The sequence below is a fragment of the Amblyomma maculatum genome, chromosome 1 (genome assembly GCF_055883805.1).
Source record: "Amblyomma maculatum isolate TAMU_Amacu chromosome 1, ASM5588380v1, whole genome shotgun sequence".
Taxonomy (NCBI): Eukaryota; Metazoa; Arthropoda; class Arachnida; order Ixodida; family Ixodidae; genus Amblyomma; species Amblyomma maculatum.
The window spans coordinates 92,408,412-92,480,500 of NC_139344.1; positions in this window are offsets into that span (position 1 = coordinate 92,408,412).

Below are 72,089 nucleotides of genomic sequence, written 5' to 3' on the forward strand. Positions count from 1 at the left end.
ACAACAGCTATAAGGTAAAACACATGTCGTTTACGGACCATAGCTTAGTAATGTTCAGCTATGGGGTAAAAGATAAGAATTGAGGTTCTCATGGGACCTTTGGAAGTTTAATTTCCAATTACTTGAGGATGAGCATTTTGTTATTAAAGCAAAATAATATATTGAAGCATTACTCTCGACAGAGCCTGGGAAATCGGTAATTATGTGGGATGATTTCAAACAGAAGGTGAGAATAATTGCGAGTGAAAGAGCAAGAATTCTATGCCGTGACAAACGGATGAAGAGCTTGTATGCCTGGGAAGGTCTCAGCCTGTAATGTACAAGAAAGAAGTAAAAGAAACGAAAAGTAAACTTGAGATTATCGATAAAGACAAATACAGAGCTGCCGTGATACGGGCGCGTGCCGAGCGTTTCTGGTGCGACGAAGCGCCCGCTAAGCGTTCTCTCGGGGATGAAAAGAAGTACGCTACTAAGAATGGAATCAAACAAATAAAGTACAAACATAAGTGGACGAATGACACTGACATAATTCAGTTAGCTTTTGTTGAGCAGTGCTAAGGATTGTTTGGGCGATAACAGATCGAAGAAAAGTTTAGAAATATTTTCTTCTCCCGCATGCCGAAGTTAATTAAGACGAAACTAAAAGAGGACTGGAGGCATCAATAACCACGAGAGAAGTTTAAAGAGCTATTGTAGAGTTCAGCGCTGGAAATTCTCCTGGTCCTGAAGGCTTAGGGGCCAACTTCTAAAGCGTTTCAAAGGAGAAATCTCTCAGGTTCTTCATTGCATCTTTACCTAAATTTATGACACAAAGAAAATGCCACGGTCATAATAGAACAGCCCATGTGGTTTAAAAAAATTAAAGAGCAATGCAGAATTTACATTGGAGTAATGCGAAAGCACGGATGCTGCTGTTGGTTGCTTGTGGTTGCTTCTAGTAGCTTAATTTCCTTCTTGTTGGCTCATTTTAGCCTTTGGTACTTTCAAATTGCACACCAATCCCTTCCTATGCCCTCTAACGGTTCTACTTCCACCTGGCGCTTGGCCACCTCCTATAGTATCCAACGTTGCACCCCCGGCGGTAGCTGCGGCTGCAGCCCCGTAATTCTTCTTAGCTTTAGGAGCATGTGGCACCAATGCAGCTCCGACCGGCCGTAGATCAAAGTTGAGCTTAACTTTTGGTGTGTAAGGGCGTACACGAACCGACGCCCCAAACGTCGTTCTAAACGGTCTCACAAGTCTCAGGGATAATGTCAATCCGGCTGCAGAACTCCCTCACGGAGGGAGCGGGAGTTAGGCCGAGGCTGGTAGCTACCGCCTCGCGAGCCGACGGAGCGAGTTGGGTCATAACACCTGTGGCGCTCCTGTCGGAAAGAGCGGGAGTTAGGCCGCCGTTCATGCTCACCGCCGTCTCTCACGGACGGCGCGAGTTGGTCGCCCAGCTTTGAGGCGTGACGTCACACAGAGGTCATTCGAAAGGTCATTTCATGTGCACCGCCGTCGCACCGCAAAGGCTTGAAAGTGAAAGTAGTATTGCTTTCGCAAAAATATTTAAAAGTAAGGATAAGGCTAAATTGGCGTATATTAAGCCTCATAAACGTTGATTATAAAGTGTTTATGAAGATGCTTTGCCAGAAGAGTGCAAAATGTTATAAGACATTGTAGGGCCACATCAAACGTGCGGTATTAAAGGCCTTCGGAACCAATGTGCGAATCGCAAGAACTGTTCTTGAATGCTATGACGCATTCGTAGAATGCGTTACAATGGTGCAGCTTGAGGCTTTCAATAAAGTGTCACACGAAATTTTTTTCGCAGTACTATAACATGTAAATGTTGGCTTTGTGATACCAAAAGGTGTGTAGATGGCGTATTAAAACTGTGTTGCACGTATCATCGTGAATAAGCAGTTATTAGGATGTGTGCCTGTCTGTTCTTCACTCCAGCAAGGGTTTCCGCTCTCATCTCTGCATTTTGCTATTTATCCTGACACGTTACTATTATCATTGATGCATAATGAACGTGTCTGCGGTTTCACTCTTTAGTCTAGGCAGGTACAAGTACCAGCTCACGCGGACATTATCGGATTTTTTTACGCGTATCGGGAAAGCATTAAAGAAGTCGTTCGAGATGCGGGCGACTACTGCAAAAAGACACGGTGGGAAATCAGTTGGGAGAAGGGCATTGGTTGTTGGCACGGTGAATGGGATAATAGACCGGCAATATTTACTAATATGTAGTGGACTACGGTTCCGGCGAAGTACTACACCCTTAGAGTATTATAAGAGCAGCAGAGAATTGTGTACCGACACAACTCAGATACTAAGCAAAAAGCGGATGGATGGAAAGGGCTCGACCGCTCTGTGTTCGCACGTGATTTGTTTTTGCCTACACAAATTTGGTATTTGAAGAAATTTTTATGAATCGCTCGAACGAGAAGAAACTGTAAAGAGTATTTGCAGTTTTTATTTGAAGCTCAATTTTGTAGCGAACTAGCGGCACTTTTTTGTTCCTCCCCCTGAAAAGGGGTGGCATTGGCTTTTCGAACTAATTGTTTCTGAGAAAAGTTGTGGCACGATTTCTTTTTTGTTTTTGCACGATCAAACAGACCCTTTGTTGTGCACAATGCTGCAGATGTGATTGGGTAAAGTGATACCTGGCTTTGTTGTGTCTTACCCGGCCAGAAACCGCGCTGATACTGGATGTTTACGAGAAGTTGTTTTTGTGTTACAAATTCTGAGTGCACATTTATCTTAATATCTTAGGGTTGTACCCAGGATAAAATTGTATAAAGACTTGCCCAGCCTCTTTGCATCCGTACCCCTACACCGTTCCATATATTGTGCAGCCCCAGTACATGATGTCCTAAAAAGAGTTAGGAAGATGCCGGAAAAGCAGACCGTCATACCGTATTTCTTTAAGCTTCACTCTGATACCTTCACCGGAAAAGGTAGCTTAATGGTAAAGGTATATTTGTACCTTGAATACTCAACTGCACAATCTGTAAAAAAACAGAAACCGTTGATCCCGTTTTTATAGACTGCTGGGATGCTGTTTTTCCTGCTGTATATTACAAAGAAAATTAGAGAAAGAACTATATCCATTAATCCTTGCGACCTCCGGTTTCTACCCGTACAAAGTGACGAGGTTCCGTACGTTATGATTATGATGCTGGGCCGTCACAGCATTTGGAAAACAAGGATGGCACTTAGGCGCGCAGAAGAAAATGTATGCTCTGTCAGTGACTTCATTTAAAGTGTAACAACGAATAGCTCAACCTGCAAAAGATTTACTGTATAGTTTTAGCCAAAGGTAGGCTATCCATTTTTATGTGTGTATATACGTTGTTGTCCGGCAATATACAAACAAAACAACTCTGTTACGCTTTCTTTGCCTTTTTGATACATATATATGTGTGTGTGTGTGTGTGTGTGTGTGTGTGTGTGTGTGTGTGTGTGTGTGTGTGTGTGTGTGTGTGTGCGTGCGTGCGTGCGTGCGTGCGTGCGTGCGTGCGTGCGTGCGTGTGTGTGTGTGTGTGTGTGTGTGTGTGTGTGTGTGTGTGTGTGTGTGTGTGTGTGTGTGTGTGTGTGTGTGTGTGTGTGTGTGTGTGTGTGTGTGTGTGTGTGTGTGTGTGTGTGTGTGTGTGTGTGTGTGTGTGTGTGTGTGTGTGTGTGTGTGTGTGTGTGTGTGTGTGTGTGTGTGTGTGTGTGTGTGTGTGTGTGTGTGTGTGTGTGTGTGTGTGTGTGTGTGTGTGTGTGTGTGTGTGTGTGTGTGTGTGTGTGTGTGTGTGTGTGTGTGTGTGTGTGTGTGTGTGTGTGTGTGTGTGTGTGTGTGTGTGTGTGTGTGTGTGTGTGTTGTAGAAGTCCAGAAGGAACTGAAAAGAGGAGCGAAGAAAATGATAAAGACGTTCGGTAAACCTCTCATGCCGGACGCGCAGCCATTGGCCAGCTCAGCTCTCTCCCTTCATCATCTTTTCAGCGAGCGCTTCAGCAATTAACCCTGCACGCAAAAAATTTTAATGGTGGGAGGTGCGAAGTACGCCTACCCTCACGACACGTACTCAACCACTCAAGCCTCACCGGAGTCGTCGCCTCGCTGGTCTCCCTCCCGTTCCCGGGAGAACGCCGCAGACTACCCGAACTTAAACGCAGGACCCCCTGTCTAGCGATGTGCCGCCCACCACTTCGAACGCGACGCAACCGTTTTGAGAGCCTTGTTTCTTTGCTGGTCAAACAGGGAAAGACGTTGCTTAGTGGCGCAATTATTATGAAAGTGTGAGCCGCTATAACCACTGGGATTCAGTGCCTAAGCTCACAAATATCGGCTCTTCTTGATGCGCAGATATGAGAACAACGAAGACTCACTGGTCACTACGGAGAGTTTTGTTAGCGATCTACCTGCCAAGAAGAAAGAGGCCGAATATGAACTTGCCCAGAGGGCCCAGTAAGGAGGTGATACTTGCAGCACCTACACCGAGGCAATACTCAAGTTATCATCATCAGCCTGACTATACCCACTGCAGGGCGAAGGCCTCTCCCATGTTTCTCCAATTAACTCGGTTTTGTGCTAGCTGCATCCACTTGACCCCTGCAAATTTCTTAAGCTCATCCGCCCACCTATCTTTATGCCGCCTCCTGCTGCGCTTTCCTTCTCTTGGAATCCAGTTTGTTACTCTAAGCGACCATCGGTTATCCTCTTTTCGCATTGCATGTCCTGCCCAAGCCCATTTCTTCTTTTTTATTTAAACTAGAATGTCAGTAACTTGAGTTATATCTCTGACCCACTCTGCACGCTTCCTATCGCTTAATGTTACTCCTAACATTTTACGTTCCATAGCCCTCTGGGTTGTCCTCAACTTAAGTAGAGTGGACAGAAGAAGAAGAAGTGGAGGTTTCCGAACGTCTGAAGCTAGCGCTCTTCCACTTTTCTGGATTTTATATCGCTGTGAGCTATTTGTGATCTCGACATCCTTCGGGATGGCGGGCGCACGACCCCTGCGCCCACCCGCCACCATCGAACAGGCTACAGCGTACTCGACGGGTCACCTTGACGTCGCGGACGTGGAGCTTCCAGACTCGGCAGATGACTCCACCGTGACAGAGATGGATTCCGACAACAGCTACACGCCTGTCCAGTCGCGCCGCCTGAAAAGAAAGCTGCGCCGAACATCAGTAATGAGTGAGACACCAAAGAAGAACGCTGAAAAGCAAGGGATCTTCTCCGTGGCCTTCGTACCAACAACGGCAACGGCGAATCTGAATGTGATAAACAGACAGCACCTGACGCAGTTTTTCGACCAGCTGGTTCCCGGTGAAGTTGACGAAGTCAGAATTAATCCCTGGAAGAATGTCCTAACCGTGGATGTCAAATCCCAGGCAACAGTGGACAAGCTGAAAGGAATTGGTGCGCTAGGCAACATGCCGGTCCGTTCCTTCCTTGCACATGGGAAAAAGACTACTGCAGGTGTAATCAGCGACGTTGACCCCGAGATAAGTGAAAGCGATCTCTGCACGCTGATCAAATCTACGGCGCGCATTGTGGATGTTCATCGATTCGGCCGCTCAAAGTGCGTTAAATTAGTCTTTGAAACTGAATCCCTCCCATCCCACGTTAAAGTGGGCTATGTGAGGCACCCAGTTCGGATGTATGTTCCAAGACCTGTTCAGTGCCACAAATGCCACAAGATCGGACATGTGAGCGCCGTTTGTCGAAACGAGGTATCCTGCCGTCGATGCGGCGGTACGCATCCTCATGACGCATGCGAGACGAAGACTGTCAGGTGTTCTAACTGCTCGGGTGCCCATGAATCGACGGCTAAGGACTGTCCTAAAATTCGGGATGAAAAACGTATACTAAAAAAGATGGTGAGAGATAACTCGACTCATCAAGAAGCGGCCGCGTCTATTCGTCGTCGCAAGCACCGTTCCCGACGCCGGCACAAGGAATCGGAAGGCAAGCCTAGCCTGGATAAGTCAACTTCAGAGTTAACGTCAGCTCAGGTGCCACAACAGATTGAGTCTAATCCCGCTAAGAGTACTCTTGCTGTAATGTCGCAGACAGTGTCACATGCCAAGGATCAGACAGAGGCTGTTGTATTACCTACCGCCTCTGATGCTGAGTGGCCAGCTCTACCATCAAAGGCCAACGCCAGGCCTAATCCCAGTTTGGTTGCCACACGTACTGAAAATTCCGACAACCCCGACAGCCAGCAGGTAAAAGAAATGCTGAAACAGCTGGTTCGTTCAATGCGGGTGCTGCTCTCCAGCATCAACACGCAAACAGCAAAGTTTGCTGTTCAGTTTTTGGACGCATTTGAGCCGCTCTTGGCGGCATTGCAATAATTCACAATGGCGCAACAAACTAACCCCACCTCTGTGACGATGCACTTGCGCCGCAGTGTTGTGATGCAATGGAATGCCCGAGGCCTGCGTGGTCGGCTGAGTGACTTCCGACAGCGGGTACAGAAGTACCGCTTTCCTGTGATTGTGATCTGTGAGCCCAACATGCCGGCTGCTTTCCGCCTTTCTGGATATGTTCTGCTATGGTCTAGAGAAGCAAACGAAACAAGCAAAGTGCTGGTATGTGTACGCCAAGACATTGCGCACGTCCGCCATGCTCTGCAGCCCCACAACACGAACCACTACATTTGTTTGACGTTAACCCTGAAAGGACGAGTATGTTCTGTAATTGGCGCTTATATTCCACCGAGGGATGGCTTGGACAAATCATATCTATTTTCAACAATCCAGTGTTGTGCAGCTCCTCGTATTATTGTGGGGGACTTTAATGCTCACCACCCTCAGTGGGGTAGTGCAATAATGAGCAATAGAGGAAGAGACCTGGCAGACTTTATGCATACGCAAGATCTCGTCAATATAAACGACGGCTCACCGACGTTTCTACGCGGAACAACCTACAGCAGCTGCTTGGATATGGCGTTTGTTTCCAGAAACCTCCATCCCTCCGTTTCTTGGTGTAGTGATGTGGAAACACATGGGAGTGATCATATACCAACGTACATATGCATCAAGTGGTTTGCACCTGCCACTTCACCTCGTGTGCAATACACAGACTGGCCCGCCTTTAGGGCAGCGGTGGAGACTTCCAGCGTGGACCTCCAGTCACCATCTCAAATAGAGGGACTCATTACTTCCTCTCTCAGTGAGAACACTCGCTATGTTAGTGTGCCGGTGTCAGTGTCCAGCATCGACGTGGAATTCGAGCGGCTTCGCGCGATCCGTCGGCGGGCTGAAAGGAAGTACAGAAGAACGAAATCCGCGCAAGATCTCGCACTTTCTCGCCGAGCTAAACGTCAAGTTTTGCGTTACCTGGAGAGGTTAGGACGACAACGTTGGAGACAGTTCTGCTCATCACTGGATCCCCGTAAGCCCCTGTCGCGTATCTGGCATGTTGCGAGAAGCTTGCGCACACCTCAGCGAGAAAGGCACCCTTTTCGTGCCCTGGCCCTTTACCAACGCCGCAATGAAGTTGACGTAGCTGAAGATTTTTGTAAAATGGTTGTGGGCACAAACCAGGCACAGTTACCAATTTCAGAGGTTTTTGCACCACCTTCGCCGAATGATCAATACGACGTGCCCTTTACAATAGCTGAATTAGACGCCGCTCTTGCTTCTTGTCGGCATTCATCTGCACCTGGTCCTGACGGGATTACTTATTCAACCTTATCGAACCTAGGCAAGGATGGTAGAACTGCACTACTTAATTATTTCAATGATATATGGGCTTCTAGTACTGTTCCTGAACACTGGAAAATTAGCCGCCTGGTTGCTCTTTTGAAGCCTGGAAAGCCTCCTCTCGAACTTACCTCATACCGGCCAGTTGCCCTAGCAAGCTGTGTTGGAAAAGTTATGGAGCGCATGGTGCTGGCAAGACTTGAGTGGTATCTAGAGAGTAATGATCTTTATCCTAATATGATGACTGGATTTCGCCGCGGACGCTCTTCCATTGACAGCGTCATCGACCTTGTGGCGACAGTAGAACACGAAAAGCGTCACCGTCGACTAGTAGCTGCTGCATTTTTAGATATAAAGGGAGCTTACGACAACGTCCTCCATGAAGCTATTCTTGATGGACTTGACGACGTGGGAGTTGGTGGCCGGCTGTACTTGTGGATTGTAAGCTATCTCAGCGGCCGTTCTGTTTACATGACTACGCCTGAAGGAGATACTACCCACTTTCAGGTCGGTCGTGGAGTTCCACAGGGAGGAGTTCTCAGCCCAACTTTATTTAACGTTGCGCTAATTGGCCTGGTGAGTGAACTGCCAACTAACATCCACATAAGTGCATATGCTGACGACATCTGCATCTGGGCCTCTGGTTCGACGCGCCCACAACTACGTGCGAGACTGCAACGAGCTGTGTCATTAACATCGATGTACTTACGGCGTCAAGGTTTATTTTTAGCGGCAGAAAAGTGTGCACTGATCGCGTTTACGGGAAAATGTGTCAGCCGCTACCCGATTACCCTTCATGGAGTCGTAATACCATACGTCTCCAGGCACAGATTCTTGGGAGTAATTATTGACCACCGACTATCCTGGTCGAAACATCTTGCTATGGTGAAGAAGAGGCTAATTAATTTTTGCCATGTACTTCGTTACATAGCTGGCATCAAATGGGGTCCAACTGAGCGCTCCTTAATACGCCTTTACGAGGCTCTGTTTGTTGGCTACATCCGGTACAGTCTCCCAGTACTCTCTAGTATGAGCATTTCCTGCTTGCGGACTTTAGAGAGCGTGCAAGCGCAGGCACTGAAAATATGCCTTGGACTGCCCAGATGCACCTCTAACAAAGGCACAATTGAAGAGGCACACGCTCGCCCAATGTCCATATACTTGTCACACGAACCACTTCGTGTATATTTACGAGCACTTACAAGACACCGTTTTCACCCACTCAGCAAGATTCTGGATGAGAGGCCGGACTGCAGTTTTACAACTGCACTCCGCTGCCATCAGTCGCAAGTACCGACAGGATATGCCCTCCCATATCATCCCACCCAACCACCATGGACGATGGATAAACCTTTTGTGCACCTTCGTGTTCCCGGAATACTAAAGAAATCAATGGTACCAATTAGTGGACTCAAACAACTTACTCTGGCACACATCTGGTCAGAATATCCCAGTTATATTCACATATACACTGATGGATCTGTGTCAGCACAGGCATCCGCTGCATCTGTGGTCATACCAGCTCGGAAAACGACTCTGCATTTCCTTTTGGGACATACCTCTACATCAACCGCTGCCGAACTTGTAGCCATTCGAGAATCTATTCGCTATATATGTGGGGAACCACCTCAAAAATGGTGTATATTCACGGACTCGAAGACTGCATTACAAATTTTGGAAAACTTCTTACGCCACACTGCCTATCAGTCCCTGGCACTAAACATTATGGATCTCATCACATCTGCCCAGCTGCAAGGCCACACGATAATGTTTCAATGGATTCCTGCCCACTGCGGCCTCCATGGGAATGAGCAGGCCGATGTTGAAGCGAAAAGCGCACTCATCAATGGCTTCCAAACAGCTGTGCCTTTTTCAAGAGCGGATACGACGTGTCTTCTAAAGAGTTATATGAATATTGCTACAGCAGCTTACTGGGCTCAACCAGACGCCCGACACATCCGTCTAAGAAGGCTTGATCGAACATTTAAATTTTATGTTCCGCGTGATATTCCGCGTCATCAGACATGCTTGATACATCGACTTCGTTTAAACGTGGCTTTCACGCGCAAATACTTACATTTAATTGGACAGCTGGACTCACCGGAATGTTTAACTTGTGGCATCCCAGAGACTGTGGACCATGTATTATTGGTGTGCCCAGAGTATGCGAACGAAAGAAATGTGCTAGCTGCTTCCTTGAAGCGTTTAGACAAGAGGCCTCTGTCGGAGGAACTGCTGCTGGGCGCTTGGCAGGACAAGGGGAAGGGCGTCCAGGCAGTGCGCGCTCTTTGCCGTTATTTGAGCGCCAGCGGACTTGATTCACGTTTGTAAAGCAAGCTGCTGTGTCTGTATATATATTTCATATGCCTTGTCCCACATCGTCACCCATCATGACCTTCTTTCTTCTCTCCTTCCCCTTCCCCAGTGCAGAGTAGCAGGCCAGATTTGAATTATTCGGGCCAACCTCTCTGCCTTTTCCTTTCAATAAATCCATCTATCTATCTATCAACTTAAGTAGAACTCTCTTGGTTAGCCTCCACGTTTGAGCCCCATAGGTGAGTACAGGTAAGATGCAACTGTTGCAGATTTTCCTCTTGAGCGATACTGGTAAGCTGCTAGTCATAATCTGAGAATGCTTGCCAAATGCGTTCCATCCCAATCTTATTCTTCTTGTTATTTCCTTTTCATGCTCCGGATCTGCGGTTACTACCTGTCCTGAGTAGACATATTCGAATACTACTTCCAGTGCTTCGCAACCTAACGTAAACTGCCGTTCCTTTCCGAGGCTGTTGAACATTACCTTAGTCTTCTGCATATTGAATTTTAAGCCTACCTTTCTACTTTTCCTGTCTACGTCATTAATCATTCTTTGCAGTTCATCTCCTGAGTTACTTAGCAGGGCAATGTCATCAACAAATCGCAGATTACTGAGGTATTCTCCATCTACCCTTATCCCTAACTGCTCCCATTCCAAGTCTCTGAATACTTCCTGTAAGCAAGTTGTGAATAGTACTGGGGAGATTGTGTCTCATTGCTTAACACCTTTCTTTATAGGAATTTTGTTACTTTCTTTATGCAGAACTATGGTTGCTGTGCAGCCACTATACGGTATATATTTTCCAGCACTTTCACGTACGGCTCGTCTACCCCCTGATTTCGCAATGCCTCCATCACCGCCGAGGTTTCTACTGAGTCGAATGTTTTTTTCGTAATCAATGAACGCTATGTATAAAGGCTGGTTATATTCGGAGCATTTTTCTGTCACCTGGTTGATGGTATGGATGTGATCGATAGTAGAGTACTGCTTCCGAAAACCTGCTTGATCCTTTGCTTGATTGCAGTCTAAGGTTGTCTTGATTCTATTAGTGATTACCTTAGTAAATACCTTATACGTAAAAGAAAGTAAGCTGATTGGTCTGTAATTTTTAAGGTCCTTAGAATCCCTTTTCTTATGAATGAGGATAATGTTGCATTCTTCCATGGTTCCGGTACCGTCGATGGCACCAGGCACTGCGTATACAGGGTGGCCAGTTTTTCTAGCACGATATCCCATCCGTCCTTTAAACAATCTGTACTTATCTGATCCTCTCCAGCTGATTTCCCTATTTTCATAGTTTCAAATGCTTTCTTCACCTCGTCCTTCATCACTGGTGGAATGTCCGACTTTAGCTTTGATATCTAGGCCAATTCTATCTGGTCTGTTGGATTGGAAGCTTTCATACTCGAGCGTTTGCTAATCAAATATTTCGTCTCCTTAGACAGCTTACCGGTATCCTCTCTGACTATCCTACCGCCTACTTCTACAGCGCACTCAGTAATAATATCTCTGAAATTATTGTTCATTGCTTCTAGAGTAATGTCGCCATCCTCGGTTAGAGCTGAATATCTATTCTGTAGCGAGATCCTGAACTCTTCTGCCCTTCCCCTCACCACTAATTTGTTGATGGGTTTCTTTCTTACTAATCTGTTGCGTTCTTTCTTCAGATTTAGGATAATTCGGGACCTCACCATCCTGTTGTCACTGCATAGCACTTTCCCAATTACCTCTATATCTTGAATAATAGCGGCGGTTGAAAAGTGAAGTCAATTTTAGTCTCCCCGTTAGGACATTTCCATGTCCATTTCAGGTTCTTTCGTTTGCTGAAGAAGGCATTCATGATTCTTAACTTATTACGCTTTGCAAACTCAACTAGTCACTCCCCCCTGCTATTCCTAGAACAAATACTATAGTCACCTAGTGCCTGGTCTCCAGCCTGCTTTTTCCCTGCCTTGGCATTGACGTCGCCCATTAGTACAGAATACTGCGTCTTTACTTTTCGCATTGCCGATTCTACATCTTCGTAGAAGCTTTCCACTACCTGGTAATCATAACTACATGTAGGTGCATAGGCCTGTACAACCTTCATTTTATACCGCTTATTAAGCCTAATTACGATGCCTGCCACGCTCTCATTAATACTACATAATTCATCTATATTGCCCGCTATATACTTATTGACATGGAAACCCACTCGCCTCTCGCCTCTCCGGTAAACCTCGATAACACTGTACATGCCCATCCTTCAGTACAGTATATGCCTCATTCGGCCTCCAGCCTCACTAAGCCCTCTGCCATTCCATTTCATACCCTCTACTTCCTCTAACAGGACTGCTAAACTATAGCTTCACTAGCCAGATTTCAAGCGTTAAACGTTGCCAGGGTCAATTTCCAATGGCGGCCTGTCCAGCGGAGCCAGGAAGTCTTAGCACCCCCTGCTGCGTTACAGGTCTGACCGTCGCCATTGCCAGTTGTTCCGCAGCCGCTGATGACTGAGGGCCGGGGTTTTATGGAACTAATCATGAGAGGTTGCGGCCAATTACTGCACCAGAGTGGCCAACTCCTGTTTTCATGAGGGAGTGCGTTGCCGGAGGTGTTCACCGGCATCAGGTCGCACCCCAAACCTGTTTATGCAATTGCATCGACACGAGGATTGTTTTCCTTTTTTTTATCCTGTGGAGAATTGCGCTGCATCGGGAATTGAGCCCCGATCCTCATGCATGCGAGGCGGGTGTTCTACCGCTATGCCACCGCTGCACCTCAAGTTATGCAGGAACGTAAACAGGCGGATGACTGAGGAAGATAAGTAGGCCAACGGCTGAATGGCACTGCTGAAGACGTCTACCAATTCTTCGTTGCCAAGGACAACTTGAGTTCAATCTCCGATGTTATTCGACACTGCCAGATATTAGAGTCCCTGGAGACTCGCCGCATCACACTGAAGTTTGGACGCTGGCAAATATTGCTACCGTAGCCAGTGTCAAAGAATCTTCATCTCAAAATCTCCTGTGCGCCATCTGTGATATTTTTCGGGATGAGATATCACGACGCGAGCACCTTGCTTCGGCGCGAGCAGCTTGGTCTGGCTTCGCATAGGACACATATGCTCTTACAACTCATGCACGTGTGTGCCCACCGACGTCGATGTATACACCAGTGAATATCACCGACTTCGCCTGCCGTGACGACCTGGACAACCCGTGACGACCTGAACAACCCGTGACCTAGACCCTATCAAACTTACCAACAATTCTGTTATCATAAACGCAGAGGCCCTCCGTTTTACACCAACCGTACATCGCGCTGATCGCTGGGCAGCTACATGGTCCCGGAACCTACAACTGAATATTCCCGCGTTCTTTTTAGTCGACCTATACCATGTGCTAAGGCTATGGTGTTGCGGGCCACATTTCCGGCTACTGCGATCGGCGCGCGCCGTTCAGCTACGATCCTCCGGTGACATCGACTCGACCCGCCGTCCAGTCCTGCACCGACACTTAACGGCCAGAGCATCCTACCAGGAGGAGCCGTTGTCAAAACGAAGGATTCCGCCGCCATTCTCCAACTGTAGTTTGACACCACCTCCTTCGTTTTGTTTTCGCCGTTGACCATCACCACGGCACCGATTCCCTCCACCCTTGGAGGAAAACTAGCCAGAGCGGCTGATGGAGGTGAGGTCCCTGTACAATGTGCGCTGCTGCCTAGTATTCCGCCACCTGTTTACATGTTAACGAACAAAGCAATGTGCTCGTTGATGGTTTTTCTACAGTGGTGTTAGTAGACATTGGCGCTACTATTTCCGTCATGAGCTTCGCTTTTAAGAACCTTTTGAAGAACAAAGTATATGTTTATTTGGGACCAAAGTGCTGCTCATATTCTAGGAGTGAGTGGGAACGTTATTTTCTGTGTTGGGACATGCAGCGTTAATATTCTTGGGGGGCACAGTATTTCCGGCGGAATTCCCAGTATTACCACGATTTACATACGACGTAATCTTGCGAATTGACTTCCTGGGTATGTGCAGCGCTAAAGTTCATTTTCAGACGGGAGCGCAAAGAATTAGCTGTTCTCTTCCTCTTGAGCATTTTCGAAGAGTCGTCAAATTGTGCAGGCGCTCTGTGTGTGTGTCTGCTTTTTGTAGTGCACTGATATTTCACCGTACGCAGGCGCATCGTGTCTCAGCCGCGTCAAAACGCAGCCGCCGCGGCCAGGATCGAACCCGCATCCTCGGCCTTAGCTATCGAGCGTCAGTGAAGTCCTTGAAGATGATGATGTCGGTGTTGTCGGCATGTAGTAGTACTTCTCTTTTTTTTTTTTTTTTTTGGGGGGGGGGGGCAAATAACCGCAGATTCTCGTGAGCATTGGTGACAGAGTTTTATAGCCAGACGTTGTGTTCCCGTCTGTGAATGGTAAGGAGAAGCGGAAGCGTAGATTAAAGCCGTTACCGCTATGAGTTGGCCTCTAAAATAAAATCAAATGCGACAAAGGGAATAAACTGGTATTTGTCGATGATCCAGAACAGAACGAGGTGTAGCACCCGGATATACACAGATTTAAGCGAAACCGAGCAAGAGTACAGGAAGAGCCCCAGTCCGGTAACCGACATTTCGGCCAGTGGACTGAGAGCTTCGCTGCCCATTTATTAAGGCGAAAGCCTTTAATGGCTCATCGTGGTCGTCAGCAAAAGTGTCACCCGTTTGTGGCGCCCTGATTGGCTGAGGTGGGCATGACGTGATAGAGGACGCAACCAATCACTGGGCACTATCATTTGGAAGGCGCTGCCCAACTCAGGCCTCTCCTTTCACATGGGAGGATGATATCAGAATCATCCTGCCAAGGACCCTTGCATTCACGTTATCCCTAGGCCACACAGACACGCTCATACGGTTTGGGTAAGGCGGGGCTTCGGGTGGTAGCTTACGCTATCTAGTCACACCGATTCAGGCGTCCATGTGGCTCATTTCATTTGGCGCTTCCTAGAACGCCGCACCCCACAGCAGATGCATTAAAACCAGGAATCAGCGAAGTTTCAAGCAAAGGCTTTCGCCATTTCGCAAATTAGTGGTCATAAGTGACACACAATTTTTTTATTTACTTGCATCCCCTGCACAATCGTGAGGGCATAATTGCAAGGTTGGGAGGGGAGGGGGGTTACATACGTTCACAATTAAAGAAACGACACGGGCTAGCCCGTTCTAAAGGATACATGACATGTAGAAAAAAGAGCTACAAAAGAACAAAAAGAACAAAAAGAAAGAAAACAGGAGCGTCGCTTTTTTATTCACAGTGGTTCAATATTCTGGTGGCACCAAACTGCAAAGACGAATAAAAGGCGCTAAACAGCCAGTGATCAATCACGCACGTCTCCAGTCCAACGTTTACTTAAAAATTTCGTCTATAATCGGCTTATCAAATGGTCATGCTGTCAAGCTCCTCGGCACAAGCGTACATATATCAGAGGGCTAATAGGACTCGGTCGGCATAGTCTTCTCGGAATGAGTGGGGTGAATCTAAGTTTTGCGACAGGAGAAAAAATTTAGATATATATTCAAAATGACCAAATTTATCAAAACTAGGATGGTCCTTCTAAGCTTGAAATGCCCCAGTCTGTGAGCGTTTTCATTGACGGTGTCAGGCACAGTGATGTTCAGTTCCTGTGAACGGATAAAGATTATCGTTATACATGCAGTTCCGACCTTGTCCACGTCTCATCACTTGCATGATTAATTTTAAAGTTTATCAGACCAGATCAGCGCACCTTCATGGCAGAAAAAAATAGCGCAGGAGACGGGACAAGGAAGTAGACACAACACGAGCGCTGACTAACAACTGAATGAATGTATTCAAATCGTGAGCGTTATGATATACTGACATTGTGCCCAAAAGCAGCTTGGTACTGCATCGTAAATCTTGCTTGAATTGTGTTCCACTTTTTAAACAGTCTACAATTCTAAAATGTTACCCTAAAATACAGGCCAGGGAAATCTTTGAAGCCCTTATCATGGCCCGCAAAGGGGCTTCATGCGCAAGCATATCTTTTGTTTCGTTGCCGCGCTACGAGCTGGCATATCTTAGCTCTTATTGGTGAGCATGTATTTCTCGCGTTGACGTTATGGCCCTTTTTTTCCTTCCTGAGCATCTGTCGCTTAGTGTATTCCTACTCTCACGCTTTGAATACACTCAATTGTTAGTCAGCGCTCGTGTTGTGTCCACTTTAGGGTGCCTCGATGTTGCAACATGGAGGCACCCTAGTCCACTTCCTTGTCCCGTCTCCTGCGCTATTTTCTTCTACCATGAAGGTAATCGTACCCGTCTCCTAGGTGATGTCAGTGCACGTTAAAAACCCCCCTTTTGTCGAAATTTCCGAAGTCCTCCACTACGGTGTCTCTCATGGTCTCAGTCGTTTGCGACGTTAAACCCCATAAACCAAGCATCTGGGCGTCTTTAATATTTACTATGTGCTAAAGATACCTCCGCAAGAAATTTCCCTCCTTTAGAGGATAACGATTACATGACAGTTATTTATAAAATTTACCGATCTTAAATGTGGTTTATTAGGTTGAAATCTCGCAGCGCACCACAGTTCTGTATTTTCGACCAGAATGTTTCCTAAGAGGTCACCACACCGCGAATGCATGCTCATATATTTTCGATGCACTTTCAAACATTGCGCAAATAGTTCTGGTATTATGGTGGCCGTAAATACCTATTCGAGAATGAAACCGCCACAGCGTACCGCGGAGAAAATCGTAAGTTGCCTATTTCGCGACATGCCTCACTTATGCTCGGATTTCTTGTCACCAAATCTCATCCTCTTCCGCCATTTCTTTCCCGACTATTCTGGTAAGAGGCCACCGCGCACCTGCAGCGCCAACAACGCTCTTGCAGCTTCATAATCCTATAGCGGATCATGTTGTACCTTTAATCCTGGAAATTGTGTACAAAAAAAAAAATAAAAAAAAAACTCACCAACACGAATTGGAAGCGACCGTGACCAGCTTCAGAAGGAAGACGGTGCACATCGGCCGCTGCTGGTGCCGCCGGGGTTGTTTCTAATTATAGTCAAGCATAAATAACATCCCGGGCGCTTCAGTTCCACCCACTTTCCAGGTAAAAAAAAAAAAAAAAAGTTACGCTCGAATGCTCGTTCCATGTCGTGTGCTTTCTTCCCTGGCGCTGCGAAAAAAAAAAAAAAAAGTCCTCCAGCTGATTCGTTCGCAGACGAATAAACGTCAGTTAAGGTTCGAAGGCATAAATAGTTTCCATTGACCTGCCAACCAGGAGCTGAAATTTATGCAGCTAATCATTAGGCAAGCAGGGTAAAATTTTTTTTTTTTGGGCCGCGCAGAGGTGAAAACGGTCTACGGCAGTAGATGCGCTTTTCCAGCAGCTGCAATTTCATCGCTGGGTACGCTTGCCCTCTTATTCCACTATATTGCTTGTCGCGAGGTTTTTCTAAGAGTAAATGTTTGTAACAAATGCTTGTCTGCTGTATATACACAGAGATACTTGACCTGCAGTTAGTGTAACAACGGAAAAAGTGCGGCAGAAGTGGTTACCACAGAATGGGAGTTTTCAACGATTTGCTCCGAAACATTGATCACCCAAATGAGGTCTATTTATTGTGGTGAAAATACTTATCCACCTCTTGTGAGCAGCGTAACCCAGTCCTATCTAACTGACTGCGGAAAGTGCGCCTTACAAAGTGCAAAAGTACGGCTTTCTTGGACATCAATTTCAGTGGTGAGGCGACTGTGGAATATTGTAACACGCTGATGGGTATGGTCTCAGCTTATGATGTGCGGCAGTAATTTGCTTTCACGTTTATTTCTGCGCTCGCAACGAGTTGGTAAAACTGCTATATAAAATAGACGGGAACGTTTTTGACCAATAGCAATAATGTTAACAGCAAAAAAAAAATAAAAAAAAGAAATTCCCCCCTTTCAAAGGGAATTGCACTGACAATACAATTGCTATAACAAAAGTTTTGCCATACGCAATAAATTTAGGTTAGTAAACAATTTGCGCTCAAAAACTCACTTCTCCAATATTTTTGGGCATTGAAGGGCTGAAAAACTAAACTTAACTTCATAGTCTATAAGTGGGTAGAAAGAAATCGGACTATAAGAAAACGAGCAAATAGTTTATGTTTGGGTTATTTTCTTATTTTAGTTATGCGCAGCGCATGCAGTCTGGCTAGGTGTTAAATAACCGTTCGAGGTGTGCAAACTTTTGTTAGCTTAAGAAATGACTGAACTCCCTCTCGACCGTTCTGATAAACCAGTGACCGCAGCAATCTCATTTCCCTTGCCTGCGTTCTCTAGAAAACCTCCTTTTTGTTTTCCTTCGTAGGTGCTCACACCTACTCCCAGACAAATATACTAAGGCCAATCTGCAGAGTCAAGAAGAGCTCACTCATTAAATGCAAGCAGCTTCATGGCGTCTTCCGTTTTATGTCGTTTTCATCATGCTGAAAATAATAACAAATATGGGATAGTGACGGGAGTAAAGAACAAAAATAAAGAGGTAATGCAATATATATATATATATATATATATATATATATATATATATATATATATATAGGCTACTAATCCTAACCTGGCATTACTTAAAAGGAACCACCCCGGATGTGTGGCATTTCCACAGGGACACAGAAAAGAGTCATGATTCCGCGGCATCTCGCCACATGTCTCTCGTGCTCCTTCTCTCAAGCTTTCCTGTTTCCATGAGCATTCACGATGACTACTCGAAACCTGCGAATTGACGCTGAAATGGCTAACACTACTAAACAAATATGTTCATAAAGCACGAAAGTCAAGCGATACTTTTGGCCGGTTTTGCGACGTTTATTTTCCCCCAGACAAGACCGAACCAATCGTGTTCAAAAAGCTTCCCGCACGAGACGGCGAGGATACAAATAACGTACCTAATTAAAAAGAAAATAGGCAAAGATGCGGCTTTCTGTAACAAAACAAAAGGGGCCAAAGAAGCATTAAAACGCGGAACTCAGACATATGAAATCATTGTCTTGCAAGGTACGGTTCGCCTTTGCTACCAGAATGCTGGGAAACGTGCTGAATAAAGCGCTGATATCTGCTGTACTGATGATCGTAACAAAGGATTTCAGTACCCACAGATATGAGCCTTTTATAACGCTAGCAATTATGCAAGCTTCTTCGGAAAAGAGAAAAAGAGTGGGAGTTGGGGAAAGAGGCAATTTCTTGAGAGGAATTCAAGGAGGGCTGAGCTCCGCCTCATTATTCCAGAGAGCACGATGTTTAATGCACTTAAAGAGACATGGGCGGGTCACCGTGCTTTGAAGTGAAGGCTACAGCTAAATGGGAGACGGGTAAAAGCGAAGTTGAAGCTCCAGGTTCGGATCGGAGTTAAATCACATGTTCTGCAGCGACGCTCACTCACTGAAGCATATACACGAATTCAAATCAGTATTTTTTAGAAGTTTTTATCATTGTTTTATCTTTCACGCCATTTAATAGAGCGTGGACTTTTGTTGCTTTTGCAGCAGGTATGAAAAAGACAGTGTGTCACAGTTTTTTAGAATACAAAAAATGACCCCGCCTCGATGGTGCAGTAATTAGGACGCTCGACTACTGTGTCCAAGGATGCGGGATCGAATCCCGGCTGCGGCGGCTGCTTTTCGATGCAGGCGAAAAGCAAGGCGTCCGTGCGCTGTGCAATGTCAGTGCACGTTAAATAACCCCGATGTGGTAAGCATTTTTAGAGTCCTCCACTCATAGCCTGAGTTGCTTTAAGACGTTAAACCTCAAAACTGGACTAAAATAAAATGTCAGCAGTTCAATTATGTTCAACACATGGTGACCTGCATTTACTTTCAGTGTGCGCAACTACAGGTCACTGATATTTGCACTTGATAAATTTAGATAGCCACATCGCGCCATAGGGTGTATGTCGTGAAAGTTACTTCAGTCATGAGCTCGCAATTGCTGGTTACCTAATTAAGACGAAAGCCTTCCTTGGTTCATCCGCGGCGTTTACAGAAAGCACACGGTGCACACGGTGCATCGCGTTCGCTCTCGCTATTATTATCAACTAAATACACCGTCATTATCATCGCTACTATCATCATTATCATTATCACTAATTTCAGCGTCGTTGTCGCCGCTACTATCATCCTCACGCTAGAGAAGGAGAATTACGCGATGATCTCCTCATGATCCCTGGCGTGGCGCACTTGGTTAAAGCGCTCAACTGAGGATCCGAGGGATGAAGGTCTGATTCCCGGTAGAGAAAGGGTTTTTATTTTTCTGATAATTGACAGGTGAAGCTGACACTTTCTGTCCGCAATTTCTGCAGACGCCACTTATGATCTGGCAAGAAATTCCCCATGAAAACGCCCGCCACCGCCGACCTAGACCTGCAATATATTTCACGCGCGGACGACGCGGCATCCTCTGGAACATAAAGCTGCCGCGAACGCGCGCTGGTAGCAGCGCAGAATGCTTGTATTTCCGGTTTGAGCGGTGCAGTCAACGTGGCCGCCATGGCTGGCACGCTATACGGTGGTGTAACCGCAGAAAATATGACTATCGTGAAAATAAACGCTTTGTCATGCATGAAATGTTACTTTTTCGTGAGTTCACGACCTCTCCTCGATCGGATGTTTCTCGTCGGAGATGGTAGGTCAAAAAATATTCTTACCATCAAGAGATTCAGAGCACTGGAAATGCATTACAAGCGCACGACGTGGCTCAGAAGCAGACTCACCGGGCTCTACACTCTTGACAAAGACTGTACTTCCAGCTGGGTGTCGTGTAGGCGCGATGCTTTTCGACGCGCAAACACCGTGGAAAAAAACGTGGCATGCATCCCGGTCTTAAGCGTGCTGTTCGTCCCTTTGTAACGTACCCTCCATGCCGTGGTAAGAAGACTGCGTGGTTTTATTTTCTTTCGCCTAGCAGAGCCCTCACTTCTTCACTGAATATTAAAATCATTTGGAAGCGCAGTCAATCGTTCTGCTTAACTTACAGAAGTTAGAGAGCTTGATGTGCTACAAGTGTTCTGAGCTCTGTACGACTGAGGAGCAAACCATAGAGCCTGCTCAGTTCTGGCAAATACGGTGCATACCATTTTACCGAAATGCGCTCGGAAAGACACCTATGGCATCAACGCTTGCCATAATGCTCTCAATGGGCTCAAATTCCCCACAATAGCTGTGCTGCCGCAACAGAGTGTGTAACGTGACGACGGAATGGGTGACCACGAATGACTAAGTCTTCATGTGCGAAGCAGACAAGGAAATGGCGAATATATTTATTGGCGCTCCTCGAGGACGCCGAAATAACATCTCAAAGGACATTCGATTCGAACTTTTGGAAATATAAAGAACAGAGTCGACCGCATGACAGGGGATGATATCGTTCCTATAAAGAGGTCGAAATTGGCTGATTTTTCATTTCTTTACAGACTTCGGTTTCAGGCATCCGACTCCACGCACAGGAGTGTAAGAAAGCCGGGTAAGAAAAGGTGCTGACGACAAAAGGAGGATGCATTAGAAGACAACGACACTGTGGTTAAAAAATTCAAGAAGCAAAAGAAATCTGAGGATTGGTCATTTCACGAAAAGACCGAACTCTTATCGCGCCCGCTTTCGGAAGCGGGAGTGTTATTTCCTTGCCACCGCCGAGACTGAGGTCATAGCGCCTTCTCGCGACCCCGCAGTTTGAGAAGCGGGCATTCGGCGCTCGTAAAAGATACCAATAGCCTTCTTCTAAATGACCGAAGCCTCGGACTTGACTTTACCAAGTTGGATGATCTCGGCCGACTTTTGAGCCACAGGAAAGGAAAGAACAACTGCGGTCAGGTATTTTCTGAGTTTTAGCTTAGTTAGTGTTAGAAGTGGTTATTTGCGTAAATCCAGTCGTAAGTGCCTTTTGCGCTCTGGTTAAGACACACAGCCGCCGTAGTCAAGCATACCACATGGCATCAACTTTGCACATCGTTTTGCGCCTACCGTGTCACATAAAAATCCGCTCTGAGTCAAACACATTGGTCCTTCACAACAGCCTGGTCATACGGTGGTCTTATAGTGTAGCTGCTAGTTTCAACAACATGCGAATAAATACAAGCCTCTGTGCTGCTCCAAACTAACATTTCACATTAAACGATTTTAAGTGTCGCAGAAAATAAGGCTTTCGGCTGCACCGTTGGCAATGAGGGAAAATTTCTGATGGAAAAACAAAACTGAGGACAGGTTGAAAATTTTCGGATTGACTCTAAATTCCTCAGGGAGGCTCCACTAACCAAAGGAAAGTAGTTAAAGTAGTTGTGTTTAATAGCGAGTTAGTTTACTTTTAGAGGGGGGGGGGGGCGAGGGTAAAAATCGAATCCAATGCCTTCGATTGCGAGAGGGCGCGCTATCTACAAGACACTAGCATGCCTTGATGCCTATAACGCTCCTCGCAGTTCAAGCTGAATAAGAGTGGACCAACCACTACTGCTGAAGAAGCTGACGTTGAGAGATTTTATGCTGACCTGCAATGCCTTTTAGACCGCACTCCATCATCAGACGTCCTTTTTCTAATAGGAGACTGGAATGCTAACGTGGGGAGTGAAGAAATATCCGGAATTACAGGCAAGTTCGGTCTTGGCGAGCCAAATGAAGCTGGGCAAAGGCTTGTAGAGTTTTGTCAAGAAAACAACCTGACATAGCGAATACTTTTTTTCAACAGCACAAGAGGCGCCTGTACACATGGACTTCATCGGACGGTCTGTACAGGAATCAGACTGATTATATTCTTTGCCGGCAGAGATGGAGAAGTGCTGTACAAGCATTAAAAACAAGGCCTGGGGCCAATTGTGGCACCGATCATCAGATTCTTGTTGCCAAATTTAAGCTTCGATTGAAGAAAATGCAGAAAACTAGGAGGACTTTCAGGTATGATCTGGATCAAATTCCATTAGAATATGCTGTGGAAATGAGGAATCGATTTCAAGAATTAGATCTGGAAGACAGAGAGCCCGAAGAGATGTGGACTGATGTTCGTGATATAATACAAGAAGTTGCTACTAAGGTAGTTCCAAAGCAAAATAAATGCAAGAAAGCAAACTGGTTATCTGAAGAGGCTTTGCAAATAGCTGAGGAAAGGAGGATGGCAAACGTTATGGGGGAAAGAGAAAGATACAAAGTTCTCAATGCGGATTTTCAGAAAATAGCAAGGAGAGACAAGAATGTCTTCCTGAACATACAGTGCCAAGCGGTTGAGGCCAACAGCCAATTGAGGAACACAAGAGCTCTGTTTAAGACAATCAAAGATATCAAAGGAAGCTTCGGTACTAAGCTGGGCGTGATAAAGGACAAACGAGGCAGGGACCTCACTGAAGCCTCAGAGATAAAGAAGTGGTGGCAGGAATACACAGACGAACTGTACAAGAAGGACCCGAATGTGCAAACCCAACGTAAGACGGTTGTGATTGCTGATCTCGAGCCGGGCATCCTGAAGAGTGAAGTTGAATGGGCCTTAGCTAGCCTTGCTAAGAACAAAGCTAGCGGAATTGATGGCATTCCAGCTGAGTTGCTTCAAAACCTCAACCATGACGCTGTTAACGTTCATATACATTAGGTCAGCAAATTTGGACAACCCTGCAGTGGCCACAGGATTGGAGGAGGTCAGTTCACATCCCCATTTCAAAGAAAGGCAGTGCCAAAGATTGTTCCAACTACCACACGATCGCGCTTATTTCGCATGCTAGCAGGGTGATGTTGAAAATCCTCCTAGGTAGGCTGCAGCAGTATGTGGATCGAGAGCTTCCGGACGTGCAAGCTGGGTTTCGCAAGGGCAGAGGAACTAGAGACCAGATTGCCAACGTTCGCTGGATCATGGAAAAGGCAAGAGAGTTCCAGAAACTAATCTACTTCTGCTTTATTGATTATGCGAAAGCGTTTGACTGCGTAGATCCCAGTAGATTGTGGCAAGCTCTCCAAGAGATGGGAGTTCCAATTCACCTCATCTGTCTCCTCAGGAACCTGTATGAAGGGCAAGAGGCCACAGTCAGAACTGGGCATGGTCTTACTGATTGGTTTCCGATTGAGAAAGGAGTAAGACAAGGCTGCATACTGTCGCCCTGCCTATTTAACCTATATGCTGAGTGCATCATGAGGAAGGCCGATCTGGACGAGTATTCAGCTGGAGTGAAGATTGCTGGAAGACGTATCAACAACCTTAGATATGCGGATGATACCACATTAAAGCAAGAAAGTGAAGTGGAACTCAATAGACTCTGATGCGCGTACAAGAAGAGAGCGAGAAGTTTGGGCTTAAACTGAACATTAAAAAGACAAAGATCATGGCGTCTTGCCCTATCAAGTCCTGGAGCATCAATGGGCAAGAAGTGGAAGCTGTGACAGATTTTCTCTTCTTGGGCTCCAAGATTACTGCGGAAGGAGACTGCAGCCGTGAAATTAGAAGACGCCTGCTTCTGGGAAAAAGAGCAATGGCTAGCCTTAACCGCCTAGTAAAGAGCAGATACATTAGTCTGCCAACCAAGATCCGTATAACTCGTGCTATGGTCTTTCCAGTTGTAATGTATGGATGCGAGAGTTGGACTGTGAAGAAGGATGACCGCCGAAGAATTGATGCGTTTGAATTGTGGTGCTGGCGGAGACTCTTGAGAGTTCCTTGGACTGCCAGAAGATCAAATCAGTAGATAATGTCGATCATAAACCCTGACTGCTCATTGGAGGGTCAAATTCTAAAGTTAAAGCTCAGCTACGTTGGCCATCTGATGAGAAGAGAGGAGTCGGTGGAGAAAGATTTGATGGTGGAGAGGTTGAGGGTCACCGGAGAAGGGTTAGGCAACGAACGCGATGGTAAGATGGCATCCTCGAGGCGCTGCAGATGAAGTTATGTGATGTTAGGAAAATAGTGAGAGACCGGAAAGCGTGGCGTGATATGCTCCATAGGGTCACGAAGAGCCGGACACGACTGAGTGACTGAACTGAACTGAACTGAAGTGAATGCGCGATGCGAACGGGATAGGACAAGCCAATCGCGTTCTACACCTAAAGGCGAAACCTAAGCGTCCTCTATGTTTCTGTTTTGACCTTTGAGGCTGAGTATGACGTCCACCTTGGAGTAACGGAGAAAATGCGCGTCACATTCATCGTCTTGTACTGAATAAAAGTAACTTTGTCGATGTTGAATAGCAGGAAAAGGATAACAATGACATAATTTTCAAAGACAACCTACTTTTCTCGTAGGCAGGAGCAATTTTACGTGTATGTACTCTCTGCTACGTTCACATACAGCTGCGCAAAAAAACATTAAAAGTAGGAGCAGGAAATGCTCTTCTTGGTCTTGCCTTTACTGCATGACATTATTTTTCCTTTATGAACCCCTGTCAGTGGGAGCCTATTGTCTTTTCTATTGCTGCGTTCTGCTTCGTTAGCAGACTGAATAAATTTTGGTAAATGATATATTTTTTTTTTACGAAGTTGATTTAGTAAAGCAATATAGACAGAAAATATTTGCTTTTGTTATCCTGTACTGACTTTTAATGCTTACAAAACATTTATCTTCAACAAGGTAACTGCTTAGTCTATCAAAATTACATCTTGGACATCTTGTGTTTTTCTGCGCAGGAATGCAAAACTTTTCTTTTCTTGAGCGCAGCGGCCTTTCCTTCAGCTGAAGTCAATAGATGGGACCATTTACGCGAGATTATTGGAGCGATAGAGGGCTTGGAACAGCATTCTCACTCTGCATCGTCTGCACCGGAGGCCGTATTTTGTAAAATAGCATCTGCGACATTCACATCCTTACAGAGAGATTATATAAATGTGAGTAATATTTTAATCTGGGGCTTTCAAAACAAAAGAACGTTTATTTTATCGCGTAGTATAGCAAGCGGGAAAGCTCAATCGAGTTAAGCGCGCAGAAAGTTCAGAATCTGATCGTTAGCTTTGCATTTTTTTTTGACACATCAACGTAAATGAGATTTGGAACTTGCCATTAGTGATCTCCATATAGGAGTGTTCAGATAATAATGGTAATCGAGGTCCCATGACCATTTTTTGTTTTCAATAAAATTTTTATATGGGGTGGGCAAGTGTCCGAGCACAAAGCAATGAATTTTAATTTTTCAAGTTCCGCAGTAGTTTTATCGGCAAAAGGTCGTATATCACTAGAGGTGGAAAACGCATTTTCGCTATTTCAAAAAGTTGCAAGTTCAGCGCCCCGCTGCTAGCGTAGTAAAATTTTGTCGTGCATTGTTTTTTACTCTATAAATCAAAGCGGCTTTTTCTTTTAGGAGAGTTATTAAATATATTTTTTCTTGTCGCAGTTTGTTTTAGCAAAAAATCGCAAACATTAGTCCAGGAGCGACGCGCTCAAGAAAAGTCAATTTGCAATCGTACATTCTGGCACGAAGCATCAAGCCGTTGTCACTAAAACATTTTGCCTTTATTATAAAGGTTATGTTCTTAATATCAGGGAAAAGTTGTGGCTCTAGACCATTGGATGTTTTGTCCCTAACGCATAAAATTAGGCCCAATTTTGAAAATAGCAAAAAATGAACCACTTTGCTTCCGATTTAGAAAAAAAAAATCATCTTCGACTTTGATTCCCTCAAGAACTTTCATTACCTCTCACATATTAGGGACTGAAAAGGTGTTTTTGCATTATTTTTGTTTAAAATGATCAAAATTAATATAAAACAAAAAGCTGGTACTGAAACAGTTAATGTTTAGCCTTACAATCATGCACGATCCAATATGCTGTTGCCATTAAAACATTTTTCTCGGTACTATACGCAGGTAATTTTCTTCTTTCCTGCGAAAATTTGTATTCTGGGATTGTCTAAATTTTCTCCAAATTACTTCGAAATTGTCCAAAATTCTAATCTATCCCCGTCGCGGTGACGTAGTGATTAAGATGCCCGAATACTATTCCGGAGTAACCAGGTTCGAACCTGACCCTCGGCTTCTGCGTTTCGATGGAGGCGAAACACAGAGGCATCCGAGTGCTGTACGATGTCAGTGCCCAGTTAGGATCACCAGGTGGTCGATATTACTCTATAGTCCTCCAATGCGGCACCTCTTTCTGTCTTACCACTTTCACTCGCACCTTCCTCCGCTCTCTTAAGGCGTGGTGCAGGTGTCCACGAACAGTATGTGACAGGTACTGCGCCTTTCCTTTCGTGTAAACCAATTATGTTAAAAAATATCAAAAATAGACAACTTTGATCCGGATCAGCACTTTTTCCTGGGCTAGTTGGTTTATGGCTTAATGGCGAAAAACAGCGCCAAACAAATGAAGGCTAAAGAACGCTGAAAAAAACACAAACAAAGCGCCCGTCCTGCGTTTGCGTGTTCCTTCGCTCTCGTTTGTTGCGTGCTGTTCTTTCTCATTTGATCCGAATTAAAAGTAAACATTACCTCCGATGTTCATTTAATTCTCCTCTTCAATTGTTCGTGTTAATTTGATGCATTTGGAGGAATCTCGCTAGCTGGAGCAGATTTCGACCGTTGGAGTGGTTTCTTACTAGCTCTTACTAGCATCGGTACGTACGCCTACGAACATGCGACTACAAAAGACTGCTGTGCAGCTTCTGCTAATAAGTAATGGTTAGCATTGGGCTTTGAGGTGAACTGTGAGTACAGTTAAGTATTTGCTACTGACTGAACATATTGTCAGATAGCTGTTCTTGGCTGTTTTCTCGGGTCCTCTAACGGTGGACAGACTGTAGCGAAGAAATTGCCCCTTTAACTAAACTAGAAAAGGTAAGCTTTTTCAAATAATAACTACACTCTTCGGTAAAACAATCGTCACAGTCAAACATCCCATCGACATTAAACGGTGAAAGTCTAAACTGACGCATGTGACCAGCGAATCAACAGTGTCATTTCTTTAGCCTCCATGGTCTGGCTTGTCACGCGCTCATAAGAGAAGGGAGTTTCGACTTTTGTTCTTTATAAAGGAGAGCGAAACTGTTCCTTTTGACCCTTTCACGCTAATTAGAGTATACGCGGCAATGACCAGAGAAGGCAGTGCTGGTGCGACGTGTTTCCAGATGGCGGCGCAGATGCGCGCAGGGATCACTGCACGAGACAGCCACACTACCCTACAAGAAAATGCGCGGGAAAGAAAAACCTCACATGTTCTGAAAACGGTCAAGGCGTCGTGATTGTTGCATTTCAGGTCTTGGGTTCTGCCGACACGCAAATGTTGCCACTCATGCTGAACGATGCGAGGCTTTCGCGTCGAGCACGCTTCTTGTTCGCTACCTGAGCAACCTAATTATCTTAGCATAGGCCCACCGTCAGCGGGGCCTTAAGTGCACTTACCTGACTTCATGAACCATATGAGCGTATCTGAAACCCCTCGACGTGTCCAAGGTTTGCAGAAAAACCCCTCAAGCGCGAAGTAATGAAATTAATTTGTTTATTTTCTAATACCTCCGCCGAGCAGCAAGGGCTGCTTTTGGTCCTAATCATTCCATACATATCCTCAAGGAAACTCCTAGTTCAATGGGTTGAGAATGCTCCAGATTTGTGGTCGCTTACAGACAGTTGTCTAAGGGTTATTCAACGAATCGGCCTGGTTCTAGCCAGCCTGAAAATGCCAGGGTCTCCTTTCAGAAGGACCAAAATGAAAAAAGAAAAAAGGGCTAAATGACTTTAGATTAATTTCACCCTGCTACTTTATTGGTGGCTGCGGCGCACACCAGATGAGGAGTGAAAGGCCTAGATTAGTTGGCTAATTAACTGAATACTTTGATTAACTTCCTGATTTTCAATTTAGGGGGTAGGTTGCATTGGCAGAATCGAAGCTCGTGCTGCTATAGTAAAGCCACGAAAAAGATTTTTTTTTTAAATAAGTATAACGCGAGTTATAAGGCCCAGAAATGTGATCCTGATAGGCGGTTTCACCCAATAACATATTGCCAGCCGCGCGTCCGGCGTAGATCGCACGGCCAATGCGCGCTTTGAGGCCACACTGCAAGCACAATGACTGCCCTCATCGGATACTGACGTGGCGGCTATCAGTGAGGCAGCGGTAATTAGAGACTTTTAGTTTACCGCTGTCACTTATCACCGCCGTCTACCGCTACCGCGCCCCATCAGCGCAGCACGCGCTGATTGGTCCCTGCGTGCAGAATCCACTGCAATTTGACAGGCACGTCGCGCCATCTGCCGTCCTCGGGGTAATCTGCGCATGCGTATTGACACTCGCGCTCTAGCGGTAGACGGTAGTGGTAAGCGGTAACGCTAAACTAAAAGTAGAGGTTGAGTACGAACCACCGTGTGCCCGTCTGGCTCTCAGGTGATGACAGCCGAGTGATGAAATCCCTCCGCGAAGCGATCTACACTACAGGGGCTGTGCTAGTGTGTGAAATTACCTATCGGGCACAAATGTTTTTCAAGAAACTCTTTTTTTAAGAGTACACTCTCTGAAGGGTGAGCCCCAATCCTGAAAATACAACACACCCTAAACTGAAAGTTTAAAAATATATTTGTCGTAATTAGTTAATTAGAGAACTAATTGAAGCAGTCTGTGTCTTACCTCGTGTCCGCCGCAGCCCACAATATAGCCCCAGGACTCAAATAAATCTAAAGCCAGTTACCTAGCTTTCTCTTAAAATTTTGAACCTTTTAGAAAAATCACCTGGTATATGATCTGAAGCATGGTCAATTAAGGTTTCGCTTCTGGCTACGTCACCCCGTTTACCACAAGAGGCGCTTTTATTTTTTTTGTCCCCGTGCCTTTTCGTAAACTATAAAACTTGGATGCGGTATAAATGAATCAGTTTCTACAGAAGAAAATAAAGACAGCTAAAGAACAAATAACGCGAACTACATCAATTCAAAAATGAGGAAAACTTCATATATAGAATGTTTGCTCTGTAAGTTAAGACACCTGATGCTGGGGCCATTTGCGCTTGCTTCCTCAATGATAGCAGTTATTTCATTTAAGTTCGACCGCAGTGATAGCGGGGATGCCGAAAACAATTTACTAAATTTTGCTGCTAATAGCTCTCATAAGAACCGTGTCTGTCCTATATTCGGCCAATATGCAAATATTTACTCGGATACCTGAGTGATGTTCGATCGTCAGAATGGGTGCAATTGATCAGCCTAATCGTTGTATCATCTAATGAATAGTGCACTTGGAACGGGACATAAAAAATATGACGGCCCCTATGTTATTTCTCTGTTAGCGTTCTGAAGAAGTACATAGAAAAAATGTTTTCAATGTACTTTGGGCCACTAAAGTGCGATGAGGCGGAAGCCTTTGTTTTAAACGCCGCTGATCCCAGCTTTAAAGCGCCTGCTTTCGTATGCTGTGTGGTGCGGCATTCGAGGAAGCGCCAAATGAAAGGCTCAGCAAGACGCCTGGATTGGACAGCCGGCGGAGTCCACTTCGTATATGCGTTAATTGCCTGGTGACGTCATCAATCGTGACTGGACGTGACGTCATGACCGGATGTGACTCCATGGTGGTTTTTAGATATGAGTGAATAATGATGTCACATCCAATCATGAGGTCACGTCCGGTCACGGCCAGCGTCATTCTGGGATCACGTGACGTCATGACTTGTTGTGACGTCACGTCTGCTCATGGTTGATGACGTCAACACTTGATGATGTCCTAATCTCGCGGTGTCCTGTGGAATCTCGCGAAGAAGTGTGACACTTCTCGCGGATGGACACTCATGGGCCTATTAAGGCTTTCGCTTAATAAACCGCTCGCACGAAAGTTACTAGACTGTTGGATACCTCGTACAGCAGACGCGGAGGAAATACGGACGATATCCGCACCAGCAATCCATTTTATGCTTCGCGGCAATGTAGGAATTCAGTCTTGGCCGAGTCCGTTTTAAAGTTCCGTACTCGTTCGCAGAACACCTAAACTTTGTCACGCGATTTGTGACCGGGTTTTTGGTGTTTCAGCGGCACACTCGCAGATGACCTGCACAAGAAGTGGATGAAAATAGACCGCCGCCGCATATATAGTCAGGCATCAGAGGTGACGCACAGTATAACGGATCATCGTCTATGCACGCCACAATTGCGGATAACAGCGCCAGACTCGGCGCTCAAAATGACGTGCAGCATCTTTGACCAAAGTTAATTCCTGCGCGATTTCCACCTTGTCGCACAATGCCTAGAGGAACTCCAAGCTATAGCATATTGGTAGCAGAACGCGCTAGGCTAGGTTCACTATGGGACGAGGTTCGCATAGTAGGGAAGCAGCCCATGAGCAGACCTTGGCCATGCCTTTGCCGGTGCGCTTCACCGGCAAGCGGTCTTCTTTCCTTCGTTCAGAATCGTTTTAGGGCAAATAAAACTTTATTCCAATGAGATTATACAGATTAGAGTGCATTCGCAGGCAGGGCAGGGCAGGCAGGCAGGGCAAACCAAGGCTGGGCAGGCAGGGCAGAGCAGGGAAGGGCTGGGCAGGCAGGCAGGCAGGGCAGGCAGGACAGGGCAGGACTGGTAGGGCTTGCAGGGCTGTTCTGGGCAGGCAGGCAGGCAGAGTAGGCAGGGCAGGCAGGTCGGAGCAAGACAGGACCGGCAAGGCAAAACAAGGCAGGGCAGAAATAGCAGGGAAAGCAGGGCAGGTCAGGACCGGCAATGAAGGCAAGGAAGGCAGGGCAGGGAAGGCAGGGAGGGAGATCAGGCAGGGTAATGTAGGACCGGCAGGGAAGGCAGTGTAGGGCAGGACCGGTAGGGAAGGCACGACAGGCAGGCAGGGCAGGCACAGATAATTTAGTATATAATGGTAAATAGGTAAATATTCTAAGCTAGGTTTAGTATAAGCTGGTAGGTATAGGTCGGTAGTTATAGGTATTGGTTGTTGGCGTAATAATTCGTTAGATGCAGGCCTTTAGGCATACATAGGTAATAGGGGAAGTAGGGTACGAAGGGCGTTCGTAAAGTCCGTATTGTCTGTGCCATAACGTTATGACGGGCAAAAAACGAAAAGAGAGCACGCGCCTCTAGTTAAGTGAAATGTAAAGATTATGTTATTATAGCATCACTCAACACTGCTGAGACACCAAAACAAAGATGGCAGCGTCTGTCAGGAAGGTTGAATCACGCGCAGTAATTAGCTTGCTGCATTTGAAGAGACACGATGCCAGGAATGCTTACGCGCGCGCGCTGGTGACGATATACGGATGCTCACAGAAACGTTCAGGAAGTTGTCGTTAAGGTCTTTCTGCATTTAAACTGCGTCTTCAAAAATTTCGCTGTTGGAAATATCATCCATGCATATGGAGCTTTGTAGGAGTCGGGCTGTCATATAGTAGAAGATCACGGTGGCTCAAAAATGGTACTTCCAAGTGGCAGTGAGTAGCAAAGAATGTGGCATGACTTCAAAAAAAACTCGAGTTATACTCATCGGTCCCCCACTGTCATCAGTCATTAGTCCTTCACTATGTAAATCGTCAGTCTCGTACTGCCTGCTTCTCGCATTACTTTTAATGAAGGCACCCATCAGGACAGTGTACTGTGTGTTTAGTCGACTCTTTGCTGATTCCATGCCTTCGCAGAGCCTTTTGATTATCTGGTCATCATGACTGTGTGCACAAACCCATTCAACTTTCATTATCTGCTTCTTGTTGCCTTTATTACGATATCCCCGCTTCGTTACAGGTCTAACCACTACCTTCGTCAATTATTACTGCACACTATACCCCTAGATTTGTTTACTGCTATAAGAGAACATGACCATGTATGATGCGCCATAGCTATTCTGGGGAGAGGATGCATCATCGGCAACGGTCACCTGACGTGGCAGAACCCCAGGCCCGGCTATTAAATTCCATTGACACTCGGAATCTTTTTTTTCTTTCTTCTGGTGAAGAATCGCATGGTAACCGGATTTGAAAAGCAATCCTCTTACGCACGAGGCGGATGAGCCAGCTCTATGCAATCGCCTCATTTTCTATGCTATATACATTTTGAATTAATGTCTGACGGCTTGAACTATGCCAGCTGTTACACCATCATTGTCGTCATGCTGTCGCACAGCGCTGGCGAAAGACGTATTACAGCATCGAGATACATAAAAGCGAGGAAATTCGCTGATTGAAAAATGTTTGATAAAAATCTGCTCCAACATTGCTACAATGTTCCTGACAAAACCTTTCCGGGATCGAGCACCTTAGCCAACAAGCCCTCTTTTGCTCACACACACAAAAATGGGGTACTTAAAATTCAGTTTTTATTCCCCTTAAAACCTCGCCTGTTGACCCCATCTTTTAAGCCTTGAAGTACGAGCCAGGCCTATCCCGACTAGGCAGATCGCTGTCAAAATGGCCATATTTGAATATCGCATTACACTGCAGTATACAAGGCATCCATTTTTTTTCCTCAGTGAGATGCCGCTCAAGGCTTAACTTCATGAGTACTCGCTGAAGTGAACTGATTCATTTCCTATCTATATTATTCTATTTACTTAAGGGAACAAAACACGTACCTTTCGCACCGCTACTTAAAAATATTGTAATTTCAACCTTTTTTTTTTAATTTTTTATAAGGTGCCGTATAACATTGAGCGCTTCTTTCCCGTACTTTAGCTTTGAAAAGCCAGGAACATGTTTGTAGATAACGCATGCAAAATTGATGAGAACAAGCTCTTTTTTGCTGTTGTTTGCGCTTTATATTTTATGAGAAAGATGTCTTGGCTAAAAAGTGCAATTTGTCCTTGCCACCCCATTTGGAGAGAAAAGCTTAAAATGTTCAGACCCTGCATCATCGTCAGTAATATATAGACGTGCCCGCAAAAACCGTACAAACGAAGCTAAGTCCCGGTAGGGGCGATTTTTGGTCAGATGTTTCGCTAATGAGGCCTCTCTCTGGAATGTTTTTCTCATTCCTCTATTCCGGCGCACATGTTACAGCACTCACTCACTGGTCGTCCTGTATGCTTTTTATGCTGTTATTTCGGCCATATATCTCACTGCTGTTTCAAGGCAGAAGTTCCTTTTTCTCGTAGCAACAACGATGCGTTTGTTTTTTTCCCTTCCTGTCCGGCGAATTGGATATGCTTTGCGACGTTTAAGAGCGCCCTTGAGATGCTCCAAAAAAGCAAGGTGCCATTTCAAGCAGAAAATTTCAGACTACTTCCAGGTATAGTGCAGATACCCAGCAAGGGAAATAATGAGTATGCAAGCAGCGATGCTTTTAGCGCTCTAACGGTACTAGATGCTACTGGCAAGATCGATCGGTGAAGCATAAAAGAGCGCGCATTTTGTTAAGCCCTTACTTTTTAATTTACGTCCATGCATTCAAGGGAAGCTCCGAAACAAGCTCCGAAACAATCTCCGAAACAGGAAAGTGTGGCCTACGATAGATGTGTTGCTGCAGTAAGAGCAAAAAAAAATGTAGCTTGACCCTTCATCTATAACATCAATGCGGTCGCAACCAATCAAGAAATTCATCTCTCGCGGCGGCTTTGTATTACTGCCCATACTGAATATAATACTCTCGCATTAAGATGTATTTGTTGCCCTGTGATTACCGTCTTGGTACATTGTTCTTTCAAAATGCGGCCGTTGAATTTGCCGGATACGCTGGATTTGTAACTAACGAAACCTATCCCTTTGTAGCTACTGGTTTTTAGACGTACCGAACTTGTAATGACCACATGTGTGGCAGCCGAAGTCATGTAACACATGCCAAGATAACATTTACCATTTGAAGGCCCTTGTTCCTGAAAAGCCTGACGCCACAAAAATGCAAACATTGCTGTTCGTCTGATTCACGAAAAATGGCGTTTCCAAGAAATGGGCACTGCCGCGACCACTCAGCTGCCCTCGTGCTGCGACCCGACACCTCTCGTTAAGCAGGCAGTCTGGGGCACCTTTCAGTACTCATAATTTTCCCACGTATTGCACTCGGACCTCGACTCGAAACTGTGAATCGAGGGTGCGGTCCATTCTTCCGGTATAGTTAGGGCGCACATCTCACGCGTGCCGGCCTTGATCATTTACCAAGGGAACTGAAGCGCGGGAACAAAGGAATGCAATGACCGGAAGATAAAAGCACTGAAGGAATTCGTACTTGAAAGATAGTTTCTGATTAAAAAGAGCCGCCGTGCGGAAAGAAAAGGCTCCCTCCAAACACTCATTGGGAGAGAAAATGATTCACGCAGGAAACGAAGAGTGGAAGTAGTAATTCTTGGTTTGAAAATATATATCAGATTAATCTTCATAACCCTGACAGCTACGGTGGCGTGGTGGCTAACGTATCTTGCTACTAGTCATGAGGTTTCGGGGTTGAATTCAAACTGCGACAACTGGACTCTCGCTGAGGGCGCAACAACAACAACAAAAAAAAAAAAAGCGCCAGCTCGTTGAGCGCAGTATCAGAGCATCTTCCTTCAAAAGCCTCGGCGTCTGAGTCAGTCTGAACCTTTGCACTACGGCATGCTTCGTAGCCCATTAAAAAGAAAAAAAAAAGAAACTCTAGCAAATATTTTGAGCAGGATCTTCTCTCCTTTACCGCGGCAGTAAGAAAAACCAGGAGTGATTATCTCAAACATGACTCTGTTCAGCAGCGCAGTAGCGTCGTGGAACGATATTAGAAGAAAATGTTTTCTTTGATGCATACTTTACATTCACGCCTGGAGAACTATCTATGGATTGCGGCGTGCAAGCTTGTGATGCTGGAATTGTCGTGCATGCCCTCGAAGTGGTTGCTTCGCTGTCTCCAAATTTCCTCGCACCACGGCTTCAACAGTCAACCGCACGTGAAGCGAAATGCTCGTTAGCTGTAAATATTCATACCTGCACCTTCGTGCCATATGAGTGTTTATTATCCAAGTCAACAGAATCTCGTTCCATACTACTTGTTTGAAACCTCTCGTGTTTTCCATTCAAGAATTTTTACCCCGAATCAAGCTAGGAAGTTATGCTTCGGGTCCCATGAAGCAGAACCGAATGCGCTACCGCTACTTTCCATGTGTTCTGGCAGTTTAGAATGGAGGTGAGTGCCGAGAGATTTTCTGCTAAACGTTAAGCCTGGTTCCTGTCTGAGTGACAAATGAAGCACTTACACGAGCTCATGTTGGGTGTCGCAGTGTAATAATTGCAGAAATTTCAGTAAAGTCCGAGTAACATACATTGGCAAATAGCTGCTTATAGCACGCCCGTGGCAAACACCTAATAAATCCACACAAGGCTTAGCTATACTTATGGAAAACCACGTAGCTGCTGAACAGGCAGCTTCCCGAACAGGAAATATATGCGCTGTTCGAGTGTTCTTTGACGTGGTAGATAACGAAGTGGCTCCTGTGATGACAGATTGAGATTTCGCACAAATAGACTCTGATACTCCCACCTTTCCACCGGAAGCCATCACGAAAAGATATGGCACGCTGATTCCGTCGTTTCCACGTGTCTCTGTACCCCTCTCTTTTGTGCTGTCAAGAGTCAGCGGATGCACTTGCTGAGCTGGAGCCACCCACGCCATTATAGTTGGGCAGAGTCAGTCATGGCGAGACCGACTCAACAAACAGGAAAGAGGTACATTCTATATACTGAATGGGAGACGGGGTATTCTTTCACATTGATTCGAAATCAACGTTCATCATAACGAGTTCCGTTATGAGAACGGTCATTATTCGGCACTTTCGCGAAAGGCGTCCGATTTGGTAGAGGAAGTTTTTACACAGCCTAAACAATCTCATTCTTACTTGTTTGTGGTAAATGCACCCGATTCACTCTCGACCCGTCGCGGTGGCGCCGTGGCTGAGGCTTTTCGTTGCCAAGCATATCATCGCTGCCATAACACCTTACCCTGGCAACTGTATTAAGATGGAGACGAAATGAAGCCGCCCTTCATGTCTATGCGGTGTCAGTTCACATTTTGAGCGCTAGACTGCCGCTAATAAACCGAAGCCTTGCACCGCGGTGTCTCAGCAATACAGCTGTAGCGTTTCAGAACGTTAGGTTTCACAGGTTACCCCGAAGCATGCCTGAACTGCGCTCAGCCTACTCACGTACAGGCGCAGTAGAAATTAAATCCGATGTCTCTCCATGTTTCTCATTACGTGACTTAATTACAGTAATGCTAAGTGGGATGCCACACATTACTTTCATCTTTTAGCCATCGTTTCATAGTTTCATATTCATTCTGGCACAAACCAAGCGCACGAGGAAGCAGTATTTATGTATCCGCAAAAGTAAACTGCAATGTGACAGAGAATTTAAAAAAAAAATTGAAATCCTTCTACTCGTAGCTTTTAGTTTATTCAAGATTTGGTATCTTTCGTTGTGAAGGGGAGGGGCAGGATCTCACGCAGCTGTATTGTGCTTTTTCAATGCAAAACGCTCAAAGGTCTTCCTCTCAGCCTAAGCTCAGCTGGATTTCGATAAGTGCGCCGCAGCAAAAATACGTAACCGGTCAGGGAAGGCGGCACTTTTCATCTATTACGTGAGCATCGATGCTGACGCTTTATCAAATGATGTGAAACTGCCTTGAGAAAAACAAATCGCTTGTAACATTTTTTACACCATCATCATCATCAGCCTGACTATACCCACTGCAGAGCGAAGGCCTTTCCCATATTTCTCCACTTAACCAGGTTCTGTGCTAGCTGCATCCACTTGACTGCATCCACTGTGCTAGCTGCATCCACCTGCGAACTTCTTAGTCTCATCCTCCCACCAAACTTTCTGCCGCCCCCTGCTACGCTTTCCTTCCCTTGGAATCCAGTTTGTTACCCTAAGTGACCATCGGTTATCCTCTCTTCGCACTACATGTCCTGCCCATGCCCATTTCTTCTTCTTAATTTCCACTAGAATGCCGGTAACTTGAGTTATTTCTCTGACCCACTCTGCACGCTTCCTATCCCTTAATATTGCCCCTACTATTTTTCCTTCCATAGCCCTCTGAGTTGTCCTCAACTCAAGTAGAACCCTCTTGGTTAGCCTCCACGTTTCAGCTCCGTAGGTGAGTACAGGTAACATGCAACTGTTGTATAGTTTCCTCTTGAGCGATACCGGTAAGCTCAAGAGGACATTTACGCTTTTGATAAACTATTAGTTTAAATTTTATAAAATATATTTCCCTTAGATATTCAAAATATTGAATAAAATTGTCATTATTTAAAAGGGTAATTTTGCAGTGAGAAGGTAGCAGTATCAAAATATTTATTTGTGCTATCCCTGTTTTCTAAAATGAATCAGTATTCAAATTGGCGAACCGGCTCATAGCCGCTTTTTTTATTTTTATAAAATGATAATAAATATTCCTTCCACTTAAGTAATGGCTACATAATAAGTGTCCTTTTTTTTCTCTCACCCTTTTTTATTTGAGGTCGCATCGACCGAAAAGTTGGGTGTTTGCGCAGCTTTTCTTAGAATTTTTATCAAAACAGCATTCCTGAAGGTTCGTGTCGCAGCCATACAATATTTTCCACAGATGCCAAACAATTTCTTTTCCAAGAACGCTGCTGTATGGTGTGTGGGTTCAACGTCCCAAAGCGAGATCAGCTATGAGATACACAATAGTGGAGGGGCCGGAAATTCCGACCACTTTGTGTTCTTTAACGTGCGCTTGCAGCGCACAGTAAACGGTCGCCTTTCTTTTCCCTCCATCAAATGCGACTGTCAAGGTCATGGTGGAAGCCGCGTGCTCGAACTCAACAGCAAAGCCTCCTAACCACTGAGTTACTTTGATGGGCCAAACCAGAATAATAAGCTTTTGTAGATTTATATTCTTACGACAAAAAAGTTCGTGGGTGGCAATATTTTTGCATCATGGACAAAAAAAACAACAGAATAAGCATGTCTTTCTTTATTCAAAAAACAATGCTGGACGTTGTTGTGTGAAATAAGTGTTCCTACATATAATAAATCCTTTAAATTGCAGCTAGTAGGCTGTGAGAAATAGGTAAATGCAAAAATAAAGAAGACGAATATAAATAATATATTGAACAAAACTTCAATCTAGTTTTGATCTAACGCAAGCTATGTTAACTTATGAGGTTACAGGCGAATTTCATAGCCACATTATTTATTACTATTCAAGAGCCAATTTTCTGCAACCATTTTCATTGTCTCGCCTCACCTTAAGGTTTGGTTTTGTTTGGTTTGTCGGGTTTAACGTCTCAGAGCGACGCAGGCTATGAAAGACGCTGTAGCGAAGGACTCTGGGAATTTTGACCACCTGGGGTTCTTTAAAGTGCACTGACATCGATCAACCATGTCTAGCTAGTCAAACAATTCTCAGAAAACTGGGAAATGAACCTGCATGCGCTTTTGTAGTCGACCGGCTCTATAGTGCCCTTTTTTTTTACAGAAGTTCCTTTTCAAGCTTCATTATGCCGGGTAGAACTGGTCTCCACATGGGCTTCAATTTAACCTTCATTTGACCTTCAAGCAGCACAAGGAGAAACTGTTGCTATGTGGTTCAGGTGTCTACAAAAAATGTGACAGATACTGTGCCTCTCCTTTCTTATAAACCAAAACATAATGTTAGCGTGGGACTGTTGCGATGTGGTTCAGGTGCTCACAAAACATTGTGACAGATACCGTTCCTTTCTCATAAACAAACACATGATGTCAGCGTCGGCTAGTCATTGACCTTCAAGGAGCCACAGGACAAAGTGGCTATAATATACTGCGCTTTCCTTTCCCCAAAACGTTGACCGCTTTAAGTACAACCTTGTAGACAACCTTGGTGTCGGACCACAAGGTAATGACCTTGACCCTTTGATCATTGGGCGACCTTTGCCCTAATCCCGTAGGTGACGGCACGTCGCGCCATCGCACAATGGAAACAGCCATGATGCCACTCAATGGGTATAAGAACGAGGAGCAACCGAGCCTCCACTCAGAGCCAGCCATGGATGCCAGTAGCGATGATGCTGCGCTTAGAGCGTCGTACCGATGCCAGCTAAATTGGGCTGAAAAAGACTTCTACAACGCCTAACCATGCTGTGAAGCTTTCGCTGAATACTCTGTTTAACTGTGCTAAACCTCTGCTAATTTTTGTTTTGCTGCTTGTGCCTCAGCTATGCGGTCCATCCTCGAAAGCTTTCATTCTACGCCTTACCTCACGTAGTTCAAAGAGGCCTTTTGAAATTTGGCGTTTGTTCCCGTTTGGTACCCTGGGTTATGATGGCGTAGTCTTGCGAGAGGATCAGATTTTCTGCACCACTTTTTCTGGGCAGCAAGGCCTGCGGGTTTCGTTTGCTGAGTACATCACCTCAACACTTGTGGCAAGTAATCCGAACTGTATGTACTCTTCTGCTGTCTTTCTTTTAAAAATGTCCCATCAGTCATCGCTTTCAAGCTACATCATACCACAGAACTTCGCGGACTAGCGTACCTGCCTCTTACGTACCCTTGCCAGCTGCATGTGAGTGCCAGCCACATAACGATCCAAACTAACTGCAACCTATGTCGTCTATAAGACGCTAACTTTAACGAAACTAAAAGAAGTGCAATCTTAGCGAGGCTTCGCGCTCAGCTTTACCGTCACCACCGAGATATTAACAACGCCATATCGCACGCTAGAAGCCTATGTCGCAACTACTGGATGGACGGTAAAGTTTCAGTAAATGAAGCTGCGAGCGCGGATCTGCCTCAGTCGAGTATCGAAGTGTCCCCTCGCTACTTTACTTATACACGTGCGCGCAGATTCATTCGCTTAATCTTTATCGCCCATATGGCACACCATTCGCTGTCGGAAAAGAGAGTCGTGCCAGGCCTTGCTAGATTATCTGTGGTGACGGCGTATTGCAATTTTCATGTTCCTTTGCCCCGCCAGATCATGCAAATGGGACCTCATCATTACGGTCTACTGACAGATCCTTCACCCCACTACTCTTCTTTCAAATTTGCATTTGCACGCTTCCATTGCATCGATACAGTCAGGACAGTCAATCGTAATCGCAAATGGGCGTAGGTAATAGCTGGCCTTCCTGTGCCAGTTAGGGTGCAACTAAGGGGCAGCAAATTATCCCACGCTGGACAAATCACTCGGCTTGATCGCCATTTCTAACCTCTACAAGGGGCCTTATGTCGTCAGGGCTTAGCTTTGTAAGGAGTCAATAATTTTCCGAAATAAGCCTGAATGTTTTGTTTATGTTTGTCTTGCTTACGAAACTGAAATGCTCTCACCATTTTTGTTTTAACCTAAAGAAGAGGACACACTACGTTTATCTTTTGCAGCCCCGCAAGGAACTAAACGGTGTCTAGGTAGTCACTAAATATTTTTTAAAATATTTAAAATGGCAACAAGAAAGTTGTTTCATACTAAAGCATTGACAGTGCTGTGCAGGCAAAAACTATTCGCCGTGTGTCTGCAGCTGCCACGAAAGGCAGGTTACAGGAGTTACCTGCTGCTTACCACGGTTGGTGCACGGAAGAATCGCCTGCTGCCTCAGGAGGTTCACAGAAATAGAGGCTGCCATGAGATGATCCCCCCTAACCCTTGCAATGGATTTGTAAATTTTGTAATTAGCAAAAATGAGGGATTAAAACTAATAAAAAATGAAATGAGCAATAACGACAAAACAAAAATAAAAATTGTTCAGAATAACTCAGAAAAGTGCATTACATTGTTGCTTATCAGTTTGTTGAGCACAATTGGGCAAAGAACCTTTATTGAGCAGGGAATTACATGACAAAGCATACAAAAAATACGAACACGAAACAGGAAGTATAAGACGAGCGAATAAAAACGAGAACACCTAATGCTAACTCGCTGTCACCTCATGTTGATAATTAAACGCCCCCGTAAGATAACGGTAGATGATTTCGCGTTTCTTCCTCATCGATAAAAGAGATTTGTAATGCATTTTTTCGCCGTACTTAAGAAAATATCGCCGAGCAGTGGGCAACATCACAGGTAAATGACGGCAAAAGAAGTGCAATTTTTACGTCTTCTCTGGGCACCACTTGTTGCACCTTTCTATTGCTGTGGTAAATAAATTCTGGCCATCTCGATGTTGCCACCAAATGGTCTAATCTCACTCTGTAACGTCTCAGAGTAGAGCCATTCGTCATCGCTGACGGTTGTTTGACATCACTCGCATTGACTGCTCCAGCCTTTTCGACGCGCCGTGGCAGCTTTTTCCGAATCAAAATAAAACGTTAAGAATAAATGTGCGTAGCCTGCTGGTTTGAAAACAAAATGTTCCTTACAACGTAGATTCCCCTTCAGTGCCTTCTTGACATCCGTGGGGCAACGTTGAACCACAGCGTAAAAACGAGATAATATCAGAGATAAAACTCATCCCATTTGCGGGCGATAGATCATCTCCGAAGATGCTTCGGAACAAAAAGTCTCTCCGGCGCAGATTCACAAAATCTAGCCTGTCTCATGGAGCTGATCTCACGAAACATAGGGCTCAGTATTTCAGTGGTGGCGGAATATTGGTGACAAAATATGTTTCATGGTCATTTTGCAATCTTTTTGTTCAGTGAAGGTATCGGCTGTTGTAATTGATGCAAATGAGATTAAGATAATTACTTTCATACTGGCAAGGATAAATAAATCTATGCCAAAATAGCAGTTTGCTCACTTCGCGCTACAAAATTAACTTTACAGAAGAAAAAAATACTGCAGAATAGGCTAGGCGACTTTCAACCGTCAGTTGGTTTCACATGGCCAAGGCCCTTTGCCTTTTGGTTTTAATTTGATTACATTTAGCTGGGAGACCTGGTATATACTTAGAGGCCTATACCTTTTGAAAAACTAGAGTTCTTTGCCTATATAGTGCCTTCTTAATTAGATCTGTTAAGGTGTCGTACCGCAATAGATTACTTTTTAGGCTGACGCCTAATTGTAAAGTGTACCACCTTAGGAGTAGCATATTCGACCTTATTAAGGGATTTTACTAAAAACAGGGCTTTAAAGCATCTCCTTTCATTTTGTGATGATGATGATGATGGCGTATTTGAATGGCGCTATGGCATCTCAAGCCAAAGAGCGCCAAACACAATGTGAGCGGTGCCCTCAAGTTAGTATAATGCGCTAGTTGTGAAGTTTCATGAACAGATAGAAAACTGGTGTATAGGGCCTAAAAATTCCTTCGCGATGTATGATCAACTGTGCAAAAAGTAAGACATGTAGATGCTTTAAAAGGCTGAGACCATATATATATATATATATATATATATATATATATATATATATGACATCTACCATATATGTGTTGGAATATATGGTAGACGTCTGCTTAACGTGCTGCATTGGACTGATTATGTCATTTGGCTGTACTCCCCTCGTGGAGGCGTACTAGGATTTCATCACTTTTGCATTGTCACGCAGAATAAAGAAGGCGCGTTTGGAAAGCCGCATATGTGTGCCCATCTGTTCGCTTGATAATTACACTTGAGCGCTTCAGAAAAAAATCGAAACTCTATCCAGCAGACGTGCTGATATAGGTAGAGCGGGGGAAGCCTCAGTTCATATGTGTTGCCAACGTTTCGACAAGTGGACTTGTTTTATTTTCGACAAGTCCACTTGTCTAAACGTTCGCTCGACCTGCGAAATGAGGCTTCCCCCCCCCCCCCCCCCCCCCTCTACCCTTGTTCTGTGCTCTTTAATACCGTGTAGCCACCTTCTTCCTCTCGTTCTACATAGACGTGTTTATATTTATCATAGACAAAATATTTACATATACTAGAAGGGTCAGACATTTTCTAGGAAAATATGGTGAAAATTTGGATTGTAGTTCTGTATAAGTGGACAAAACGTTGTTGTTTTTTGTCTTGTTGTTGCTGTTGCATGCTAAGGGCATGTAATTGGCCGCATTTGTGTGCAAACGTTTACGCGAGCGGATTACAAAAAGCACTAAAAGACTACAAATTACTTATCCCTTCCAAGAGGACGTTGCGAATCGCTCCATTATACCACCGAAAAAAAAAAAAGATTGCTTATAATTAAGAATATATCTTTAAGGTTACTTTGCACAGCAAGCAACGTAACTATAACTTGAGCGCATTCGTCCCCAACTTTGACTACATCCACATAGAGGGACAGGAAAAGACACAGGGGGGAGAGCGCGGTGGGGGGGGGGGGGGGGGGGGGGAGGGTGACGTCTACTTGTGGGAATTATACATTGACTTAATCTGCATTTATAATTGGAAAGTAGTGAAAAATATTATAGCAAAATTAACGAAAGAGGGCTGGCTTTCGCTTTCTATGGAAACAGGAAACAGAACTCTGACGAATAATTGACGCACTCTCTGATCTTGTCGGTGGCTGACGTTCGGCGAGCAAGAAACAGCAATAGCTGTGTGCACTCTTTTTGGCATGACTAAATTGCGCGAGAACGCAGTTTTCGCCCCGGTCGATCCACCTGCTGTCAGAACCATACTATCGTCTCGTGCCGCAAATCAGCCCGTAAAACTGGGCCGCAACAGGAGGGTTTTACTTTCGAAATGAGAAACGGGTTAAAAATACACCAATACCGACCCATACGAAGACAGCCAACTAATCATCGAGACGCGAGAATCTATTCCGCATGCACTCTGAGTCTATAACGAGAAAACAACGGCTGTTTCTTCGCAATAAGCCAGAGCCAAAGTCGATTGTCAAAAGCGAGAGCACTTTAGAAGCCTCGGGACAGAACGACGCACAGAGTGGTCCCTGCGGTCCGAGCGCAGCCTATCAGGCTGAAATGCTCCTTATATCGTTCCACTGTGTCTCGCTGAACTGTTCCACGAAAACAATGGCCCGACGGGAGAGACTATTTGGGCCGCGAGCCCTTCCGATTGACTTCCGCTCAATGAAGACCGCGAAGGACGCGCATGCCGCAGTCTTCCTACTGCCGGTCGCCCCTCCAAAAGTACGGGCCATTCGTTATTGAAACGAGAGAGAATGAATCAGCGCTTCTTTCGTGATCGTCCTTCACTGCCGAAGGAAGCCAGTAGCCCAACAACTGATTGATTTATAAAAGAAGACCTATATCTGGCCTTTATTTAGAAGCAACGACACGTATGCGCGTCTCAACCACAGGGCTTTTCCTTTCACTTGCCTTTCGCCCGTGCTTCGCTAACTCCGACGTTTGGTAGCATATTGCTAACGCTTCTCCCTCTGGCGCGTCTTTTATCAACTCCCCTCGACCAAAGCAAAACAGCAACATCAGCAACATTGCGCGCTGCACTCCGGCTGTTGTTACGTGCGGCGTCACGTACATATCAGATGATGGTGAAAAATAATGTATGCATTACCTTTTAAACTGTATTGGGTAAACCTATGCAAAACGCGGTCAATTCTCAGTGCTAGCGTGGTCAGTCCCCGTTTGCATTACTTCATCTGCTGTGGAGAGAAACCATCGGAGTCGAATAGACGAAGGACGTCGATTTAGCTCGTCTTCTTTAAATGTATAAAACGTTGGCTTCTTGTTATCTTCAAAATTTAGGGCATTACAAACCGGATAATATGCCTTCACCTGAACTATGAGCAGAAGTGGGGTTATTCAAAAAACGTTTCATAGTTGGATGATTTTGATTGATTTGGTTTTGATTTATGGGGTGTAACGTCCCAAAGTGACTAAGGCTATGAGAGACGCCGTAGTGGAGGGCTCCGGAATTTTAGACCATCTGGGGTTCGCTAACGCGCACTGATATCGCACAGCACACCGGCACCTTGCTTTTCGCTCCCATTGAAAAGCGGTCACCTAGGCCGGAATTCGATCCCGCGTCCTTGGGCACAGTAGCGGAGCGCCCTAACCACTGCACCACCACGGCGGGGAATCGGGAGATTTTTTTAGCTATCTCTACTGGAAAATAATTGAATATGAGTGTTTCGTAACCCACGCCAAGACATTATACTCAAATTTAATAATCTTCGCGTCTACCGGAAATCCCATACCAAAAGCCTCAGGGTTTCCGCTCGACAATACCCGACTTCTTCCACAACATTGGACTTTTTTTTTTTTTTTTTTACTATCGAGATTATTCTTGCCTATTCTCTCCTGGAAAAGAATTTTCCCATCATATGGAAGTTCTTTCAATTTTACGGACTGATGTAAAACGATGTCTTAAAAATATAATGCTAAAATACATCATTGCCTTTTTCCGCTGGGAAGGTTTTTCTTTTTTCTTCAGTTATATGGGATGCTTATTAATCGCGCATCAAAACATTGGCAGTAATAAGATTTTTCTTTTTTTGTTTGAGCTCGTTTCTCTAGCTGAAGAACCATTAATTTTCAACTGAACATTTAAAACAGTACACGCAAAATATGTCCCTTCTAGCTTGTCGGGACACGTTTTGCCAGTAGTTAACTCCCGATTCGAAACATATTTTTATTGTTCTTTGTTGTTTTTTTGTTGGGTGGAGGGGGGAATCATTGAAGCTGGGAAACGATTTACGATTGCTACGCAGTCTAGAATAAAAGTGTGCCTTTCGATTTTGGGGGCGAATTTACAGGGCCTGCTCATTTATTATAAAAAAAAAGGGATGCAGCGACGGCCCCCTTTTTTCTATGTAATGCCACAGCCTTAATGTATTCATATGACAGCAGCTGTTCTAAGCGGGATCGACTGTACCTTGTTTAAAAGTCTAGGTACCAAAACTACTGGTTGAATCTATCGAGAACATTTAGTGTTTCTAGTGGAGTGTTTATAGCTTCTTTAGTTTTTTTTTTGTCAGCGTTATGTATTCTGCAAATGCAAAGGTTCTAAAAGCTGTAATCCAGTAGCTAAGTTGCAATTCTGCAATCTTTCTTGCCCTGATCTACATGCCTGTTACACTAATTCATTTTATCATTGTCTATCCATATAGCTGCAGCTTTGTAATTAAGGTAAGTGGAATTTTGGGATTGCCCCTTTTAGGACGCAGATCTCGATGGCGAGAGAAAGCACAATGAACATTAAGTTGCAGTTCTATATCCCCCCAAGGCTCTTACAGGAAAGTCTTATAAGACGTTTAGGTTGCATGGTGCCTAGCTGCGGTTATATTGCAGCTGTGGTTGTGTGGCTATGGGGTCACCAGAAGGCAACGTTCTATTAGCATTTCATACTGGCGTTTATAAGCATCATAGTATCTAGTTTCTGAGCGCTACTGGATGGCAGGCACTTGTTTCTGCTGTAGGCATGGCTCATATCTGTTTTGTCATCAATGGTCGCTGATTCTGCATCTGGGTCCTTTACGTTTTGCCAGTTCTGTAAAGCAAGCTTGCTTACACAGCCATTTTCATTGCCAAATTAGGATTAAAATCCTTCAATCCGTCAACTGAAATAAGGCTGTGACACCAGCACTGCTGTAGTAAATGCATGAATAGGCACCACTTGCAAGTACAGCGCTCTTCCTCTCAATTGTTACAAGTTTTGTATTTGTGCATAGCACACAGTGAATTTGATAGCATCTTACAAATTAAATGACCTGCATAACGATGTATCTTGAAGCTCTTGAGTGCTTTGTTATAAAAATGCTTGACTGTAGTCTACATCTGCAAAATGAGCCACCCGTCATGATTTTATGTTACATGAGTGGGAAAAAAAATGATCGCAGTATTTTTAAATAATTTCATTAAGTTGACATTATATAGTTCTAGTGTTAGGGCTATGCTGATGGAAATAAAGAGATTTAAACAAGATGCTGTGAGAAATACTAGCAACACTTCTAATTGCTTTTTTAATTATGTGCAGTGAGTTTAGAACAGAAAATGCTGTATATCTCCTTATAGTAAAACAATAGCTCAGAACAGAAGAAGACAATGAATAATAAATAACTAGTTTATGCAGCAGAAATAGTGTCTCTTACTTAAAATGTCAATTACGTTTCACAAAGTCTACAATGTTATCAACATAAGCTGACAATGACAAAAGCTTCTCAAAACAAATTCCCAGGATTTTCACAGCAGACAACTTCTAGAGGCACCGACCCAGTAATGGGTAAACGCCAGTACCGTGCACTGACGTATTTTATTACTATGCAAAAGTTATATAAAGAGCACAAGCGCCAAGATATCTGCCTCTCCTGTCAGGTCATTAGCACTTTTAAATGCGAGTAGACTCCTATCAGCATATACTAACAAGGCTGGTTCATTGTGGGTCAATGGAAGGGATGTAATTTATGCAGATTAAAATGTAATACATCAGTTTGTTTTCGTTTGCTCAAATTGATTTTCAGGTATTAGGAATTATTGTTTGATATAACTTGCCTGTGAGACAACACATATGAACGACTTCAATGCGTGAAGAAAACATCAAGAGGTATAAAAGCCAAGTTTAATGCATATAGTCTACTGAATAAAAGAACAAAATGCACCTCAATAATCTTTAAATGTAGGAAAGGTTAATTGCTGTTGTTTATTAAATTTTAAGATTTTTTTGGAAGAGCTGTATTTGTTGAAAGGCGTGCTTACACAGGGTAATTGCTGTTTTTTTAAATTTTAGGTTTTTGGAAGAACTATATCTTTTGAAAGGCTTGTTCTAAAACCTTGTTGATGGGAAGTCAATAATCTGTGCTTGTTGCAAAAGCTAACAATGTTCCTATACAGTAGATTGTGCAGGAATTTGGTAAAATTATATGATAGTTTTATAAGCCAGCAGCTTTCACATTATTTCTTTATCGCATTTAAAACTGCTTTTGCTCCAACACTTTTTATGGCCTTTCAGAAAAGTACAGCCCAGCAGAAAGCGAACAATGTGTTCTAAAATGGGGGCGAATGAGATCTAAAATGTTTGATAGGCTGAATTTTAAAACCAGTAAATGCCCCATAAGATGCTCTTCCAGGGTGCAATTGTGGCATTTTTTTCGACTTTCTTAGATTTTACTGGAACTTCATAACTGTGCGTTCTCCTCAGCTTGCTGATCCTTTGGACCAAATATCATGGAGATCCGACGTGTCCTTGCAGGGTAATACATTACAATATAATTTTTAATAGCTAACATTTCACGCCCTCAATTGAGGAAATTCTTATGAATAACCCAGGGTTCGTAATGTCACTATATGCGCAGTTGTCTACATTTGTTCTGTGTTTGCTACAGGAAACACGTTTGAGCTATCTTTTGGTCATTTCAGACAAATATTGGCTTTAGCTGTAACAGTTGCCAAGTTAAGTAATCAAAGCACACACAATTGGTGCCGCAGCCGTATACGGGATGTGACAGGTTGATTTGTCGTGGCATGACAAGTTGGTCGAAACATACTTTAGGTTCCTTTCCTTGCTTTTGATTTCTTAGGATACTTCTGATATTTTGAGAAATAGGTTCTTGTACAGGAAATATGAGACAATAAGGAATCTGATGCAAATATAAACTTCAAATGTTCAAAAAAAAAACTAACACAGAAGTTAGGTTTCAATTTCACTACGACCCGGTAGAGAAAAGAAAGCTGTGCAATAATTTCGCAATTTGAGGCAACCAAGATAGTCAGAAAACAAAGTATCATGACTGAGGACAATAAGATATAATTCAAAGCATTGGTAAGTTTTTTCCCTGAAAGCTTCTAACCATGTGTTCAAAATTCCTGGCACATTTCAAATTTCTGGGCACTATGCAGTCCTTAAACTGAAGGAAATGCCTTAACTGCTGTTTGCCAAATGCGTGTAATAATACAGTGCATCAGCTCAATGTGATACTTATTGCAAGCGAGCATATCTTTTATTTGCATCTTTTCTGTAAGTGGCAACTGACTCTTTCCAGCTGTTACTGTTCTTTTTTTCCATTGGGTTCTATAAGAGGTGAATTGGCAGATGCTTTCGGTCATTATCATATATTACCTAACACGCCAATTGTATTCTTACACTGTGCGCACCTACACACAATCTGCGACACATTTACATCTGTGCACAACTTTGTGCGCGTGGTTGTGATTTTGTTCGGTACATTTAATTCATTTCTAGTGCCTTTTGTATGTGCAGCCGTGAACAGTGCTAGGAGAAACTGAGGACAAAATCGTGTGGATGAGCTATCAATGAGCAACGAAAGTGTTTAGATCTACGAGCGATATGTCAATCTTGTTAGCGTGTATTTCTAGCTGTGTAATTAAATTTTTTTGACGCCCCTACAGCAGTTATGCACTGTATAAACAAGCATAATGTGCCTATACAAGCTTTGTAGCATGACGTTTGAACTGCTAAATTAATAGTTGAGCTATTATTTCCCTATTACACTCAGCAAGGCTGGAAGTGTCAATGCTCAATTTTAGTGTACTTGATAACAAATAAATTGAGATATGTTCTAGCTAGGGGAAATTAACCTCAGGTTTAACTGAGAGTGACTGTTCGACAGCCTCAAAACTGTACTCAGTTTACAAGAACTGATTCAATAAGGACTGAAACGACTTATGTGACCTCTTCTCCTCTATTCATTCTTGTTATTCATTCTATTATTCTTGTTTAAAAGGCTGCATGCTCTACTTAGGTAAGAGCTATTTTGGAAATACTGATAAGGTCTCTGAAATGTCATACTCATTAAAACATGCTGACATAGTACATAGTGACATTCAGTAGCACCTCAGAATCAGTATTGTCTCAAACATTATTTAAAGGGACACTGCAGCACTTCTTGCGAAAATTGGGCTTTGACCAGAAACCCACAGTTTTTCATGCTGCGAACTCGACTATCAAGTTGAAATTAGGCGGAAGAAAGCAGAAATAGCCTTTTTTCAGCAGAAATACGCAGCCCGCTCGACGGGGCTCACCGCGGGTCGCGCCGCCGCCTGTGATTGGCCAACGTAGGGTGACGACATTTGGAGGACTAGGGAAGCTGCCGATGCGGCTCCTTCGCGGCGCTGTGTGCTGATCTCAGCTCTCTGCGGCTTTGTGAACGTAATTATGGCATGCCATTTCCACCGCATGTTCCCGTGCCAGATGCGCTGACAAACGATGCAGCACTTCCGTTGTGGGGAGCGTAGGTTTTGCATGAAAACTTGCTTTGGTTAGAGTAAGGCATTTTGAAAAGAAGTATGTGTTGTTATAGCAGTAGTGTGTGTTGTTTTTAGCAGAAACTACATGGCCCTCAGCGAAACCTCGGCGCGTATATTCCTGGCAAGGAAGGGCAGCGAAACAATGCCCTAGCCGACTACCTCTGTCTCAATTAGCCTCTCGCCCCACACGAAAGGTCATTGTTGTGAGAAATGAACCCAAGGCTTGGTGTACCAAATCCTGCTTTAAGTGCCAGTTGGCATGCCTTGGGTAAACGAAGAATTTTATAGAAAGGGTGAATCAGTACACAGCTGTCACCAGACAAATGGACAATAAGCGAAGCGCGGTTGCGGAGCTCTACAATGCCTACAAGGCATTGACGGGGCCATTGTAAACAAAGTCAAATGCGCGCAGAATTCTGCTTGAGTCATACGAGATTTAGCAGACGTAGAGAACCTTTCCTTTTTTATCGTACTCTCACAATACACATTTAGTGAATTGACGGCTGACGTATGTTGAAAGCCAAGCTGCAGCTCCTCCGCACCCATACCTTCAATGGAAAACCTTGTTCCAAAATGTATTTTCACAAGAGCCTCGTCATTTTCATTTCCAACCTAATCTGCATCCTCAAACAAGACAGGACTATGTAAAATGACGAAGCAGCAACGGGTGAAAAATCGCGAGGCCATATATGAACAACTTCGATGATTGCTTGCTTGGACGCATCGAAGGAATCCTCGCTCTGTGCGCTCCTTACCTGAATGCGCCCATACCCAGCTGAGCGGTACACTCCTTATCTTCTAATAATGATCCCGTAAGGGTTCCACGAACCTATCAGGCATGTGCTGTGCTGGAAAGGATCCCGCAAAGCCTTCACAACCTAGCTGCGACAGCAGTGGGTTTTTCGTAATTATCTGCTAGTCTGCAGCAGCACGCGCTGAGGAGTTGCTCATGTCTAGCACAGAAGCCGTTACGCGAAGCTTTTGCGAAAAAAAAAAAAAAGAAAACGAGACCCGCGAATTCAACCATGCGCAGATGCTGTCTGCCTGTCCCATCGCGAGTTTCCACTCCATCAATGGATCGCAGTCAACGCTAAACGCAACGGTTCACAACAAATGAGGCCTGAATAGTCAGAAAGTAATATAACTACGAAGTACAAGCCTTACCTCCCTTTTCTTCCTTTGTAACCGCGGTTCTAGGAAATGATGACTGTCCCGACGCTTTTGTGCAAGGAAATAGAAGGAACCGCGTCATAGTTCAAACATGTCTTTTTGTCAAAGCCTTACAGAAATCGCATTAGGAACAAACAGCATGTAGTCACAGTAAGAAAAATGCTTCGAGTAGAATGTTTCCTTTGCTCGGCTTGAATTTATCTCTCTTCTCAGCAACGCCGCATTGCGCCGCGAGCTTTTAACACAATGAAAGATTACATCGTCGCGTCCACAGCTGTTAGTGCATCTAAACACATGCAGATTTGTGTTGTATCAAGTGCACAACACTAAGTTGATGTGTTTTGTACGTCCGCAATGCACGCAAGACGAGGAACAGCGCACGCCGAAAGCGCCCTTCGTTGGTTCTGAAAGCCTCCGGCTCCTCACGGTGAGGTCACGACGGACGGAGAAGCGAGGTGTCTCTCTCCGCTTTCCTCCTTTGTAGCAGTCGTGCGGGGCACGGCCGCACGGGGAATTTGAATTGCGCGCTTTCAGTCGCCGATTGCGTAAGTGTTTTATGCATAATCGAAAAAATAACTTCACAGGCATGATCAAAAAACAACCTACTTCAAAAATCTATACTATTGGCACATTTGAAAACCGCTGCAGTGTCCCTTTAATACTGCTTTTGTCCTACCAGCATGGGGAGTACACGACATTCCGGAAATTAATATTTTGCTACATGCTGATTACTTCACGGTGTGGAACACTCATCAAGACCTGCTTACTCAACATGGTTTGGTTTATGACGTTTAACGTCCTAAAGCGACTCAGGCTATAAAAGATGCCAAGATCCATTAATTTTCAACATTTAAAACAGTATACGCAAAATATATGTGCAATGTAAAACTTGCAGGCCACATGTCATAACACAATGGGTTTCAAAGAAACGTGCTTACACCGAAGTTGAATCGAAAACGACAAAGAAAAATTGTCAGAATTACAGGAGAATGAATTATGAGGCATATTCCGAAAAAAAAATTCTTAATAAGGTGAGTTTGCCACTCAGCCGATAGCCCGTATTATTCTGATTACGCGTAGCAATTTTTAGCAAGAACGTTTTTACTTCTGCCCAGAAAAATTGGCCTACGATTACCAAGCGTTGGAAAACTACCAGCGCTGTGACAGGGGACAAAGAAGAGAAGGAAGGACAAGCGCTACTGACAACTAAAGTTGATTTGAAAAATATACAGGTAATATATTCGCTAAAGACGCCAGAAGTGGATGCACTCTCCCTTCCCCTTAAAATAAAAATCAGATGTTAGTTAGGGACAAACATACGAAATTTCATGGTCATGTATATTTAATGAAGGGAAGCTTACGCCCGTGTTGCTGTCCTTGTGAATTGTCAATCCTTGTCAATCGATCTTGACGTCAAAACATAACTTTTGCCCTGTTGAAAAGAGGAGTGCATGCTTTTTTTATTTGACGCATTAGACACAGTTGGAATGTTAAGAGGACAGCCTCTGTAATTTAGTGTCAAATTTGATGAAGGAACACCATTCAAAAACGTTTTGTGTTAGCAGTAAGCGCAGGTTAATGCATTTCTCGGTTTGGCCTATATAGTTCTTACCGCATATAAAAAGTGTGTCAAAGACCACTTCTTCCGCACTGGCACAAAACACAACTCATATTCCACTTGGTAGGCATTTTTTCTTTTAGTTCTTTTGTTTCCGTTCTCTGGCTCATCCGTCAACAATAGCAAAATTTTTCTAGCTTATTAGGAGCCGAAAACAACACCTTAAGCCCGTATCTAGTGACAACTTGTTTAGGCCTATGGTATAACTGATGGGTGCATGGTATCCCTACACACTTCTTTTTCTCTCTACTGGAAGGCCCCCGTAGATCATTTTTACCGAACGACTTTTTCGATTTCAGTTTTTCAAGATGTACCAACTCGCTAAAATGTCTGCTCTGTTACCACACTCGATAATGCAAAATTTGAGAGCAGCTGTCCCGGTAATCTAGCTTTAAAATGAGCTGAAGTAACGATATTGAATTATGCGTTGCTATACATGTGCAGTTTGAGGCTACATAACATTGTTCATTTTATTCACAACGCTCCAAGACGGGAAGAAATCTAAAGGTATAACAAACTCAAGGCTGATTGTGTCACCGCTCGCGTCATACCTTCTTGCTTCGTCTCTCTTTCTGCGCAGTGAGCTGAATGAGCAGTAACTCGCCTAAATTTCAGCTTTACACAATAATGTCCTTCATAACGACCTTTTAAAGAGCACTCAATCCTTCCGCAGTTCTTAACTGCTACCTCGCTTTCAGCGGCGCGGGGGCGATGTAGGTGCGTTACTGTGCTGCTCAAACATATTACCGCGGATTTTTCGCGCAGTCTTTAAGCTCTGTCTTTAAAGGCATGTTGCGACCGCATTGATGCTTCCCGTCTACTGGCTCTCTTTCAGATTTATGTTCCCGTTCCCGTTCATGCACTTTGCTCGCCGCTAAATCCCTACTCGCTTAATTCGTTACCCTGCAACATCACACGTCATCTCGAAAAGAACATAGCATACATTTGTAAGCAGTCACATTCTATGAAAGACTGCCCGGCGTTGACGTAAACCCCCGCTTTAACCAAGCCGTCCGAATATCCCTGCAAGGCTTACAGTTTGCATTTCTGACTGGGAACCAAGGATCCGGGTTCAATTGCCACATCACCTTTTCATCTGGCAGCTGCCGAGTTGGCAGTTAGGAACTCGGATAACAATCTATACCGCCTGCCCACCTGCGATCCCTGTGACCTGCCAACTCTATAGCATTTCCGAAGCATGATCGTGGTTTTTCGCTCACGACGCCGACCGCGCCACCGCGATGGCACCTATCCTTCTCCTCTGCTTTCAACCGTCTCCTTTTCTTCATTCTCCAGTCATCACAGCAGTGCCGTTCTCAATGATTGTAATCGTTTGCGGTTCTTGCACTAGGGTGGACACCCGGTACACCCTAATCCGGGTACACTTCGCCGTTAAGTAAAGAACGCGATAGCGGTCAGGGGTCTCCGAGAATCCCGACGGTACCATTCACCCCACTGTCCGAGACACCTGCGCTTCGGATGACTTTGCTGGGATTGCGGGTGGACTAGCAGTATCTGGAGCACCAGGTTCGCTAGTGCCAAGCGGGACAGGGTGACCTTAGTTGACCACCGCTTACGCTGACAGCGACGGCGGCACCGCTCGATCCAGGAACGAGCGCCGCAAAACAGCGCTCTAAAGACGCTGTTTAACTTATAAGGCAAGTAAGGCCCAGCCCCTAATCCTTTGTGAGGTTTAGCAGTCTATAACCGGTGCAACGGAGGTTTTGCATTGTCTTAGTTTTTTTTAGAAGAGTCAAACCGCAGTGTTTTTTCAATTTCTATCCTGGCACGCTGGGCCTCGCGCATCTTTCCTAGAGAAGCAACGCAGCGAGCCACATCAATTGCATGATCTGCAACTGTCGTGCTTCAGCCATGGGAAAGCCCCAGCCGGTTACTATTCCGCAGTTGGTAAAGCATTCATTTTAATGAGAGCACTGTACGAAGAAGAGAAGATGAAATACGTGGAAAACAATAACGCGCACATAAATTCCCTGGGAGATCTTATATCGACTCACGTTATTCTTCACAATATATATATGCTGCATATTAACCGGGAAAAGTGTGAAATCTAATCTGCGTCTGAGCCTAACGTCACGCGTTAAAAACTCTAATTTATTAACGATGAGCCACTATTGGTGCGCACACACTCCCAGACACCCTTACAGTGTGTGGGTGAAGCTGCTCCGGTCTCAAAGGAGATGCCCTCAACTTGAGTGGCAAGCTCAGCCAGAAGTCGGCTACCGATAGTGACAGAAGGGGATGGTCGTTTGGTGAGTTCCCGTCGGTTCAAGCCAGAGTAATGGTCGAAGTCAGAATTAAAAAAAAAAAAAAAACAAACTTTATACAGCCAGACACGGAATTCACAATAGCACTTAAAATACACAGACAAGAGATTCACACAAAGGAAATGCAACGCATGCCACTAAAGAGGCTTTTAATCGGCACATAGGCTTTTTACAACACTGAACAATACACGAGAGTGTCAGAGCAAGTAAACACCAAATTGTTCACCGGGTACTGTCATAGACCGACGTCTGGAGAGTCACGATGCGGCCGTCCTGTAGACGAGCGCCGCTGCCTCGCAGATCAGTGGGCTTACCGAACAGCGAGTTGACCGACCCCGGGAGCTGAGCAGTAGCATAGTGCTGTCACGCTCGCAGCAACACTGGATAACACTGGCTGGCTGGCTGAAGCGACGCGACCTCAATAAATAGGGCACGCCGCGTCTGTCTGTTACGCCGCGCCAAGACAGGCACGCACATACACGTAACTTCTACTCTGCAAGCCTCCTCTCTTCCTCCCGCCGAGCCACGCGTTGTCATTGGTTAAGAGTGGAAGAACCTTTTCGAGAGGAACAGCCTCTTTTCAGCCGGGTGAGTGATCGTAGCCGTCTAGTGTTGAGGAGGGGGTGACGCCGATACGCGCAAGGCTGCGCGCTCTTCTCGAGAGAAAAAGGAGACCTTTCTCTAAACTGTAACGCGACGCCACACGCACGCTTCTTTCACACTGCGCTGACTCAACAGAAATGTGCGCCTATTTCGTGGCATCTGATGAAATAAATTTTTGGTTTGGCGCCTTAACAGAAGCAACACACCATGCACTGGACAGATTGGTTGAACAAAATGTGTTACTTGATATTTGTGACAAGGGCTGCTGGCATTAGAGAACTCGAAATACACCAGCTCCGGTAGTAAGCCTGCCGGATTCAAAAGACAGAGGGGAGAGGTGGTGAGAGTCCGGTCTCCTGAGGCGATCATATGAGTTTTTGTGCATGCGCCCTTGAGTTCCTTGTCCCCCCCCCCCCCCCTTGCATATCACAGCTCTTCAAAACACAGCATGCGACTAGATGATGCCGACATATCTGAAACAGATAAGTAACGCCTCATTATGTGAGCGGTATAAGGAGAGCAGTTATGTGCTCTGCACTGAGCTGACAGCACAGGGCAAGCATGGCTACTGCTACAGCTCATTTTCAAAAGTTTTCTTTTCAACTAAAACAATTAAGATCTTGATAATACTTTCTGGGAGAAGCCATAGTATAACAGGGGCTATCAGCTGAAAGGGGCTTTGCAATAGTTCAGTGAGCACTTCAGTATGAAAGTTTCACTTGAATATGCAGCAGAACGCACTTTTCTGTAAATTTGCCTTTCTTTCTTGAATGTTATTGAGGTAAAATTACCTCTCAACAATTTTCTCCTAATTAATACATCTTATGCCAAGTAGATTAAAAGCTTCATATTTATAATAAATTTTGAGTTCAGTCGTTAAAAAAATCGACAATGATATATTTTCAGTTAAAAAAACGAACTGAAGAAAATTTGAAAATTGTCTTCTCGCAATATCTTGGTGCATGAATAAAAAGTACATAGTGTATCTGTTGTGACCGGACTTCCGGACGAGGTATGTATGTAGGTATGTATGCGAGGTAAGTTCCGGCCGAGTATCTGTCACACTTGTTTCTGTGGATACCTGAACCGCGCCGTATGGGAAGGGAGGAATGTACGAATGAAAGTGGAAAGAGAGAAAGAGGAGCCGTAGTGGAGGACTGCGGAGTAATTTCGACCACCTGGGGATCTTTAACGTGTGCTGACATCGCACAGCACACGTACGCCTCTTCGTTTCGCCTCCATCGAAACGCAGCCGCCGAGGTCGGGTTCGAACTCGGGTACTCCGGCACAGTAGTCGGGCGTCTTACCACTGGACCACCCCGGCGGGGCAAAATAGCCACGAATTCTTCGTCTCCGCAAAAGAAACTATCTGCCGCTCTGCATTGCAAAAACGGTCGTTCAACATCACTGTGCCTGTCTTCAAATGCATATATTTTAAGCGAACTGTCACTCCGAAGGTTCATTGATACCAACAAAATATCTCGTACTCGGATGCCTCGCTTTTAAAATATTCTTTCCGAACGTATCCTCAGACTGCAATCTGATGCATGGATAACAGCCGTTGTAATAGGATAAAGATAATCGACAATCAGAATGCGTCGCACCGAAAATAAAGACATCCGCCACTGTCCATGCGGTTCATAAGGTTCTGTTTGACGCTGAGCTACATTTTTCGTAAGGCGCATTCTAGCGTAGGAATCAGCCGCCCAGGCCGTTCAGCGCCTCGCTTTACTTGCGTTTTCTGGGCACTGCGGCATTCATTCGACTTGCAATGTCCACTCGGCAAGGAATAGGTGGATTCAACGCAATACACCAGCACCACATCCGTGCACGGTCGGCGTATATTCAGAAGCCGTCTACTTCAGCATTCCCCCAGAAGCGGAGAGATTGGACAGGCGAGAGATGCCGTCCGTTTCACAGGCTGCTGCGAACAGGGATGTGACTCGTGTAAAAGCTATTACTCGGTGGTTGGGTGAGCGATGCGACGACGGTGTAAGAATAATATCTTGGATGCGATTAATCTAAATTCTGCGGCTGAGTGACTGCAGTTTTTTACGAAGGGTCGGTTGGATCTTGATATTTTGAACCATGCTGCACGGAAGTTCGAATCTGATACCAGGAAGGGAGCACTGAAGCATGAATTACCGCTTGCCCTAAATAAAACTGGCAGGGAAAAGGACAGGGTACTGTTTCTCCTAGAAGCAACTCGTTTCAGTTTAGTGAGCTAGGTTTGTGTGTACAGACTTATGCAGTAGAGGAGCTGTCTTTCTAGCTGGCTAGAAAAAATGTGTTCGTTGCGGAGGGGAGAATGTAAGCACCTTAGCGTATACATGGCTGCAAGCTGAACGATTAATTTTCTATATTAGTTACAAATAAATACACGCCGCCTATTGTATATGGCATGCAGCTTATATTTTTATGCAAGCTGATTTGATGATACTCCTCCGAACGTCTGCGACCAACTTGTGATGTCACGGTGGAGTAGTGGTAGAACATCCGCCTCGCATGCAAGAGGACCGGGGTTCAAATCCCGACGCCGCGCAATTCTCCACCGGATTAAACAAAAAAAAGAAAAAAAAATCAGCGTGTCGATGGAATTGCATAAACAGGTTTGAGGTGCGACCTGATGCCTGTGAACACCTCCGGCAACACACTCCCTCACCAGAACACGAGTTGGCCACCCTGGTGCAGTAATTGGCCGCAACGTCTCATGATAAGCTCCACAAAACCGGGTTAAGTGGAGAAATATGGGAGAGGGCTTCGCCCTGCAGTGGGTATAGTCAGGCTGATTATGATGATGACCAGTAAGCTGAGGAGAACGCACAGTTATGAAGCTCTAGTAAAATCTGATGATGTTGAAAAAAAGGCCGCAGTTGCACTCTAAAAAGCCCCATATGGGGCATTTACTGTGTTCAAAACTCAGACTATAAAACTTTTTATATCGGATTTGTCTCAATCTAGAACACATTTTTCGCTTTCTCCAGGGCTGTACGTTCCTGAAAGGCCATACAAAGTGTTGGAGCATTAGCAGTTTTTAAAGGTTCAGTTCAGTTCAGTTTAGTCGTTCAGTCGTGTCCGACTCTTCGTGACCCTATGGACCATGTCACGCCACGCTTTCCGGTCTCTCAATATCTTCCTAACATCACATAACTTCATCTGCAGTGCCTCGAGGATGCCATCTAACCAACGCGTTCGCTGCCTACCCCTTCTCCGGCGACCCTCAACCTTTCCCAACATCAAATCTTTCTCCAGCGACTCCTCTCTTCTCATCAGATGACCAAAGTAGCTGAGCTTTAAATTTAAAATTTGACCCTCCAATGAGCAGTCAGGGTTTATGGTCGACAATATCGACTGATTTGATCTTCTGGCAGTCCAAGGAACTCTCAAGAGTCTTCGCCAGCACCACAATTCAAACGCGTCAATTCTTCGGCGGTCAGCCTTTTTCACAGTCCAACTCTCGGATCCATACATCACAACTGGAAAGACCATAGCACGAGTTATACGGATCTTGGTTGGCAGACTAATGTCTCTGCTCTTTACTAGGCGGTCAAGGCTAACCATTGCTCTCTTTCCCAAAAGCAGGCGTCTCCTAATTTCATGGCTGCAGTCTCCTTCCGAGGCAATCTTGGAGCCCAAGAACAGAAAATCTGTCACAGCTTCTACTCCTTGTCCCTTGATGCTCCAGGACCTGATAGGGCGAGACGCCATGATCTTTGTCTTTTTAATGTTCAGTTTAAGCCCAAACTTCTCACTCTCTTCTTGTACGCGGATCAGAAGTCTCTTGAGTTCCAGTTCACTTTCTGCCATTAATGTGGTATCATCCGCATATCTAAGGTTGTTGATACGTTTTCCAGCAATCTTCACTCCAGCTGAAGACTCGTCCAGACCGGCCTTCCTCATGATGCACTCTGCATATAGGTTAAATAGGCAGGGCGACAGTATGCAGCCTTGTCTCACTCCTTTCTCGATCGGAAACCAATCAGTAAGACCATGCCCAGTTCTGACTGTGGCCTCTTGCCCTTCATACAGGTTCCTGAGGAGACAGATAAGGTGAATTGGAACTCCCATCTCTTGGAGAGCTTGCCACAATCTGCTGTGATCTACGCAGTCAAACGCTTTCGCATAATCAATAAAGCAGAAGTAGATGGGTTTCTGGAACTCTCTTGCTTTTTCCATGATCCAACGAAGGTTAGCAATTTGGTCTCTAGTTCCTCTGCCCTTGCGAAACCCAGCTTGCACGTCCGGAAGCTCCCGATCCACATACTGCTGCAGCCTACCTTGGAGGATTATCAACATCACCTTGCTAGCATGCGAAATAAGCGCGATCGTGCGGTAGTTGGAACAATCTTTGGCACTGCCTTTCTTTGGAATGGGGATATAAACTGACCTCCTCCAATCCTGTGGCCACTGCAGGGTTGTCCAAATCTTCTGACATAATGTATGCAGAATGTTAACAGCGTCATGGTTGAGGTTTTGAAGCAACTCAGCTGGAATGCCATCAATTCCGCTAGCTTTGTTCTTAGCAAGGCTGGCTAAGGCCCATTCAACTTCACTCTTCAGGATGCCCGGCTCGAGATCAGTAATCACAACCGTCTTATGTTGGGTTTGCACATTCGGGTCCTTCTTGTACAGTTCTTCTGTGGATTCCTGCCACCTCTTCTTTATCTCTGAGGCTTCAGTGAGGTCCTTGCCTTGTTTGTCCTTTATCACGCCCAGCTTAGCACAGAAGCTTCCTTTGATATCTTTGATTGTCTTACACAGAGCTCCAGTGTTCCTTAATTGGCTGTTGTCCTCAACTGCTTGGCACTGTATGTTCAGGAAGGCATTCTTATCTCTCCTTGCTATTTTCTGAAAGTCCGCATTGAGAACCTTGTATCTTTCTCTTTCCCCCATAACTTTTGCCATCCTCCTTTCCTCGGCTATTTGCAAAGCCTCTTCAGATAACCAGTTTGCTTTCTTGCATTTCTTTTGCTTTGGAACTACCTTAGTAGCAACTTCTTGTATTATATCACGAACATCAGTCCACATCTCTTCGGGCTCTGTGTCTTCCAGATCTAATTCTTGAAATCGATTCCTTACTTCCACAGCATATTCTAATGGAATTTGATCCAGATCATACCTGAAAGTCCTCCTAGTTTTCGGCGTTTTCCTCAATCGAAGCTCAATTTTGGCAACAAGAAGCTGATGATCGGTGCCACAATCGGCCCCAGGCCTTGTTTTTACTGCTTGTATAGCGCTTCTCCATCTCTGCCGGCAAAGAATATAATCGATCTGATTCCTGTACAGACAGTCCGGTGAAGTCCATGTCTACAGGCGCCTCTTGGGCTGTTGAAAATAGGTATTCGCTATGGTCAGGTTGTTTTCTTGACAAAACTCTACTAGCCTCTGCCCAGCTTCATTTGGCTTGCCAAGACCGAACTTGCCTATAATGCCGGATATTTCTTCACTCCCGACCTTAGCATTCCAGTCTCCTATGAGAAAAACGACGTCTGATGATGGGGTGCGGTCTAAAAGGCATTGTAGGTCCGCATAAAATCTCTCAACTTCAGCTTCTTCAGCAGTAGCGGTTGGTACATAGAACTGGATAACTGTTATGTTGAACGGGTGACCTTGGATCCGAAGTGAAATCATTCGGTCGTTTTTGGGGTTGTACCGTAGCACTGCTTTGCCCATTCTTCTGTTTACTATGAGAGCGACCCCATTCCTTCTCTTGGATTCGTGCCCACAAAAAAAGACATAATGGTCGCCGGAATTAAATTCTCCCATTCCGGTCCACTTGAGCTCGCTGATACCCAAGATATCAATGTTCAATCTGTCCATTTCTCGCTTGACGACATCCAGTTTACCTTGCGTCATAGAGCTTACATTCCATGTTGCTATGTTATATATCTCCTTGCAACATCGGACTTTCCGGTCGCTTCCCGACACATCAATACCGTAGCAGTCTGGGCGTGTTGGTTATTCATGATGGAAAAATACAGCGCAGAGAAGGACGAGGACAAAATGAAGACACATAGGACACACCAGCCTTCTCTGCGCTGTATTTTTCCATCCCGACACATCCACAACTGAGCGTCCTTTTGGCTTTAGCCCAGCCGCTTCATTCGTCCTGGAGCTACTAGGAATCGCCCTTTGTTCATCCCCAGTAACATGTGGGACGCCTTCCAACCTGGGGGGCTCATCTTCCGGCGGCATATCATTAATGGTATTGTGACTGGCCATAGGGTTTTCTTGGCAGGAAATACTGGAGTGGGTTGCCATTACCTTCTCCAGTGAATCACATTTTGTCAGAACTCTCTGCCGTGACCTGTCTATCTTGGGTGGCCCTACACAGCAGTGCTCACGACTTCATCGAGTTACGCAAGGCCCTCCGCCACGACAAGGCAGTGATCCATGAAGGTAATAAAGAAATATTTTGCTAACTGCTGGCTTATAAAAACTTCATATAATTTTTTGAAATTCCTGCACTAACTACTGTATAGAAACATGGTTAGCTTTTGTAACAAGCGCAGATTACTGACTTCCCATCAGCATGGTATTAAAATCAGCCTTTCAACAAATACAACTCTTCCAAAAAAATCCTAAAATTTAATAAACAACAGCAATTAGGCATTTGTATATTCAAAGATTATTCAGGTGCATTTTGTTCTCTTATTCAGTAGACTATATGCACTAAACTTGGCTTTTATACCTGTTGATGTTTTCTTCACATGTTGAAGTCATTCATATGTGTTGTCACTAGCAAGTTATAATAAACAATAATTCTTAATACCTGAAAATCAATTTGAGCAAAGGAAAGCATACTGAAGTATTAAATTTTAATCTGCATAAATTACATCCCTTTTGTTGACCCACACTGAACCAGCCTTGTTACTATATGCTGATAGGAGCCTAGTCTTCGCATTTAAGAGCCCTAATGACCTGACTGGAGAGGCAGACAGCTTGGTACTTCTGTTTGTAATATAACTTTTGCATAGTAATAAAGTAATCAGTGCATGATACTGGCGTTAACCGCATGATTGGGTCGGTGCCTCTAGAAGTTGTCTGCTGTGAAAATCCTGGGAATTTGTTTTGAGAAGCTTTTGTCATTGTCAGCTTATGTTGATAAAACTGTAGACTTTGTGAAACGTAATTGACATTTTAAGTAAGAGACACTATATCTGCTGCATAACCTAGTTATTTATTATTCATTGTCTTCTTCTGTTCTGAGCTATTGTTTTACTATAAGGAGATATACAGCATTTTCTGTTCTAAACTCACTGCACATAATTAAAAAAGCAATTAGAAGTGTTGCTAGTATTTCTCACAGCATCTTGTTTAAATCTCTTTATTTCCTTCAGCATAGCCCTAACACTAGAACTATATAATGTCAACTTAATTAAATGATTTAAAAATACTGTGATCATTTTTTTTTCCCACTCATGTAACATAAAATCATGACGGGTGGCTCATTTTGCAGATGCAGACTACAGTCAAGCATGTTTATAACAAAGCACTCAAGATCTTCAAGATACATCGTTATGCAGGTCATTTAATTTGTAAGATGCTATCAAATTCACTGTGTGCTATGCACAAATACAAAACTTGTAATCATTGAGAGGAAGAGCGCTGTACTTGCAAGTGGTGCCTATTCATGCATTTACTACAGTAGTGCTGGTGTCATAGCCTTATTTCAGTTGACGGATTGAAGGATTTTAATCCTAATTTGGCAATGAAAATGGCTGTGGAAGCAAGCTTGCTTTACAGAACTGGCAAAACGTAAAGGACCCAGATGCAGAATCTTCGACCATTGATGACAAAACAGATATGAGCCATGCCTACAGCAGAAGCAAGTGCCTGCCATCCAGTAGCGCTCAGAAACTGGAGACTATGATGCTTATAAACGCCAGTATGAAATGCTAATAGAATGTTGCCTTCTGGTGACCACATAGCCACACAACCACAGCTGCAATATAACCGCAGCTAGGCACCATGCAACCTAAGCGTCTTATAAGACTTTCCTGTAAGAGCCTTGGGGGGATATAGAACTGCAACTTAATGTTCATTGTGCGTTCTCTCGCCATCGAGATCTGCGTCCTAAAAGGGGCAATCCCAAAATTCCATTTACCTTAATTACAAAGCTGCAGCTATATCGATAGACAATGATAAAATGAATTAGTGTAACAGGCATGTAGATCAGGGCAAGAAAGATTGCAGAATTGCAACTTAGCTACTGGATTACAGCTTTTAGAACCTTTGCATTTGCAGAATACATAACGCTGACAAAAAAAAAAAAAAAACTAAAGAAGCTATAAACACTCCACTAGAAACACTAAATGTTCTCGATAGATTTAGCCAGTAGTTTTGGTACCTAGATTTTTAAACAAGATAAACGGCAACAAAAGTGCACAGTTTGCTTTCAAGCCACATCCCAGAGCACATTAGGCACCGATAAAACTGTTAACTTCTTCAAGGCGATAAAAAGCCTTCTAGCCTTTTAAGACATTCTGACCTAATACCGCGTGTGCTGACCATGCCGCTCCAAAACATACTATATGGCCGGTAAACCTTTGACCACGACTGTACATGAGTGTGGTATGCATGTATGTTTTTAAGAGTACGCAAGTTGTTACCACATTAAAGGCTCAGGATGCGCTGCAGTGGTTCAACGCAAAAAAAAAAAAAAAACATTATTCCGTGGGGAGTTCATCGGTGACATTTGAGAGACACAGAATTATATAAGGCAAACTTATGAAAGCATGTCTTCATAACAGAGGTAAGTTTTGATTATGTTGCATCTAATAATCATTGTTGTTTAATCACGGCGTGCGAACAGAGCAGGAGATATTCAGCCCCAATCAACTGTCGAGTATGGGTCGCAGATTTGAATCCCTCTCATTGAAACCAGACATAATAACACGGGTATGCAAAGTCATCTTGATAACATGTGGTGTTGGACCTGGGTGATGATCCAAGGCAGTTGAAGTAAATTTTCTTTCCACTATTCGCCTCTTGTGCTGATAGTTTTGCTTTGAGAATAAATATCCACAAATAATATTGCACACAATCATTAGTGCGCACTGGTTGCGGATTTCATGCACGAGCCGAATAGTGTAATTTGAGGCACGGCGGCTATGAATAATGTAACTGTATCGCTGTATTCTTTGGCATAATATCCGGAACTTACCTGAGCAATGCATTGATAGGAATCTGTAATTAATCGGCTACATATGCAAATTATGTATAATAGTGATGCTAGCTACGGCGTGAGGAATCTGAATCATTAGAAAAGAGCAGCTGAAAGAAGAATTAGAAATAATTGACATATTAATCCAAATGAGCGCTTATGAAAAATACAAGTTCGAAGTACTGTATGAGGCATTCAGCAAGAGTTAAGAACATAACGAGGAAAAAACGACCATGATGCGGTATGAAGGCTGAGGCGGTACCAAGCCTCACAACATTAACTTTAACTCAGTCACATTGAGTGTATATACACTGCCGCTGTCAAAGCACAGTAATAAAAATGAGAATAAAACCTACACATTATACAGCGCCCTTGCTGTTTCTCTTTTATTTTCTATTATAAGCTCCTGTATTGTAACATTTAAATGCTTGACTACATGAATGCTTTCTCTGGACAGCTTGGCAGCCTGAATCACGATTTAATAGACCCTACAACCTTTCACAGTTTCAGGATAAGATTTCTTAAGTGTGCAGCAGTCAAAGTGTCTGCTGAAGATGAGAAAAGGGTTGTTTGCGAGGCTCCATTTCACAAGCTGCAGCACAACTAAAGGTAAATAAACTGGACCAGTCAGGTGACGCACACAACATGATTCTGCAGATTGTACAATGGGCACCAAAATATGATTGGGCACCCCCTTTTGCAGCTGTCGGCGCAGGAGAGTAGGAACACTGTCGTGTATCGCACGTCGTCCTGGCCGGTCCAGATCGCCCTTACTTCTCATACTTCAGCAAACAGCTTATTAAATGGAAATAGAAGTCACAGTGAATTACATTTTATGATTGAGAGCAGTGAGGAAAGTGTTAAAGCGTAAGCTCTACTACTCCCATGAAAAACCTCAAGGTCATCTAGCTATAGTGCCCAGGATTTACTATCTATAATCTGGCTCCGAGCATTTGACCTGGAAATCTCGCGCTGTACAGCAAACGTCGTCTTCTTCATTCTCCAAGGCCTTTGATCTACGCAAGCTAATTACTGCGCATGCGTCAGCACGTCTGCGCCTCGTCATAGCTGCACCACAAAAAAAAAAAATTATTGGCCGCAACTGGGTTTCGAACCCGTGCTACAACAAACAAATCAGCTTCATTAGTCAAAGTGTGACGGCACTATGCCATCAACGCTTTTTTTCTTGATCATAGTAACACATTTTATATTGAAATAATGTTCTATGTACAGTGTTCTGCAACTTTATCGCACGCTATTTTGAAAAATTCTCCCGCCACAACTGGAGGCTCATTTGCACTGAAACCGCGCACAAAGCTTACGCGCTGTTGTCCCTTTTGTTGTGTAGTAAGTCTCACAGCGGTTCTTACCTTGCTTGGTCCCACATGATGAGAACTGTCTGTGACGAGACTGATAGAGCAAAAGACGCAAACGCTAATTTTCCGGCGAAGGGCAGCGGTGGCGCCATCTAGCATCATTACAGAAACGTGCCATGCTTGCCAAGGCGCTTTTGAAACGCGGCGTTTTCCTCTAGCGACGCCAGATGAAGCCACAGCTGCCTTTTGCTGCAAACTCTGCGTTGGAGTCTTTTGCTCCTCAAAGACGTCGCAGATAGTTCTCGGTTTTTTATCATGCGCGGCCAAATCAATTAGCACCATAGTAAAGCTTACCTCGTAAAGAAAGGGATCACAATGCGCAAGCTTTGTGCGCAGTTTCAGCGCAGATGAGCCTCCGGTTGAGGCAGGAGAAATTTTCAGAACGCGTACGATAAAGTTGCAGAACACTGTGCATGAACTATGTAAAGATTGTTAGAAAAACAGCATCCCAACAACAAGAGACAAAATGGATTGAAATTTATTGTAAAATTCACCTCAAAGACCATAGTTTCCCGGCATTTTGGTAAACAGTAAAAAATCAATTGCGTCTTCCAGTTCAGATAAGGTTAATGAGGAGTTTATCTCCGTACACTCATCCCGAGAAAGCGGCTTACTCATCGACACAAGACGCTGTATATGAAAATGTCAGCAGTGCCTGCATGGCGGAAAAAGCACCTGAATGAATCCACCAAAACACAAGGAAGACCACACGACAATTAAGAAACTCGTTTGGCAGACGCGTGGCGGCGTTCATTGAGCAATGCTTGTCTGGTTTGTTCTTCTGATTTTAAGCACGTTTCCTGCGGGATCTCACAGGGGCAGCCCGAAAGGGCTCCGCATCAAACGTTTGAAGGTGGCACACTACAGCAGCGATTTCGTCTGTATACATGCCGAGAGCCTGGCATTCAAGTTCGTGTAAATTATAAAGGATCTGCAGTAACCGTTTCTATTCATTATATTTGAAATAAGACCTTATTGCACCAATCTCAATCGCAATGGCCCGAACTTCTTACTTCAACATCTCCCAAGCTGCGAATGATGGCAGAACCAAGAATTGAAATATGACCTCAATCGCTGCTCAGAGTCGTCCTCGTTTAACAACGAAGGGTTAGGTTTCTATAGCGCCCACTGCGGTTGAACCTATGCTATCTACGTAGCCGATCACACCTCCTGTTAAACTGCAACACACTCTTGCGTCGTGTAGCAAACATCGCTGTCTTCAAGTTTCAACTGTAACAAACTCTCACGCTGTGCACCTAATATCATCGTCTGCATGAAGTTTCATCTGCATCTCTCCTTCAAGCGCGGAAGCCACCCAAGATCGGAGCGGCAGCAGCGACTGCGGCTGCTGGCCGACTTATGCTCGTGAAACTTGATTCAAGAATATTTGAACGTGTACAATTATTTGATGTCATGTTATTTTCATGCTATTGCGGTTGTAAAAGTGGCCTCATGTATTTGGTACACTTTAAACACACTCGCTAACAGTTAGCCCACTCTCTTAGTTTTGGGTTGAATAAATACGCACGTGTTTCTTCCTGGCTGAACATTTACCAAGGCTGCCATGCCCTCCTCACACTCCAGCCGAGTGTTAATTCTGGCATTCAGTGCTGCTCTCGAAGCTTAACGCAGCGATCTGCCTTCATTGTGTGTTTTTGAGCAGCTCACCATACCAACAATGCCATCTATTGGAACTCCAAGGGCAGGAATACTTCTGCAGTGTGTAGTTTCTGGTCTCCTCAAACTTAGCTTCATAGTTCCAGTAATGCTTTCGAAGGTAAAGCAATGAGGACAAGCTAATATACTGAAACGTTTAGTTGTTGACCTGGAATTCGAAATTGTCTTCTTATTCACGGCTTCAAGAACCGCTTATAACAACGACAGAAATAGGGAGGGGGTGGCAGCACCTGCCGCAGCACCATATTACTGCATGTTTCAAGTCCGAAGATGTGGTTGGAAGCATAAAATGCATGACCGTATTTTTTGAAACTTTTTTAGAAACTTTAGGAGCATCCATACCTTACAGCAGAAGTTTTGTGGCGTTTTACATTATTTCTATGCTGCGTGTCATGTTTAGCATCCACATTTCAGCTGTCCGCAACAGATACTTGGTGAAATGCCGCTTTGTAATCCCACTGCACAGCAGCTCACCGTAATTGTAATCTACAACACTGACAATGAAAGTCAATATTTAATGCCTGACGAATACTTGTAATTATTTTTCTTGTAAGAGAACCAAATATATCATTCAAACTCGATGCCCATGTGAATTCCCGTTTGACAAGGTACCTCTCGCTTAAAACAGTGCACTCTCAAAGGATATCAACGCAGTAAACACGTTTGAAAATACATCTGCAAATGCAGTTACAGCCTTATTAAACTGTAAAAGCTTAGGACAGTACCGTTACATGACTGCTCTAAACTACATAAAACACGTTGACTGGAAAATGAAATACAGAAATAAAAAAGAAAAAATGGCAGATATTTTTTAACCATCGCCCGTTAAACAGCTGAAGCGTTGCAAAAACACACACAAGAAGCAGCAATGAGCTTTTCCTCTGTGGATCCACCGGAAACCTAGTACCGAAACGGGAAAGTGAGGGGCGCGCTCACCTACACACACTTCATGTCCAGACGCCAAGCACTGCATAATACGACGAGGATCGCTCTGTTGCGCTCGGCGTATTGAATCACTGTTAATAAAAAGCGCGAATTCCACGCACAGAATACCGGCTGTTTCCCAAGCTGATGGCGCTAGGCGCGCGCCATCAGCGCGCGCGTGCCGAAGTTGAATAACGCCAGTACGATCATCGTGATTGTTGTCGCCGAGTGCGTTTAAATCCGTGCACACAGAACGCAAAGGTATAAAATTGATTTCGACGAGCTCTGCACTGAATACCACCTTGGGAAAGACATGAACGTCAGCCAGTGAGCACAATCAGACAGAAGCTCAAACAGTTTGCGATAGTATGCCTACGCCCCGACCTGCTGCCGCCTCCCGGTCAATCAGCAGTAACTACGAAGCCTTTTCCAAGCTGCCGTGATACAAAGGCTCCCCGAGAACAAAGCGGTAATTTCCGTCACAATTTTCTCCCCGGTGTTGAATGGGTAGGACCTTCCCTACTTGTGACAATGCGCAGTGGCTGCCATACCTCCATTTCTGTTCTTGCTTTTCTCTACCTTACAAAACTTTGTTTTCAGTAAGGTTGTTCTTGTGATGAGGAGCTTGTATTCTATTGATGCAAACAAATATTAATGTCTCGTCGGTGCTGCCTCAGGTCAAACTTTGACGCATGTAAATATTCTTGGACGCAGCAAACCTAAGTATTCCGACAGACTCAATTGAATCAAGCATGTAAAAAATGATGCCACCCCTGTGGCAAAAATTATTCTCACATAGAATTCAACAGACCAGAACTCATGCTGCAATTTAGCGGCGATCATGCGCCAACCCGAAAATAACTCAAGATCGCTTCTGCTGGGTTTCTTTTTCTTCACTGCTTACAGAAAACAAAGTCAGAATGGCTAAAAAGCCAAAACATTATTACAGCCTAAGATGTATCTATTCATAGGCAGTAATAAGCCTATGTCTTCGTGAAGTAAACACATGCTCTCTGCGTTGTAGTCGGTAAAGACTCCAGATGTGAAGACATTTGTTATTATTTTAGCGCTTGCCTACAACTATTTGTTTTCGGTCACTGGCAGCAATTAAGCTGGATGCCGTAGAGATTCAGAGCTTAATTTGAACGTTTATATCCTCAGCATTGTTATTAGTGTTAATTCAAGTATATTTCTCAATCCATGGTGTTCTAAGCGTTGCACAAGATAAAAATGTTTATGCGGCCTTTCTTTTATTACGCGTTTAACAATGTTCTCTGCTACTAGCCTATGTGCTTAGAGAAATATTCCACAGTGACATATGATGCATAATTAGGGAAATGCTTGCAGGGCTGAGCGCGTTTTTAAATTAAAATTCTAAAATAGCTAATGGCAAACCACGAAATATTCGGAGCTATTTCACTGCTGCAAGAACCCGGCTTAGGTAAATCATCTAAATTAGAAGACACCACAGAGTGCCTCTGTTGGTGCCTAGTTACTGAAAATCTGGCTGCCAGATAGCCGTTTGAGCACTCTTTGGCTTATAGCAACTCTAGTCTGCGAAAGTGAGGCGCTTTGAATAGGACCTCCTTTTAAGAACAAAAAAAAAATGCGACTATGTGTACAGGCAAATATAACGAAATGCCAATTATGCGGCGAAGTGCAATAGAAGACGCACCAATAAAACACAATCAATGCAGACGAAAGTGGCATGTTTTACGGGCACTACAACATTATATTGCTGCAAAACATGCAAAGCTTTATTTGTTGTTACTAGCAGCCACTGCCACGCGGCAGTATCATTGGGATTGTCGCCGGGGGTCGATTATGGGTTCTTTGTTCACATTCATTGTGATTGTCGCCGGGGACCGATTATGGGTTCTTTGTTTGTTCGTGGTCGTGAGGCGTAGCTTTATCATTTCCATTGTTGCGAAGATGCTTCGAGATGTATCTCGAAAGATTCCAGCCACGCGCTAGTGTTTCTACACTGTTTCCTACTAATGATAGTCATCGTTCGCGGTTTTATCTACACGTTTCTTCTCCCCCTTTAAATTGAGTACTGCCGAGTGAAACGGGCATTCTTTGTTCGACGAACGACATGCACATTTGCTGCTATCGCCGCCACCAAGTTGCTCAGTTCTTTTGAGGGCACAAGACGGCCCAATAAAGAGTTGATTTCAGTGCTATTAGGTCTGTCGTCTCTTTTGTGCCTACGGCCTTGACTTCGCCGCATGACAATATTCACAAACAAGAAATGCTTAACTGCGGTTTTCAAGCATTATTGACAATTACCAGATTTATTCCACTGGGATTGTAGAAAGGAAAGGACCAGACAAAGAAAGAGAATAATTTGAGAAATGAGGCAGTGAAATGAGACATACAGTACAGCCTGAGCGCATGATTTCTGCATAGGAACAATGTCACAAGCTGCCTCC